The sequence below is a fragment of the Lipophrys pholis genome, assembly GCF_963383615.2.
Source record: "Lipophrys pholis genome assembly, chromosome: 14".
In the NCBI taxonomy this organism is placed as follows: Eukaryota; Metazoa; Chordata; class Actinopteri; order Blenniiformes; family Blenniidae; genus Lipophrys; species Lipophrys pholis.
The window spans coordinates 24,381,044-24,452,853 of record NC_137633.1 but is presented as its reverse complement, the minus strand read 5'-3'; the positions used below and the strand labels follow the sequence as shown (position 1 = coordinate 24,452,853).

General features: G+C 44.2%; 2 protein-coding genes and 1 long non-coding RNA gene across 4 annotated transcripts; 1 reads left to right on the top strand and 2 right to left on the bottom strand.

Annotated features, from left to right (window-relative positions):
- Positions 1–34,626: 34,626 nt before the first annotated feature.
- Positions 34,627–37,203, bottom strand: colec11 (collectin sub-family member 11). Of its 2 annotated transcripts, none has more exons than XM_080479452.1 (7): positions 37,085–37,203; positions 36,627–36,775; positions 36,469–36,540; positions 35,977–36,048; positions 35,831–35,884; positions 35,472–35,567; positions 34,627–35,336 (listed from the first exon to the last, which is right to left on the bottom strand). In XM_080479452.1, the coding sequence occupies exons 2-7, from the start codon at positions 36,760–36,762 to the stop codon at positions 34,927–34,929; spliced, it is 840 nt and encodes a 279-aa protein (XP_080335578.1). In that variant the 5' UTR covers positions 36,763–36,775; positions 37,085–37,203; the 3' UTR covers positions 34,627–34,926. The 2 variants fall into 2 exon arrangements, with proteins under 2 accessions (XP_080335578.1, XP_080335579.1); XM_080479453.1 differs by having other exon boundaries at positions 34,627–35,318.
- Positions 37,204–41,852: 4,649 nt separating this feature from the next.
- On the bottom strand, positions 41,853–61,921 carry blm (BLM RecQ like helicase). The gene is made up of 21 exons (XM_080480623.1): positions 61,712–61,921; positions 58,512–59,254; positions 58,286–58,418; positions 57,700–57,806; positions 55,303–55,417; positions 54,559–55,214; positions 54,243–54,419; positions 54,044–54,162; positions 53,029–53,142; positions 49,579–49,677; positions 49,334–49,482; positions 49,133–49,239; positions 48,435–48,595; positions 47,845–48,040; positions 47,580–47,770; positions 47,318–47,462; positions 47,014–47,213; positions 45,585–45,780; positions 45,373–45,495; positions 42,394–42,604; positions 41,853–42,270 (listed from the first exon to the last, which is right to left on the bottom strand). Exons 1-21 carry the CDS (start codon positions 61,804–61,806, stop codon positions 42,090–42,092), a joined length of 4,218 nt encoding a protein of 1,405 aa, XP_080336749.1. The 5' UTR covers positions 61,807–61,921; the 3' UTR covers positions 41,853–42,089.
- Positions 61,922–62,362: 441 nt separating this feature from the next.
- On the top strand, positions 62,363–68,413 carry LOC308120140. Its single transcript, XR_013936017.1, has 6 exons — positions 62,363–62,571; positions 62,641–62,923; positions 63,176–63,235; positions 63,473–63,639; positions 66,241–66,284; positions 66,369–68,413. It is a non-coding gene; the product is annotated as an uncharacterized lncRNA (long non-coding RNA).
- Positions 68,414–71,810: the final 3,397 nt, after the last annotated feature.

Sequence of the window (71,810 nt, the reverse complement as noted above, 5' to 3'; positions counted from 1 at the left end):
TGAAACAGCAGGAGCTGCAGGAGTATAAATTGTGTAGCGGGCGGCGTGAGGTCGTCAGGGTTTGTGACGACGCCGTGAGAAGACAGCCGTAATGGCGGCGGCGCTGGACGCCTTACCCGGCATCCTTGGCATTTAGCGCAGTTAGCACGTTCCTCGCGCCCTCGTCCCTTCTTCACTGTAAACAAATGTTTTAACCCTGATTTGTCTCAGAAGGAGGAGAGGACGTGCAGGACAACCAAGCGTGGGGAACCTTTTCAAGAGAGCGAGGGAGGGTAGGAATAGAGAGTCAGTCAATAAATTAAAAAAAAAGCGAAAAATAAGACAAGGAAACCTGTGGAAATGGAAGAGACTAAGTGGGAGAACGGGGGGGGGGGGGGGGGGTCGGACCTTACAGGGTCATCTGAGACTAATCTCAGCAGAAAGCTGTCAGCTCTCTGCAGACAATGTTCTGATGGAAACCAGGCAGTAAATGCTCCTTAAAGCCGTCATAAATATGCAGCTTGCTGCCGCACAGCCGGCGCTCAGACCTGGGTCCGACCTCAATATCTCGTCTCGCTGGCAGGTTTGCACGCCAAGTCACTCGAAAGCCTCTAACATGAGCCTCGGCGGGGTCGGCGGCTCGCTTCGCTCACTCAGAACAAGCTCATCAGCTCAAACCTTCTCGAAACGTACAGTAACCTATTGTGGAAAGAGATTTTTTTTTTTAAATCTCTCTTTGACTTGCGAGTTTTGGGTAAATTTTGAAGGCACTCAAACAAACCGTAATTGTTCATTGAGCAGTGAGACTTTCAGAGTGAGAGCCGAAGCATTAACAATGTATGATTTCTATTTTTTCCATTATGTATGGCGCTATATGTAGTTTAAGGTGGATCATATGAATAATCAAATGCTGTGGCAACGCCAGCAGTTAAATGAAATATGCCACAGAAAGAGCCTTTCAGAGACACATCAGGCAAATATTTCCCAAAAAAAAAATACAATTTGAGATCCATGAATGGCATTGTGACAAAAGGCCCATTTGACTTGATTACCTCTTGACATTTCCCTCCGTGAGCGAAGGCTGCAGTAGATAAGGCAATCGTGGCACTGACGTAGTGTAAATATATAAATGTGCTCATTTGTCTAGGTCTCCGGATAAAGACATAAGGGCACGCGAACACGTGACCGGCCGCTGCTCTGTCTGTGGAGGCTGACAGTACCGCGGCGTGCCCTTCATTATCACCCGCTAATGCTCATCACAACGGCCGCGGCGTTTTCCCCATAAAAACCCCCCCAAGTCTCCCTCACAATGAGAAATAGAGGAGATAAGGTGCAGGAGACCATTTCTTTTGACATTCACGACGGCAAACTCATCAGTCATGTTGTCAAAGGCACTGGCCCTGGCGAGTTTGGGATTTATGAGAAATAATGACAGGTGGAGAAGAGCCGGCGAGCGCTTTGCTTTCGCCTTCTGGTAGCGTTGTGTATTGAGGCACGCTCTGCATAAAACCCCATTTCTTTTGTCAGTGACCCTTGCGCTGATTTCACATCCAATCTCCCCGTGTTGGGAGGTTTGTCTGCGATCGTCTGAGCTGCCGCTGACATTTCCAGCGTGCGCGATGAAAGAGAGCGGCACCGGCACGCGGGAACATGACAGAGCTCTCAGAAGAAGTTCTAGTGATTCGCCAGATCATTCAGGTCGGGGTCGGCGCCTCCGCGCCGCTAAATGCTCTTCAATCTTGAAAAGAGCAGAGGCACATGTGATCGCTTGGACCGGTGCAGAAGAAAGTACGCGGGTTTCTAACCGCCTCTTGATGTTTCCAGACATTTTGCTGCCAGGCAGGAAGCCTCGGTGGTGTAAGTGAACTGCACATCTGGAGCCCGTGAACCAGGAGTGCCTAAGTCTCTGTATTGTGATATCAACATGTGCAACACACAGCGAGAAGTGATGCTCCCATGCACCGTGCATTCATGCGGCACAAATTCAAAACAACAGCAATTAACTCAATAAAAATGGACTGTCATGAATACTTCTCACCTGCTGGGCAGGAGACTCAGATAGAAAACACAGACAAATGATCCAAATGAACCGACGGCACAAAGAAAATCAACATCATCACCATGTTTATCATAGATCATGTTGTTAAGATGATCACATGATCACCTGAAAGCAGCACTCCGACCAACACGCCAAGTTTTTATTACAGTTTATGGACAAATACAGGAGTTTATAGAGATTCATGTGATAATTAATCCTGTATAGGGAAAAAGATATGACTTATATATAGATAGATAGATAGATAGAGAGAGAGAGAGAGAGATAGATAGATAGATAGATAGATAGATAGATAGATAGATAGATAGATAGATAGATAGATAGATAGATAGATAGATAGATAGATAGATAGATAGATATTTTTCTATATGTTTAAAGAATCACTTTTGCTCACTTTTCTGAAAAGTTTCTGCGTCACCCTCTGTGGAGTGAAGCTGTGGAATAAGTTCAGAATGGAGATAAAAACAAATATTAAATCTGACTCCAGTTAAAAATACATTCAGGGACTGATTGTTGAGAAGCACCATCATCTTTGTGAGGGTTTTGCTTGTTCAGTGACGAAATGTCGCCTCCTCCTTTCGCTCCATTTTTCTTGGTCTGAAAATGGGACAGGAGCTAAACACTAATAGAACGTGTCTATTAGAACCAATAGAACTAATAGAACGTGTCACACAGTGTGACAGACGCCGCCGCTCACTTCTCCTTGTAAACAGTGTGGGACACCATATCGTCAACATCGCGGCAGTTACTGTGACGTACCGCAAGGTCCACCAACTTTACATTAATTATTCATTCCAAAGTCATTTGAAAGTGGATTCGAATATTGTTGCGGGGGCAACATGGTCGCCCCCTATAGAACAACTGCGCTGCTATAGATTGCAGTCAGTGAGACCTTTAATGAATCCCGGTGGGAGCACACTGCGGGGATGTCCTCCAGCAACAAATTATTAGTCAATTTCAGATTATCAAGTTTATTAATTACTAGTCTTAATATATCTTATGACAGTGCCAGGAGATATAGCCTCACTACCTAACGGAATGCTCCACATATATTTAAATTAAACACATTAATGAAATACGAGATCGACGGCGTGTGTGTGTGTATGTGTCCTTTTACACGATTGTTCAGAAAGTTGGGGGAATCAGTCAAAGTGCGACGTTGCTTTATAAACCCCGGAGTTGTGGAATTACAGGACGAGAGAGTTTGGGTCAGTTTTGATTGGGGTACGTGAAGGAGACCTCTTAGAGCTGAAGGGTGCTTGGACGCGTGTGGAGATGAAGCGGTGAGATTGTGGCTGAGGGACGGGGGGGGGGGGGGGGGGGGGGGGGCATTGACAGTGACATTAGCCCCCGCGGCTGTTTCAACACTCTGGAAAGCAGGAATATCAAATTAAGTCCCGTTAATGGCAGCAAGGGATGTACAGTCAGGTTGTTCGAGCCGCGGCGCCGAACGAGAGCCGGCTGTTTTCACTGGAATCAAATGAAGTGGCCGTGAAGTGTTTTGGTTAATGGAGCCACTCCAATCAGCCTCACCCACAATATACCGCCATATTCTCTATCAATTCAACAAGCCGCTCCTTCACTCGGCTTTAAGGCCTGCGCTTCACACCAGGTCCAGGGGTCAGGCTCCACCCTCTGCTGTTAATGGTGGATGTGTTCAGTGCTTCAACATGAACAGGGACCGGAGAGGAGGCGCCGCCGCCGCCCGCCGAGGAGAGCCGCCGGCCCCTCGGAAGGTTTCCTCGCCTGTTTTTTTCGTTCCCCTGGAGGTTCAGCGAGAGGCAACGCCACAGAGTCTCACCTTAATGTAGACAAAGCCGAGTCGGCAGATCGCTGCACAGGCAGCGTGGCGTCACGCACACACAGCGACCGGGACGACGCAGACGGAGGGAGGAGGCGCTTTTCAATGCATTTAGATGAGACCTTTAACAAAGGTCCCTAATGCAGATATCAATGAACCAGGGAGCGGCGGAGGAGGCTGACGGAGGAGGCTGACGGAGGAGGCTGACGGAGGAGGCTGACGGAGGAACGTCACTCCCAGATGAAAAATGATGGATCCTATTTATAAACTTATCCTCCTCCTCTCATCTCCTCCTCCTCCTCCTCCTCCTCCTCCTCCTCCTCCTCCTCCCCCTCCTCCTCTCATCTTCTCCTCCTCCTCTCCTCCTCCTCCTCTCATCTCCTCCCCCTCCTCTTCCTCCTCCTCTTCCTCCTCTCCTCCTCTACTCTTCCTCATCCTCCTCCTCCTCTTCTCCTACTCTACTCTTCCTCCTCCTCTTCCTCTTCCCCATCCTCCTCTCTTCTCCTCCTCCTCTACTCTTCCTCTTGCTCCCCCTCCTCTCCCCCTCCTCCTCTCCTCCTCTAATCTTCCTCCTCCTCTACTCTTCATCCTCTTCTTCCTCCTCTCCTCTTCCTGCTTTTCTTCTTCCTTCTCATCCTACTCTCCTCCTCCTCTACCCTTCCTCCTTCTCTTGCTCTTCCTACTCTCCTCCTCCTCTACTCTTCCTCTTCCTCATCCTCCTCTCCTCTTCCTCATCCTCCTCCTCCTCTTCTCTACTCCTCTACTCTTCCTCCTCCTCTTCCTCATCCTCCTCCTCCACTTCTCCTACTCTACTCTTCCTCCTCTTCTCCCCCTCTACTCTTCCTCCTCCTCTTCCTCCTCTACTTTTCCTCTTTCTCTTGTTCTTCCTATTCTCATCTCCTCCTCCTCCTCTAATCCTCCTCACCCTACTCTCCTCTCCTCTTCCTCCTCCTCCTCTCCTCCTCTACTCTTCCTCATCCTCCTCTTCTCCTACTCTACTCTTCCTCCTCCTCTTCCACTTCCCATCATCCTCTCCCCCTCCTCTTATACTCTTCCTCACCCTCCTCTCCCCCTCCTCCTCTCCTCCTCTAATCTTCCTCCTCCTCTATTCTTCATCATCTTCTTCCTCCTCTCCTCTTCCTGCTTCTCTTCCTCATCCTCACCCCCTCTGCCTCTCCTCCTCCTCTCCCCTTCTACTCTTCCTCCTCCTCTCCTCTCCTCTCCTCCTCTCCTCTTCCTCTTCTACTTTTCCTCTTTCTCTTGCTCTTCCTCCTCTCCTCTCCTCCTCTTCCTCCTCCTCCTCTAATCTTCCTCACCGACTCTCCTCTCCTCTTCCTCATCCTCTTCTCCTCCTCTACTCTTTCTCCTCCTCTTCGTCCTCCTCTTCCTCACCCCCTCCTCCTCTCCTCTCCTCTCCTCTCCTCTCCTCTCCTCTCCTTTCCTCCTCTACTCTTCCTCGTCTTCTTCTTCATCCTCCTCTACTCTCCTCCTCCTCTCCTCCTCTCCTCTTCCTCCTCCTCTCCTCCTCCTCTCCCCCTCTACTCTTCCTCCTCCTCTTCCTCCTCTACTTTTCCTCCTTCTCTTGCTCTTCCTACTCTCCTCTTCCTGCTCTACTCTTCCTCACCCAACTCTCCTCCTCTCCTCCTCCTCCTCCTTTTCCCCCTCTCCTCTTCCTCATATCCTCTTCCTCCACTACTCTTCCTCCTTCTCTTCCTCTTCCTACTCTCCTCTCCTTCTCTACTCCCCCCCCCCCCCCCCACACACACACCCACACACACACACCCCAGGTGAAAAGCGAGTGTTCAGATAAATTGTCACTCTATCGTCTCAGCCGACCGTCAGTGAGCCGCCAGATTTCATGATGGTAACATCATGGATTTTGTTCTTCATATTTCTCTCCAATTACATCAACAAAATGAAATGAGATCTGCGAGCCCACAAACAAACAACCAGCAGCTCTAAAAATATCCCATTGCCTTGTTTGTACTGGACCAGCAGTTTGTCCTTATCAGCATCTAAATCCAGCCGCTGCACTGGGGATGCACTGCAGCATCACACCATGTCCAGGACCAATCAGCAGCTTTATGTCTCAGCTGTCAGACTTCTAATGGCAGGCCTGAATACAAACATCAACATAACAAATACAAAGCTTTCAAAACTCTGCCTCAGCATATAAATCCTGATGAGCTGCAAAATGTGTGCACTGCCGATGATGTATTGCTAATCGTCTTGCAATGGAATCCTGCACAACAGCAGAGCGTGTTGAGTCAGAGGTGTGAGGGGTTAATGTGTGAAACGGCGCTCTGCAGGAGAACACCGGCTTCCCGGAGGCCGACGTGCTGACTCGGTGACTTTGAGAGGGTTTGCGGTCTGTCCATGTGCCTTGAGGCTAAGGGCTAAATTTGCTAAGTTATCAGATAATGAGGCCAATTAAACAAGAGTGAAATGGGAGCTGGACTGAGCCTCCAGCAGCTCGGCTCGGCCCCTCTGGACCGAGGCCGGGCAGCCCAGGTTTCTGCTCCCATAATCCTCTGCTTCATATTCGCTGCGACGTGTTTGAGCCACGTCCACTGTTACAAAGCAGGTGATGAGGAGCAGCTATCTATCGTCTGTATGTTACAGTGCACAATAGGATAGATCACACTGTGATTCACTGAAAGTCTCAGCTCACTTTAAAATACAATAAAATATAAAATAGGCATTTATCTGGCAGCGTAAAATCAAAATAACTGATAATTGTATTTTATTATTCATCTGAGAAAGATGTTTGACTTTATATGTTTTTACAGAAGAATTGCATGTCTACAGATTAAAAGTAATTTATACTTTGACTTTAACATGATCCCATTCATTTATCCATCTTCTTTCCCATTTAGTCCGTTCGGGGTGGAGGTGGTAGTATAGAGGGCGGAGAAGTCCAGGCATCCCTGTTCCCTGCAACTTCCTCCAGCTCATCTTGGGGACCCCGAGCCGCTCCCAGGCCAAGCCAGAGATAGAATCTCTCCAGCGAGTCCTGAGCTAACCTCGAGGCCTCCGCCCTGTTGTACGTGCCTGGTTAACCTCTAAAGGAGGCCACCAGGGGGCGTCCTAATCTGATGCCCGAATCACCTCAACTGGCTTCTTTCAATGTGGAGGAGTCGCCGCTCGACTTTGAGTCTCTCCTGAAGGGCTGAGCTCTTCACTTTATCACGAAGAGTGACGCCTCCACCATGCGGAGAAAACTTCTTTCGGCCGCTTGTACCCGCGATCTCATTCTTTCAGTCATGAAGCTGTCAGCTCCTACAGTTAAAACTGGACCAACATGGCGCTCGGACAAGAACTCTCTCTTTTATTACTGAAACAGTTCAGAGAAATGGATTTCTGAAAGCACTGGAGGCCAGAAATAAACTATGCAGTTGAAAAGTTAAAACGCCTGCTGTGAGGGGGCGTGGCCTGCAAGTTCGACAGCTTCTTATCGGAGTATGAACAGTCCTGCCGAAAAAGCTTTTTTTTTCGGCAGCTGGCTGACGTCACTGCCAAAATTTCTTCTTGTTCTTATGGGTTCAAAAAGGGAGGATGCAGGGGCCTTAAGAGGTTCTGCTGAACACATATGTTAGACGGCTTTCAGCGAGGTGTGCACTGTTTTTTCGGCCGTCTTTTTTTGACGGAAGATTGAAGATTGACCGTCCAAATGACGTCTGGCTGCCTTACACTGTCCAGTGAAACAGGCAGTATTATTTTTGCTGCAAAACCCAGTTTAAGTCGCAGCAGCTCTTTCAGTCTGCCTCCCCAATCGGAGGACGAGCTGGTAAGTACTGAACCCAGTCTGGGACTGTTGTGAAGGTGGAGACTTGCGGTGGTGGTGGATTTGCGTCAATTAAAAAATAATTAAGAGATTCAAGCTTTAACCAGCTTTAAAAACAGAGTTGGACTTGGTTGAGACGACTAAAATATGTTGCGAGTTCAAAGGTCAAGTCCGAGTCAAATACCAAAGAGTCCAAGACGACAAAGAAATGTCTCGAGACCTGACGGACGCAGCTCTCACACCGAGAGAACAAAGACCGGATCGCCCGCAGCACCGATTCTGGAACCGGAACTTTTACATGAGTATTTTCAAAAATTCTACTTTTCACTTGAGTATTTTAAGAAGTATAACTATATTACTATTAATTTACGGTGTGTGTGTCTGTGAAGAGCTTCACGGACCTCAAGTTCAACCTGTGAGAAGCCACAAGTCATTTACAGCAGAAATGTTCAACTCAAAGGCAATGAGAGGAACAAATATTTCTGGCTGTTTTGTGTCTTTGTACTTTTACTTTTGATGCTCAAGTACATTTGATATGAGGCAAATGGTAAAATGGTAAATGGACTTCACTTAGATAGTGCTGTTTTTGCTGAGAGCAGCCCCAAAGGGCTTTACATGATTCATCACATTCACCCATTCACACACATATTCACACACCACTGTACTGTAAGACTTTTACTTTTACTCAATTATTTTATGGGTGACTTTCACTTTTACCAAAGTAGATTTCAAGAAACACTTTTACTTGAATATGGCTTTCCACGACTTTATCGAGCCACTGGTCCTTTTCTAACACCAGTCCGTCCTGTCGGGAGGGAGGCTCCGCGTGGGTCTGAAAGGCTTCTGCACTCACAAACAAAATCGCATCCCTAAACTACAATCTAACTTGATTGATGAGAATATTTGTAATACGTTACTTTCTCTTTAGTGGAAAATGTAAAACAACAATCCTGACGGTTTTGTAAGTGAAGATATTTTCTTGACCTGTTTCTGCTGCTTCACATCCCAAAACCTACAATGTTCTAAGTCAGCCATGAAAGTGTGTCTGAGGTAGCGGTTGAATTTTAAAAAGCAGACGTAAGATGCACACGGTGCACATACATCAGCTGGTACTGTAGTACTGTGGAGTAAACGGCACTAATCAATCATTTATAATCACTACAATTATATCACAGCGGAGAACAGAAACGACATACAGCCATTATTTCCAAACATCTCCACGGCGCCACGACTGAAACAAACACCATCCGTCTGCTTCGAGCCTTCAATCAAACAGTCCTGTCACACCGAGCTGCTGTGGACCGAGCCCCATCCATATCAATCAATTATTCACATATTTGATGAGGCTGGTGAAAAGCAACGTGAAGTGGCAGACTGACATGTCGTCGGAGGTGGAGGTCGGTCTCATCGTGTTGAGGTGAACTTCACAGTCACTGTGTGACACTGACATGAATCCTGATGAAGAGGCTGAGAGTGTTCCTCATTGTCTTTACAGCTTGTATCATGTGCAACAGTCCTGAAGTCCAGCCAACATGCGGACAAGAGCTTATTTTCAAATTTCATGTGACAACAAACCGAGGTCGCCCTTCTACTGCTCTGCATGCTGAGTGCAGTGAGGTGAATATGTGAGAGGGGCTGTTTACATGCTCACAGTGGAAAATGTGTCAGAAAGAAAAGCAGTGGAGTTCTAGAAGCTGCTGCGTCGAGGCTTCAGCGGCTCTTCAGGGAGATCTAGTTTATTATTCCTTGTTTAGTGGAACTCTCTGGACGTTTTCCTTGAAGTGTTTCATATGAGGATTAAAGCAAAGCCATACGACACTGTTTAAATTGAGCCTCGCTTTGGTACATCACATCGTCCCCTCCCTCATGTCATAGAGACATAATAAAGCTTTACCCTGAGGTGAGCGGACGGCCTCCTCCCACCATCACCGGGCCCTTGTCTTCTTCACTGCACTCTGAGAGGCAATGAAATCTCTTTTTTTGATCCACTCCAATATCATTAAGTTATTAGGTGATTTCAGTGGATTTAATCAGCATGGTAATTCCTCTCTGTAGAAAGATAAGTCTCTCTCAAGAGCAGTTATGCTGTCCACTCTGCCTGCTGATGAGACACAAGCCCCCAAAATAATTCATCGGAAAACTGCAAAAAATAATTTATCAAAAGTGCTTCTCACAAAACCCGCTCAGGACCTTTGCTTCTAAATAATTAAACTCTGCAATTAGGCATCTTACCATGTGCACAGTGTGAGGCTCCATGTAATATTCATAACCACACGTAATTATGCAATATATTCAGTGAAATAAGAGGCCATATATCCACGGTGGGGCTGTCAAGAAGCAAGACATTTTTATTTGGTTTCTAACACTGTTTCATCTTATACATGAGCAGCTGCTGCTGGAGACAGAGAAGGAGGGCGTCTGGTCCTGGCGCTCACATTACTCTCTGACTCTGAGGAAGAGGTGAAAATAAAGGGCTGGCACCTCCCACCATGGGAAGCACTAATATCAAAGTCTACTCCAGGGGATGCAACGAAGAATTACCTTGGTGGCATCACGGGCTGACCACAGTCAACACCGAGCAGACACAGAGAAGAGGCATTAAACTGCAATGTAGTGGAGACAGAGTGCTGTCTCAGGGTGCGCTCCATGATAAATTATACATAATGCTCATCCCAGCATGGTGAGAAACTCTGGAAAAAAACAGTGGGGAAAGCCCTTGATGCTGCCTGAAGCAAATAATCAACAGCAGCCGTCCACAGTGGACACACTGGACAAGGTGGCTTTCATCTCCAGACGCAGTTCAAAGCCCCGAGCTTCCCGCAGAACAAACTGGCAATCAAAGCTAATGTGGTGCACTTCACAGAGCCCGGCGTCTGCAGCGCTGTCGAGATCACACGCAGACATCACAATGCTTCGTTTTCAACACTCGGCCTTTGGAACTTATTATTTTTCTCCATGTACAAGTAAAAAAAGAAGTTGATTGCCGCTGTGAGCTGAAGCCTCTTGAAGGCCTCTCGTCACATGCATGTGATGAATGAGAAGAAAAGGCATACATTTTCCATCGACTTCACTGTAGTTAACAAAGCTCTCGTTCTCTTTCATTGGCTCGATGAGTTGAGTGAATAAAGCGAGGAGATACATCTTGGATGTTCTGAGTCATATTGTCTTGTTGTGGACTAACAGGCACAGACCATGTGATCAACGAAGATCCCCGGTCGTCGCCTCACACTGGGTGAACGACTCCACGTCCACTTGCAGCAGAGCGCCCGGCACACTTTAAAGCCGGTGTGTTGTGTTACAGTATTATGGATTATGTTTTATGTCTACGAGCATGGCTGAGCTCTTCTACACTGCATTTCTTCTCTGGCATTATGAATTACATTATCGACGTATTGAACCATGTTGTTGGTATCGTACATACCTTTTAAATAAATGCCAAAAACAGACGGTGTTGATGCTTCTGTATTTCCTGAATATAAAAAAATCAATAGCACTCACACATACAAATAAACAAAAGCGTGTGTTTCCTCTCTGCATTCCTCTGCTCTGTGGAAAAATGACCTTTCAGAATATGACACAATTTTACTGTCGGTATAATACAGATGTGATTAACATAAATAAGAGTTAAAGTCAAATAGGCGTAAAGGTCGTCACTCAGGACTAGTCTCCGGTCCACAAGGTGATTTACAACAAGTTAATTTGACTGTGAGGAGTAATTTATCTGTGACAGAGCGAGCCATGCAACTCTGCATGTCGTGCACACATACAGGCAACAATATGCCGTGACTGCACACATCTCATATCTGCCCAATCAGTCACCATGCTTTACAACTTCTGTCACAGGCCCTAACAGTTCTCATAAATTACAAGGCCATTGTATATTGTGCCAATAACTTTTGAAGGAGAATCTCAGCCAAACTGAACCGCTGGTATCGTCTGCCTTCATACATGGGAGTCAAGATGGAAAACCCGAGTAAAGCAGATGAAAAATGCCGGGCAAACACTTTGATGGAAGGTTTGCTGCTTGAAAAAGGCCTCCTATTTTTACTCTGTTGAAACATTCCTTTCAAGGATGAAAACTGTCCCAGATATTGACATTTTGATGCAAAGCAGGTGGCAGGCAGGCTTGATTCTCCTGGAGATAGCTCGCATTTGCTTTCACATCCCACTTCCCTGCACGACAGAGCTCAGTCTCAAGTTATGATTTAAATCTGTGTCATCTGCAGACCCGCTCTGACAGCGCGAGAATATAAAGTATCAATGCTACAGAATCATTCATAAACTACAACAACAATATAATGTAATAGGTACATAGAAATGAGTGTGTGGGTCTCCAGTTGGGAAGCAGTAATGTGCTGTGATTTATTTCAAATGCCCCCTGTAGTGCCCATTGATATTCTGCAGGGAAATCACCGGCAGAGCTTGGGCGTATAAAGCTGGATCTCCAACTCCAGTACTGTTTAGATGAGGATAATAGAAAGAGAATGCATGTATATACACAAAAATCATGTTTAGTGTGTATTACTAAATGTAGTCCGTGCATATGTGCGTGCACGTGTACCAGCGCACTTTCCTGACACGTGAGTGAGGCAGGAAGCCTGCTGTTAGCAGTGATTCTCCTAGTGTCACACTGACACAGTCAACCTCAGATTGAAGGGCAGACAGTGATAACCACCTGCAGGGATTCACACACACTTCCATTTAGACACCTTTGGAATTTTCACAAGGGACAATCCAGGCTGCTGTCAACCACTGAATGGGCCTTCGGACCAAAACCTGTGTTTTGTAGGCAATTAGAATGAAATTGGCTGAACCAAGAGGAAGGCACATCCCCTGCCAGAGGAGATTCTCACCTTTACGTTATCACTTCAGTTTGGCTTTAACACTTTGTTGTCTATTCGCCATTTTAATCAAAAGTTCAGAGCACTTTTTTGGTATTTCCTTCAGATGTCCTCCTCTCTAGATCAATCAAATCAGAGCCACAACATGCAAGTCTAGTTCGAGTGAGGAATCTTGTTCGTAGGCAACAAAGGAGCACTCCTTCCTGAGTCTGAGTGGGTCCAAACTGCCAGCGACATGGAAAAATATAACTAGTGAAAAATGTGAGGCTCTCAGATGGTCACACCTCGGTGTGCAGGTGCCTTTAATATTGGAATAAGTCATTTTAGGTTGGGGAGGTAAAGACGCTCAGTCACCCAGATGGTCTCCATAAAGCATAGCGTAAAGCTCTCCCAGATGTTGAGAGCTGGTTGTGGATCCGGTGACATGTGGTGTGAGGGAGGGTCTGGTAACGCAGAGTGTATTAGTGGTCTCTTTATGGTGGTTGTATTAGGTGCTGTGGAGGGGAACGCAGGGGCCGCCACTGCTGAGCTACTACCAGGCTTTATGCTTTGATGAGCCTACCCTTGAAAATGCGGGACAACCGTGACCGTACTCCAAGCCTGGAAGACACCTCCCTCACTTCAGCCTCCTGGAAGACATAAATCAGTTTCTCATATCATCATCTAGTCATATTCAATGCATATGCAGCTCTAATCAGTAAATCTGTCAGCTTTCTCCTCTTCCAGTGATATATCAGATTCGTAATACTCTCCCACATATGCAGTAAATCTCTGACAAAGCCTGTGTTTCTTAAAATTGAGCCCCCGCTGCATGGAGTGAATCCTTCCCTGGGACAGAGGTGGAGTTTCAGTGCAGTTTGGGAAGTCTCAGCACTCAAAGCCTCATCGCAGTCCTTTCCACAGGAAGCCAGAATACATTTCCCCAGTTCATTGTCCCCGCTGAGGACTAGCAGAACATCTCAGTCTGATTAATGGCTGTACACTGTCTAATGAACAGTAATTGAATGGTGTAATGCAGCAGGTCCTTAAAAGCCCAGAGGAGTCGTCTTTCTCGGCCTGGCTCTCCGGAAAAGAGAGGCGCTGACATTGTCTAGTTGATTAGAGTTGACCTTGTGTGAGGAGACCAGGGCCTTTGAAATGGCTACCCTTGGCTTTAGGGAATAGGAGTATGGAAAAACAGATGAGAGACAAATGAAATGGACTAGCATTGTAAGAGAAAAGGAATGGGTCAATGCACCGGTCAATACCGATTCGATTTTTTATCACAAAATTCTTAGGAAGAGGAAGACGATTGATCAAACATCCCTAGTCGTATTGGCATTTCTAACAATATTAATTAAGAAAAAATGCTTAGCTGACTGGTTGATAAATCAGCCAATATTGTTAAATCAAAACAAATGATAGTTGTAAACACAATGCTACAGCAGAGAGTACAAACCACCCTTGTCCACATTTCCTGAAAGTATATGACATCTACAACGTAGACAGAGTACGCCGTAGTGAAATCAATCAGCTCTCTAACAGAGTGCACTCTAAAGGAAAAGCCAACCTTCACAGAGCCCAACAAAAGTCAGTCAAGTGATTATTAGAAAAGCTTTGATAAATGTGCATCAAGCTGCAGCCTGCAATCCCTCACTCTCTGCCACTGATATTGCCTGTTTTCACTCTCAGCGGACATCTCCACTTGGCAGAGACACCGAATCTCGTTATTCTTTATTTGGCCTGGACCCCACGGGTCAATATCGCATATACACCGCCGCCTCGCCGCTGTACTGTCTGTAAATGTATTCACTATTTAAATTCATTGCAATAAATCATTTAAAGCTTCAGCTGAAAATGTAATCATGTAATTGAATTTGGTCATCAGTATCTGCTATACACATGCACATATACAGAGTACACGGGGCATTTCACAAGCCTATATGAGCAAGGGAGTGGGAGGAAATCTGGCTGAACCGGACTGGCAGTATGAGTCATAGCAGTGCAGTTATTCCTCATTATTATTCACAGCCCTGTAAATGATGAGGCTGCTGACAAGCAGACAGCGACGGTCTGTTTGGCCTGAAACTGAGAAGAGCAGAGGCTGCATGGGAGATGATTACACTTTAAGTTCGCTGGTTTCACCTGCAGAACAACTCTGTGAATATATTTCATGAAAACACGGCTGAATACGCCACCTTTCAACAAACTGTTAGGGAGCAGAATTCCTAATGAGAATGGAGTTTATTTCATCCGGGCACGCCAACTGTAGCCTACGTGCTTCCGTGAGCTGACCGTCTGACAGGATGATCAGGCTGTACAGGGATCATTATTATTATTATTTTCCATTATCTAATGGTCATTTCCTGCAATCCATAGCCCATCTGAATCAGCAACATTCACGTAGGCCTAAAAGCGATAAGCAATGAATTAGGCTATTGATGAGGTCTTTAGCCATGGTCATAACTGGCCCCCAGAAGTCAATAATTATCCCAATAAGAATATCTTTATTGCAAAAGTGCACACGGCAGCAAAATCATCACCACACCAAAACATTCCTCTGCGGAGTAATTGCCACTGCTTGAAATTATAGTTTTCATTAAAACAAAATGTTCACAGTTATTGATTGCTTAAATAAGACTCAATATCTTCTCATTTCAAAGCTCAATGAAATTGCTTTGAATAATAATAACGCCCAACTATTGTGAGCATTCATCTCAGTTACACAGCTTCATAATGCTGTCCCTGGAGGGTTATTACATCAAAATAAGTGTGTTTAAATGACTGTAATTTCGAGGAACCACAGATCCATGCAAAACATCTGTATACACAGCTTAGTCCTCGTCCATCAGTGTGAACGTACACACTAATCAAAAGCCAGGCGTCAAACACTGTGTGTTACATTAGACCATGTCTGTCCCCCTGCAGCTCAGGTCCTGAACACTTGGAGTTTAGGTCTCAGGCGTTGTGAGCAGCCCGTCTGCAGTAGCAGCACTGCGTCCTGGTCTGGTAAACACAGAGTGCACAGGGAAAACCATGGAGACAGAAAAACAGCTTACACACACACACATTAGATGAAAGAATGCTTGCTGGAGACTGGTCTATGTGACCCTCGTACAATTATACAAATGATGATTACTATAATTGCTGGTGGAACTATTTCTATAGGACCTAATCTAAAAGCAAATGAGAAAATTGGACATAATAAAGTTAAAATGAACTGAAAGAGAAATACTAACAATATGAAAGTTATAATAAGGGCACTACTCATATCCTTCCACGGACGTGCAGAATCGTGGACGGACGCCTTTCAGGGACATGCAGCTTCAACCAACAAACAGAAACAAACTACAGAAACTCCCCCTTGGCTCACACTGAACTGGATTCCTGGATTCACCGAGCAATATTTACACATTTATGCAGTAATTCTACTGAGTGGAAAAAAAGAGATTATCCTCAAGTGAATTGAATTATTTGAAGATGAAAACGTTGTGTTGTAAGATTTATTGAAAGCAAGAGGGGAAATGTTCTGTCGTGTTTCCTTCTGAGCCCTTCATATTGTGTCACCTTGATAGACGTTTAGACTTAAACCATGTAAAAACCACGAGAAGATACAAACCAGTCTCACTCCAAACTGTGTAACACCATCGTTTGTCCACAGTGCAGCACGTAGTCATTTAGAAAAAACTGCTCGGAAACTGAACATGGTATGTTTTATCGCCTGTTCTTTTGTTTGGACGGACTTCAGGTCACATGACTGTCAAGTCTCCCCCAACAGGAACACAAAACATGGCCGATATCACTTCTTCTCTAGAGACAAATGATCACGTTTTTTTCATAGTATCCATTCAGGTTATGTATACAACCTGTTCTGTTTTCATTTTGTCATACATTCATTCAGCTTTCTCAATGAAATTGTAGGAACACTACATTTCCGTAGTCTGAATCCTCTTGCCCCGATTCGTCTGCAGTGAGTCTGTCTGCTGAGTCGAATGGAGAATCCCGACCCGCTACCTGAACCAGGGTCTGAATCCCTACCGGCTACCTGAACCAGGGTCTGAATCCCTACCTGAGCCCACTACATTCACTGCACACTCTGTCTAACACCATCAAGTTTGCTGACAACATAGCAGTGGTGGGTTTGATCCCCAACAACAATGAGAGGGACCTGATAGCGATCAGCCACCTGGAGGACTGGTGCAGAGACAACAGCCTCCCCCTGAACATCAGCAGAACCAAGAGCTGATTGAAGATTCCAGCAAGAAGCAGCAGAGGGAAGAACACCCACTCAGGATCAGCAGGACCGAGAGTGTGGAGAGAGTGGAGAGCCTCAAGTACCTGAGTGTCAACATCACAACAGTCTCTCTTCCACCTCAGACGTCTGAGGGACTTTAACCTCCCTCACAAACCGCTCAGGAACTTCTACACCTGCATCGTCAAGAGAGTTTTGATTGAGTGTTTTAACATTGTCATAGCATGTTCTCAATTTTAATTTTTATTCTTAAAAACTATTGTTTCGGTGTGGAACATGTACTCTAAGCTTTTCATTGCACATTATACCATGTATAATTGTTGTGTGTGATGAATAAAGGACTTCACTTGACCTGAACCAGGGTCTGGATTGATCCCCTCTACCAGAGCCAGGGTCTAGATTCCTTCCCCCCTACTTGAACCAGGCTGAATCTCCACCAAAGCCAGGGTCTGGATCCCTCCCCCTACCTGAACCAGGGTGAATCCCCACCACAGCCAGGGTCTGGATCCCTCCCCCCTACTTGAACCAGGCTGAATCCCTCCCCCCTACCAGAGCCAGGGTCTGGATCCCTCCCCCCTACCAGAACCAGGGTCTGGATCCCTCCCCCCTACCAGAACCAGGGTCTGGATCCCTCCCCCCTACCAGAACCAGGGTCTGGATCCCTGCCCACAATCTGTCTGATTTCTTGATTTCTCTCTCCAGTAGTGTGTGTGTGTGTGTGTGTGTGTGTGTGTGTGTGTGTGTGTGTGTGTGTGTGTGTGTGTGTGTGTGTGTGTGTGTGTGTGTGTGTGTGTGTGTGTGTGTGTGTGTGTGTGTGTGTGTGTGTGTGTGTGTGTGTGTGTGTGTGAGCAGCCTGCGGCGATGAGGAAAGCTGCCCTGTGGAGACGGGGCTTAGTAGTGACCTCACCAGAACACCAGAGCGACTGACAGAAAATTTAAACAAATCAGCGTCATTTCATGTCCGAGACTTGGGACGCTTTTTAAATGGCCCCTGGCCAGACCTGTTCAGTGATTGGCTTAAAGTCCATTCTGGTTTGTTCTCGTGTGTTTCTATGAGATGTTGAGATGAAGAAAACAAGCGGCGAGTCTCTGATTATTAACTCTGTCACATCTCTTCTAATTTCCCGGTTTGAAAGAAGAAATTTGGCTGAAAAGTTGCAGGACAGGTTCAACGTGTACTCTGCCCTCACTCATAGTAAGTTGGAATCAGCGGAATAGAAGCTGGATGGATGGATGGATGGATGGATGGATGGATGGATGGATGGATGGATGGATGGGGAAGGGAAGGGAAGGGAATACAGTTTTATAGCTAACGGTTCGATACATATTGCAAATAGAAGCGGGCAGTGGGAAATACCGTTGTGAGTTGTGTGACCGAACACAAGCTATGGATGAGATAAAAATGAAAATAATAAAAATGTCTCCTCAAAAACCGCTGCGATATAACACCTCCAACAAGTGGCGACTTTGGCTAAACCGTTACTCTGATAAACAAAAGGAGCAGATCAGAAGCGCGAAAAGAACCTGCCGAACAAGACGACGTGACGCTTTTACACATTTCATTTTTACATTTCCTTAAATTGTTTGCCAGTCTTGAGGAGCGTGACAAATTTGGTCAACATTTGAGCTTGTTTAGTTAATTAGTAACGCGTTACTCTCATATGACCACTTTTTTCGGTAACTAGTAATCTAACGCATTACTACTTCCAAACCAGTAATCAGATTAAAGTTACTTGTCCAAGTCACTGTGTGTTACGGTTGTATCGTGCAGCAGGACAAGTTTCTTGTCTGTAAAGCTGCTTTATTGTTAAACAGAACCAGTCGCTCCTCCGTTCTCCTCCAAACCGACACACACACACACACACGCACACACACACACACACACACACACACACACACACACACACACACTGCACGCTCACCTGACCCGCCCCCTTCTCCACTCTCAGCCAGTCACAGGCCAGCTCACTCTAACGGTGCGTTCAGGTGACACAGAAGAACAAATGTCATCACTAAACCATATCATTGCAACAAGAACACAACTGCAGAGATGTTATACTATTTTTGTAGTTCTTCTTTTTTCAATCAATCAATCAATCAATCAATCAATCAATCAATCAATCAATCAATCAATCAATCAATCAATGAAAGAGTTCATTTGTCCCCGAGGGGGTCAATTAAGAGGTTGCATAAAGCAGCTAGTACAAATAAATAAATCGATATATAGTGAAATAGCAGACTAAAACTACAGTAAAAAAAAATAACGGATAATAAAATCATGAGTCAGATATAAATACAACAAAGAATGAAGGTCAAAGATTAAAATATGTATAAACATGGTGCAGGAGGCCAGGCAGTGATCAGCAGAGTTTTTAGCAAAACAAGTTGTCATTTTCATTTTCGGAATGTAGGGGGTGTTGTCAGCAGCTGCTGATAGTAGCCTAACTGAAAGAGTAACTTGTAATCTAACTTAGTTACTTTTAAAAACAAGTAATCAGTAAAGTAACCAAGTTACTTTTTAAAGTAGTAAGTAATCGGATTACTTTTTCAAGGTAACTGTGGCAACACTGGTCAGGAATCAAAACACGACGGGAAAAAAAAGAAGAAACATGACAATAGGGTCCGTCGGAGGCCTAGCCTTTCGGGCTCGGTCTAAAACCCTAAAAGAAAGACAAAACTAGGCTCATTAAAAGCACAAGACCTGTCGTTTTGATCTATAATTTGATGACATTGAGCGTGTTTAGCGGGTAACATTTGGGCTCAAAGTCATGTCGTGGAGGCAGGATTCGGCATTCAAAATTTTGACTGCTAATAAAGACAAAACCGCTCGACTCATCAAAAAGTTGTTCTGAAGTATTGAGCAGGAGAGTCTCCTTTGTCATTTAATAGTGTTTTGAAGCTGATATGATATTCACGCTCAGAGGAGATAGCGTTTGCAAATCTTATTTCAAGAGGCAAATTCCGGACTTCCTGTTTGATTTAGATCAGGGTGTCAGTGTGTGATTCGTAGGTCTCGATGAGACGAACACTTGAGTTTTGGTTTGAGCTCTATACGATATCCCTATTGGCCGTGGTCATCGTTTTAGTGTTTTTAAGTGGCTGTTGTAGTGTTTGTAGGTGGCGCTAGAGAGCACATTTTGGCACTGTGGGGGTTAAGTTGTACATTTTCTTATATTTGTCTCCAGTGTTGATGAGCGTGCCAAATTTGGTGAGTGTCTGAGCATGTTTAGGGGGTCAAATTTGGGCTCAAAGTCGCCTGCGCGTCTATTTTGGGTGAAAATCTTACTTTGAAAGGCAAATTGCAGACTTTCTGTTGAATTTAGGTCAGGGAGATCGGTGTATGATTTTTTAGGTCTTGATGCGACGAACAATTGAGTTTTGGTTTGATCTCTCTATGACATTTCTACGGGCCATAGTGGCCATTTTGGTTTTTCTAGGTTGCGCCAGAGAGACAGTTTGTCAAATTTGTTCAACATTTGAGCATGTTTAGCGGGTCAAATTTGGGCTCAAAGCCACCCAAGGAGTGCAAAAAACAAAGAAGAAGAACCAGGCCTCCTTCAGGAGGCCTTGGCCTTTCATACTTGGTCTCTAAAAAGAAAGAAGAAGAAATATGCGAAATATTAAAGCTGCAAGCAGCGTTGGTCGGGACCTCGGACCCTGGCCTATCGGGGTCAGCCCAATTAAGGCCTCTGGCCAAATCATGGCCTTTGGCCCCTTTAAATATTTATCCAATATAAATTTTGAAGGTTTTAACAAAAAAGGACTTTTATTTTGAAAAATGTGGGGGGCTTTTATTTTGAAAACCTTCTCAACTGTAATGTAGCTAGTGACATATAGTCCACCACTTAAGCCCTACCCTTTTTCTGGTATCCATAGATTAAGGACATATTAAGCCACTTTCAGCGAGGGTTGGTCCTGTAACCCTGACCCTCGGGCAGGGTCAAAAGTGGACGGCACCCAGCTAATTAGATAGATATCCGTAACCCTCGCCCTCCCTTTAGGCCACCCCCCAAGTGAGTTTCCATGAATGTTCGGATGAGCGGGTCCCTTTAAATGTTGTCGCCGCAAGGAATTGTGAGGCAGCATGAGCTCGCCTCCTTTGCAAAAGGATGCATCAGTGGTTCCTAAGCTAAAGGAGGCTCTAAAGGAAGCATCAGTGGTTCCTAAGCTAAAGGAGGCTCTAAAGGAAGCTTATTGAGAATTCAGACAGTCCTTATCATGGCCGCCACACAAAACACTTCCGGGGTGAAAGAAAAGTCAATAGATAAGGAGATAGGAGGGACTTTTTGGACGTACCCCTGGTCTTATCTCACATGCTAATCGGCTAAGCTAACTAGCCTAGCATTAGCATTAAAAAGCATTGAAAGCATTAGCATTATGTCACAGTGCACATGAGCATGTTATCTGGTCCACAAAGCACACATTAGCCTGTTGGCTTGTTAACATCACAGTGCACATTAGCATGTTAGCTAGTCCACAAACCACACATTAGCATGGTAGCTTGTTTGCGTAGCACATGTTAGCAGGTCAGCCCATAAACAAGGACTTTCATGGCGTTGCGGCTGTGCAATCATGGGTGTCGAATTACGCAGCAGTTTTATGACCACCTGCAGGTACTGATGTCATCCCAGTGGGGGAGAGGATGGATTTTATCCAAATAATTTGGAAACAACTCCTCTGAATCCACAGTTTTCGGGCAAATATTTTGGATTTACAAAGAAAAATGATTCGGTGACTCTGAGGAGCAGCAACAGGTGAGTTGAGCAAGGAGCTGATCCAGACCTGTGGTCCTTCTGTCTAAAGGTAATGTGTAAAAACTATATACTAATTGTTGGATGGGATCTGTTTGTGGGTCAGGGGGAGGACTTTGGACTGGATGTGTTGTGGGACAGGGAGCCAGTGGAGGTTTTAGAGGACGGAGGTGATGTGTTCACGGTAGTTGCAGCGGGTGAGAAGGCTGGCAGCAGAGTTATGGATGTACTGGAGTTTATTGAGGACTTTTGAAGATGATCCATAGAGAAGTTGCTGCAATAGTCAATTTGGGATGTGATGGAAGCGTGGATGAGGGTTTCAGCAGCAGAGAAGGAGGGTGAGTTGTGGAGGTGGGCAATGTTTTTGAGGTGAAAGAAGGAGGTCCAGGTGATCTGGTTGATGTGTTTTTCAAAGGTGAGGTTGCTGTCGAGAATGATTCCAAGATTACAGATGTGAGATGATGGGGAGAGGGAGAGGGTGGAGCTGTCAGTGTTTTTTGTGAGGGATTTGTGGCCGATGATTATTATGTCCAATTTGTCTTAGTTTAGTTGTACAAAGTTGTTTTGCATCCATGTTCTTATTTTAGTGAGGCAGTTGGTCAGGATGGAGCAGGTTGCTGGTCAGGGTGGAGCAGGTTGTTGGTGTGATGGATTTGATTGAGATGTACGGTAAATCTGTATGTCGTCAGCATAGCAGTGGAAGTGGAGACCATGTTAATGTATAATATTACTCAGAGGGACGATGTAGAGGATGGACAGAAGGGGGACAAGCACCGAACCTGGGGGACGTCTTGCAGCAGAGGAGCGACGGAGGAGCTGTAGTTATTGATGTTGATGGATTGATGCCTTTCTGAGAGATATGACCTGAGCCAGGAGAGCATTACTGGTGATATTGAGGGATGATTCCAGGCTGGAGAGGAAGATGGAGTGGTTGATGGTGTTTGAAGGCTGCAGTGAGGTGGAGGAAGATGTGGTTGGTGTCTTTTAGAAGTGCTGTTTCAGTACTGTGTTGTGAGAAAAATCCAGATTGAAATGGTTTGAACGGGGCATTGGATGTGAAGTGGGTTTTGATTTAGGCAGCTACGACACGTTCCAGGATTTTTTTTTTTTTTTTTAAAACGGCAGTTGGAAATTGGACGGAAGTTGTTCATGATGTCGGGGTTGAGTCCAGCTTTTTTCAGAATGGGGTAACGGCAGCAAGTTTGAGGGATTGTGGTATTGATCTTGAGCTGAGGGATGAATTAATGATTGTAGTGATGAGGGGAGAGATGGAGACAGGCCTTAATGAGAGCGGATGGGATTAAGAGTGCAGGTGGAGCAGCTCATTCCTGTGGTGTATTTTGAGAGTTCAGTGGGAGATATCAGAGAGAAATCTGATAGGGGCTGACTGGTCAAGGGGAGGGCGAAGAGGGACAGGTCACTGTAGATATTGTCGCTTTTTGTTTGGGAAAAATTAAGGAATGAGTTACACTTTTCTTTGGTGAAGAATGAGGTGTAGCTGCCAGGGACCCCGGGTGGGGAGGTTGTTAGCCCAGCCTGCTAACGGATAACACCAGAGGCCTGAACATGAAGGCTTCAACTCCTCTCCTGACCTACCAAGAGGATCAGAACTTCCTGCCGAACCAGAGACCAGCACTCAGCGTCTGATCTCGACGTGTCGCGCAGGGAAGCGTCTCCTTTCTCCAGGAACTGAACAAGGGAGACCGGCCACAGAACTCTTCATGCTTTTTCCCTCCAGTGAGCAGGACGAAACCATCACAGATCGAGTGACCAGCTCATCTGATGTGCAAGGGACCACCAGGACACAACATGGACTGTCCCGAACCACAACCCAGCTTCAGCTTCTTAGTTGCCTGCACAACCAACCGACGACAACAACCAAACTCCATCTTCAAAGACATTGGGGACGTGGTAACTATCGGGCATTACACAAGATGATTAGTTCAACATGACGCTATGTACAGAACTGTTTAACTTTCATGAAGATGTGTTAAGTCTGTCGCTTGTGTTTGAGTTCTATTGGTAATGATATCATAGTTATCAACCTGTAATCCAATGTTAGTTCTGCTGCAGACACAGGCTCGGCATGCTAATCTGTACTAACTTGTTAACACGTAATCCGATACCGATCACATCAAAGACAACATCACATATCTAATTGAACACCATCCGATGACTCCAGACATTTTACAAGGCAGATTGCCTTCCACATGAAGTCACTTTACAACTGGGCCTTCAACAGAGACACACAGGAAGCAGACGCTGAAGACGGGCTTCCATGTTCTCGTGTTCTCCAACACATGGTGGAGACCGAGGTCGGCCTTCCTGCCTCTCTGATGGCCACCATTTGGAATGTAGTTTTTTATGTGATCCACCATTTTGTTTGTAGTTCCATCACCCCTCTCACACATTCCCTGCACCTCTCTCTCGCTCTCTTTCTCTCTCTGTCTGCATCACACACTCACACCCACACATTCTCACACACCAATTTTTATAAAGGCGTTTTGTTTGTTTTCATTGTAAATAAACATCATTTTTAGAATCATACTTGCTGTCTTATTATTGCACACAAATTTGATTGAAATGTCGACCTCTTCTATGTCAAGAACTCTAAAATCCTTCAGGCTTTACTGTTAGTTCCGGTAATTGTAATTAATTTAACTATTAATTCATATTCCAAATGAATTGTTTAGTATGTTATGAGACTGATATAACTCTATTGGCTATTATTTCCTATTTAATAGGTGGTGCCCCCGAGGTATCTGATTCAGCTCAGATTGCAATTTTAATAAAATAATTCACTATTTTTTATATCTATTAATCATTATCGATAGCCAAACTACCGAAACCTAACATTACTGAAGATCCTTAGAATGTAAGAAATCCCTACATTAGTTAGTTGGTTGGTTGGTTGGTTTGTTAGTTGGTTGGTTGGTTGGTTAGTTGGTCTTTCATGCTCCCAGATAGCACTTGGTGCCACTAGCTACATGATTGGATGACTGTATAAGACTATTGGATTGGATTACTGTATTAGATTATTGTATTGGGCAGCTGAGTAAATCAAGACATCTGAAATTTTCATGTTAATAAATTGTTCTTTCATACATGAATAAAACCGTATAGCAGGTTTCTATCAGTGCTCATCAGTGCTTCCCTGTCAAATATTGTATTGGATGTTTTCAGCTCGGTTACTTCCTGCAGTCACTCCTAAAACAACAATAGGTATACAGATAACAACAACAACAAAAAAACACGTGTTCACCATCTATTATTGATATGCTGAGTTTCACTGTTCGGATTTATCACTTTAACATCTTCTGTCAGTGTTACTTATGATGAATAAGTTATTACAGCTTTGATGAGCACATGATGAGACAACGAGAACATTTTGGCTCCTCAACACAGCCAACAAGGCTTTCTGGATACAACTTCAACAAAATGGCCTGATTGAAGTCATCTCTGCTTCAAACCCCTTGACTGCGTTTGAAGTCTTGTTCTGTTTAATATTCACAGAAAAGATTTGTTTTTACTCCAAATAGCATGAAGCTGTGTTCTCTTAGGCCTTTAGGTACCGCCTGAGAATCCACCGCCCCGTGGTGCACTTTCTAGATTCCATCACACATTCATTTCACTAACACACACACACACACACACACACACACACACACACACACACACACACACACACACACACACACACACACACACACACACACACACACACACACACACACACACACACACACACACACACTCCCACCACTGCAACAACCCACCCCACCCCTCCTGGTTTCTGGTTGTTGTGAATTGTTTTGGTTTAGGTTTTGAATTTCATTAATTGATTGTACAGTTGAAGAGTTCATTTGTGTGTGAAGTACAGTGAAGGGGATGTTGTTTATTTTGGTGACGTTTGTGTAAATGTGACAACCAGAAATACATATTTTACAAGTGCTTTTGTTTTGTTGACACACAGGAAGTGCAGTTCTGCTTAGACATTTTTACTTGCAATAAACCTGTTTTGAAAGCTCGTGTGTAACTGAATCTTCAACTTTCACTAAAGTCAGCCCAGTTCAAAATAAAGTCTCCGGATTCATTAAAGAAACTTTCACATCACAACACTGAAGTCCTGGTTTCTTGAGCTGTTGTTTCTGGAGTCCTGGTTTCTGGAGTGCTGGTTGGTGAAGTCCTGGTTTCTGGAGCTGTGGTTTCTGGAGTCCTGGTTTCTGGAGTCCTGGTTTCTGTAGTCCTGGTTTCTGGAGCTGTGGCTTCTGGAGTCCTGGTTTCTGGAGCTGTGGTTTGTGGAGTCCTGGTTTCTGCAGTCCTGTTTGTTTCTGAAGTCCTGGTTTTTGGAGTCCTGTTGGTTTCTGGAGTCCTGGTTTCAGGAGCTGTGGTTTCAGGAGTCCTGGTTTCTGGAGTCCTGGTTCCTGGAGCCGTGGTTTCTGGAGTCCTGGTTTCTAGAGTCCTGTTGGTTTCTGGAGTCCTGGTTTCTGGAGCTGTGGTTTCTGAAGTCCTGGTTTCTAGAGTCCTGTTGGTTTCTGGAGTCCTGTTGGTTTCTGGAGCTGTGGTTTCTGAAGTCCTGGTTTCTGGAGCTGTGGTTTCTGGAGTCCTAGTTTCTAGAGGCCTGCTGGTTTCTGGAGTGCTGGTTGTTGAAGTCCTGGTTTCTGGAGCTGTGGTTTCTGGAGTCCGGGTTTCTGGAGCTGTGGCTTCTGGAGTCCTGGTTTCTGGAGCTGTGGTTTGTGGAGTCCTGGTTTCTGCAGTCCTGTTTGTTTCTGAAATCCTGGTTTTTGGAGTCCTGGTTTCAGGAGTCCTGGTTTCTGGAGTCCTGGTTCCTGGAGCCGTGGTTTCTGGAGTCCTGGTTTCTGGAGTCCTGCCTGTCTCGTTAAAGCCTGCAGATGAAACTTCAGACAGGAGCAGAAGCAGATAAAGACCCAACAGGTTAAGATTCTTTCCTGAGATGTTGCTGTGATTCATCAGTAACTTTTACTTGTTTTCAGAAGCGGCAGGAAATAAAAAAAATGACAAAACACAACAGGGAAGCTTGATTCTGTGCTCATCCCTCTTTTTCTACATTTTCCATTGACCTCAATGTTTCATGAGCTGATGTGTTTTGCAGCTCCCCCATGACTCCAACTGTATTGAATCCATCTGGTTCCAATACATCCCGTGCACAACCTATCAATCACTAAGGGAGCGTGGTAAACTAATCATTTATTGATGGAATGGGGCAGCCATGAATTTCTAACTGCATTTGTCTTATTTATCAAGCCAGATCAAACAATGAAATCCAAACGAGCTTGGAGGGAAAGGGAGGGAGTCCAGCAGAATAGCGTATTCTCCATCAGCAGACAGCAGAAGGTTATTGACGGGGAGTGGAGGAAAAAAGAGGTTTGGGACGTCGGCGCATGGTGGGCGAGCAAGGGAGTGGGAAAGGAAGAGCAGAAAGAGAGCAAGGGAGCGAGCTCAGACTGATGTTCAGACAGCGGGGTACACGTCTGAATTAATGCTTCCACAAAAGGCAGTTTTCTCCTCACGGGCTCATCGTCCCCTCTGCAGGTAGAGAGGTGAGCTACGTCTCCGTAAGAGACGCAGACACTGCAGTGCCCCGTCCTGCAGGATTCCTGGGTGGGCTCCAGGGAGGGAGCACTGATCTCAGCCTCACCACAGCACACGGCTGCCGGGGGGGGGGGGGGGGTTGCAGGCTCACTAACATGGAGTCGGGGGAATAGCGTCGTCCTTTTTTCACTTGTTTGCTTCTTTTAATGCAGAGGCAAAGTTGGTTGATGTTCTTTTGAATTTCTACAGCCGTTAGTGGGCCGTGGGAGAAAAATAAAACAACAAAAGAAAAAGAGTGAAGTTTTTTTCCTGGTATATTAAGTCAGGGGGAGTTGAAATAGAGTTCACATTTGAGCGCAGCGGCATCCGCGACCACATGAAATCAAAGACAAAAGAGCGGTGCGAGGTTGCTAATTCGGTTCCAGTTGTCTCGTTTTATCACTGAGGGATGTGCAGCAACTTCACCAGAACTTCATCAGACCACTGAGGAGAGAACCGGCTTGTTTGCCATGCTGACACCCTGGTGACGAGATGTAAATAGATATTCAAATCAACAGTTGATTCCAGGCCGTCCCGCTCTGGGAGGGTGGCGAGGAGGGGACGAGGGGCTCCGCACCGCCGGGACACGGCGGTACGAGCAGCAGACATGCAGTGGAAAACTGCGGTCGCCCAGCCTCCCGCTCTGCATCGCATATCTACAGTACCAGGTCCTGAGGGAGCAGACAAGTGGGTCTATCAGGAGGCCCAGAGAGGCTGTGTGCTTGGAGGGAGTGTGGGTGGGGGGGTGGGGGTGGGGAGGGGGGGGCTATCAGCAAGTAATCTGTGGCCGTCTCAGGTGGCCAGGAACAGGAGTCAACAAGAGGACGCTGTCATATGATAGTCAAGGGAAAATAGTCGTCCCAAACAATAGCAGTGACCGTCCTCCCACCGAACCGGGCTTCCAGGAGGGGCCCCTCCCAGGCAGTGACCAGACTCTAACCAGGGTATCAAGAGGACCCCTCCCAGGGCCAAGGACAGGAGAGACTGGGTTAAGTTGTCCTCGAGCCATTGCACTTCCTCCTGTCCAATGAGATCGCTCCCTGAAAGCAGTGAAAACTCGTCCGCTTCAATCAGCTTTGTTGTGACGCTCCATGTGAACAGAAGCACTTGTAAAGCAAAGCGTAACAGCTCGTTGTGATGACAACGATGTCAAAACATGTTTTTTGATGGAGACCATTATTATTTTATCTGCGTCTCTTTGCATTTTCCTCTGCTCTATTAATCATCTCTTTATACTACAGTATGTCTCCCTCCAAAGTTTCCACCTCATCGTGTCTGTTAACACCTCGCTCAGCATTTACCGAACCTTCCAGTGGGATACGGTGTGCTGGAGGATTCCTGCAGAGCCTCTAGACCAGATGTCCCACTCAGCAGTGCAGAAACAGGACTGCTCCCTGCAGTCAGCCTGCCCTGTGTCTGCACAGTGAGACTGCCCTGCTTCACATAGTCAGACGGCCCTGTTTCAGCTGTCAGAAACAGGACAGGATGGGATAGACAGCCTGCAGGAAGGTTACACCTTACAGAGCCTCAATGGGTGCAGTGTGTGTAAAGGATCTTTTACGGGCATTTCCAGCCAGATTGCTGTTGTTTTGTGGGGTCAAATGGAAATTAATGGACATGACCCTATAAATGTAGGTGTAATCAGTTAGCTGAACAGCTGACGGACCAGGACGGAGCGGGAGATGTGTTGCTCCTCTGAAAGGTCCTCATTAACTGGTCAGACCGGGTTTACAGACACAAACAGGCCAGGGAGGTGAACTGCAGCAGCTTGGTCTCCAGTGAATGGCTGATGCTACAATGAGCAGAACATAGCTCTGTCTCTGTCTCCACCTCATGGAGCTCAGAGAAAAGGCAACTGCTCACTGCAAGCGTCGGCTAAACAAAGTCTGTAAGAGTGTTGTTCATGTTTCATCTTTCATGTCTGTTAATACGATGAAGAGATTCTATAAACCCGCCAACATTTCAACGAATTCTAATGTATTCCTAATAAATATTCATCTTATTTGTGTAGGAGAAAGCCAGCCCACTGCAGACGCACCTTCAGATAAGGCAAGGGGCATTTTTCTCTATCTCTAGAAAATTGGCATGTGCCACAGCATCGTCATCTTTCATGGTTAGAAAAATCAGATGTCAGACACATTTCTCTTGGGTGGGGTCCGAGCTCCACCTCAGGCTGCTGAGTGGGCATGTTCTCGTCTTCACCGTGTGATTTGGTGTTCATCTCAGGCCCGCAGCAGCGCAATCCTCATATGCATTCAAAGCATTTCACTGTCTACTTAATCACAATACAAATTGTCCCGGTTCTGGTTTGATAAGAGATTTTTTTTTATTTTTTTTTTTGTTTTCACTCAGTGAATTCCCTCCAGTGCATATGATCTGTCTATGAGGCTCACTGCACTTGATCAAGTGAGCCGGCGTGTCTCTGTGGGGATTACCCATCAACGTGGAAAGCTCCGGTAACTCAATGCCTCCTGCAGACAGTGATTGATGATAGTGCTGTTTCATAACGAATTGCACCCCCACAACAAGTCTCACACGTGGGAAATGTTAATTGAAATGCTGTGTGTGCAAAGATAGGCCTTTCAGCGGTGTTGTACCGAGGCGTTACAGCGAGTTGAAGAGGGAGAAAAAAAATACAACAATTTAGAATATATCAAGTATGTGCATAAGCAAATGCCAAGCCAACTGCACTCACCTCATCATTTAACCCATAGAGAAATATCTGAAATACTTCTACTACTGTAGAGTTACTTTAGTGGTTTGGTCAGGAAAACCTCAGTGTAAATATTTGTCATTTGCATGTCAAAAAACTGGCCAAAATCAAGTATGTGTCAAGTTTTGAAATGGTTTCTAAATGAAATAAACAAATCCTTTAAGCTTTCACTATATCATGGCCTGATCTCAGTTGACTTGTTTAACTGGTTATCAAATAAAAAAAAATACACCATGTGGGAACCAAAACAACAAACAGGAGTAAACAAATGAGGGTGTGTGTGTTTCAGACGTGGTTTACATGGAGGGCTGGGGCCAAACAAGCATAAAAAGACACTTAAAATCGGACGTGGTATCAAACTGATTCGAGTGTCGCCGCAAATAAATCTGGGGGAAAAAAAAACCCTTACTTCTGATGTGATTGGTCTCAAACTACACAGTCAAAGTCTGAGTTACAAAACTGAAAATCATCTCCGGTGTATAGAAACCATCTTTCCTCTTGCCTGCGCCAAATCGTCTTCATACCCTCATGTTGTGACATTCAGCGTTCTCCTTGTGTTTCCTCGTGACCGTTTTGGACTCTTTTAGATTTTGCGCCTCTTTGTGAGTCTTTGATCCTCTTTTCTTCTCTTTGGTTCCCCCTCTCTGGACACCTTCAATTGGTTTGTGTTCAATCTGTTTTTGAAAAAAAATTTTTTTTAATAACTTTACAGTCTGTGCTCAGGTCTGCATTTAGGTTCTGCCAGACATCTGGGACAGCAAATCAGGCCTGAGTGTTATTTTCCAAAAAGTAACCTGCATATATGGATGGGTACTAAATTCAGTACTTTTATAGAGGTACCGACCGAATTCCGTTCGGTACTGCCGAGTACCGAATCACGTAAAATCAAAAGGCGCGTTCAGGGGTGGGGCGGGGCCGGGTAGGGTGCGGAAGGGTGCGGCGGGGCAGGGCGGGGCGGAGCGGGATGGGATGGGGCGGGATGGTACAGTGCGGCAAAGCGCACCCAGACCCTACGCTGTCGCGCAGTCCCACCGCAGACAGTACGGTCAAAATGTAGGCGGGGTTGTGAACGGCGCGGGTATGTGTCAGCCGAAGAACGCGGTAGTGGTCGGCAGCAGCTCTGTGACCGTCCAGCTAAAGCCTTGGGTCTCCTTTCTCCGTGACACAGCTTAGATCCTGGTGAAGCTCTTCTCAGAGGAGCGTCTGCACCTCATCGGAAGCACCGACGTTTCAATGAACCGAGTCAACAAAACCACCAGTGTGCACAAAGCAGCATCTGTAAACAAAAACAGGACCGTTTATTAGGTAGATCAAATCTTTTAATATTGCAGGCAAGTCGACAGTGACGATCGTCACGGTCCAATCGGCAGACGGCTGCTTTATGACAACTTTTTCTGTGGGGTCACACAAAAACCCGGCCCGCCCCTTCCATCCCGGCACAAACAGTGCGGTGGGACAATGTTTCTGCACCTAAACGCATCCTTGTGACTGTGAGAGTGACACAGTAGGCAACTTTCCCAGACAGACTTGAGCATGGCATCACATGCACACGAGCGTGATGACATCAGTAGCTGCAGCAGCGAAGGGAGAGAGAACACAGTTAAGTATGGCTTCACTTTTCAAATTCAATGCAGATTACGCTTGTTGCAATATCTGTGACGCAAAGTGCGAAGCCAGCAGTGAGAATACTTCTAATCTAAGGAAGCTCCTGGTGAAGCACTAGCTGTTTCTCCAGGATGAAGAGATTGCGCAATTATTTAACATTTTCCAGAGAGGAAAGCTATAGGAGTGCGTGGAGCTGGCTTTTGATTGTGCATTATTAAGAAAAAAAACACGTAGTTGTAGTTCAGGGTTTTTATGTTGAAGAAATTTGTGAAGCAACTCCGATGTTATAATACAAGCGGATGGATGTTGTTTTGATATAATTGTTAAAGTTTACAAAGTTGACATTGAGAAATAAATGTGGTAAATTGAAATTTTTTAGATTTTCTTATCAAACAAATGAACATTTGTTACCACTTAAACACACAAAAGTAGCGAAAATTGGTACCGTTGAGTATCGGTATCGATTCCCAGGTACCAGGTATCGGTACCGTATCGGTTCAAATGTGAAAGTTAAGAGTTAAGTTAAGAAGCTTCACTGTCATTGTACAAAATACAGCAAAATTCCGTTTGGTTGCATCTCTCTTATAGCAGCAGCAGCATGTCACATTCACAGTCAAATACATAAGTAGTCTTTGGTAAGGTGCAGTATTAAAGTACAAAGGTTATTGTCCATTGTCTGGGACGTAGTAGTCTGTATGTGTGTGGAAGCCGGGAGGGGGGGGGTCATGATCCCTGCAGCAGCCATGGGGAAGAAGCTATTCTTCAGTCTGTTGGTGCGAGCTCTCATGACTCTGAGTCTGCCAGAGGGGAGGTGGAGAATAGAGTGTGTCCTGGATGGGCGGGGTCATTGTGGATCTTTGTGGCCCGTCGGAGGAGCCGGCTCGAGTAGATCTCCTCCAGGCGTGGTAGTGGGGAGCCAATGATGAGTTCTTTTGTCTTCTGGCTGTTGAGGTTGAGGTGGTTGTCACTGCGCCAGGTTGCCAGTGCTTCCACCTCCTGCCTGTATGGTGTCCCGTCATCGTTTTTGACCCGTCCAACAATGGTGGTATCATCAGCGAATTTGATGAGGGTGTTTGAGTCATGGATGGTTTTTGTTTTCTCATGTGTTTGTTTTCTCCTGTTTTTGTTTTCTCATGTGTTTGTTTTCTAAAGTTTTTGGTTTGTCATGTTTTTGTTGTCTAATGTGTTTATTTTCTAGTGTGTTTGTTTTCTCATGTGTTTATTTTCTAATGTTTTTCTTTTCTCGTGTTTGTTTTCTCATGTGTTCATTCATGTGTTTAGAGCATCATTCTGTCTCAGCTGTACTGATAAAAGTTCTGTTTGCAGTGGAAACTTAATTGAACTGACCCATTGAAGACCCAGTCCCTGTTATTCTATTTTATTCTCTGTCATCCTGCGTTGGAATTCACTTCCTGGTTGTGTTGGAGCTTCTTCTCTTGCCTCCAACCCGTCAGCAGACTTTGAACAACTTTGAAAAATAAACAAGCCACTGAGTCGTGGCGTCTTTTTTGTGTTTGATACGACGGTATCACGAAACTCTCTGTTCTGGCTGTTGTGTTTTGTGGGCGTTTCCACGGCAACCAGTAGAGGAAGAAAACATTAGAACGTACTTAGCACATGTTTGAAGTTTCAAATGTATGTCAGATCTACTTACATCTGTCTGAACCAAATATCCAAGGATTATGTAGAATTCAATACTGTACTGAAAACAGATTTTTATTTTAACTCGGTTCTCAACTTTATCTGCAGCTATACACAAGCATTTAGTACACGGATGCATTTCTCAGTCTATTTCTAAAGAGGTTGTTGCCTCGTGAAAGTGATTTATTCTCTCTTGCAGTGATTTGTTGAAGTAAAATGTTTTCTCTGTACATTTTTACAAATAAGGTATGACAGATGAATGTATTGTAATGGAGGCTCCAAACATCCCGAAGAGCCTTAAAACAACTGAATTCAATGGAGGTTGAATTGAAATCGGTGTATCAGACGAACATCACACTCCATTCCGTCCTCACTCACATCTTAACTTCGTAACTCCAGACTGAGGATGTTTTTTTCTCATTTGCAGGACTTCTCCTCATGTTGTCTGCTGGTTCACTGTTGGAGCCGTCTGAGCAGCTTACCGAAGGGTAACCACAGATTGCAGCAACAATGGCACCTAATTGGTCTACGCCAGACAACCCCTGGTCAATTAAATGCATAATTCATCCCAGCATTAATTATTCATATCTTCGGGGACCGGTCCTGTGCTTTATTAGGGGAAATGCATCATGCATATTCAAATCTCTCTTCTTAAATGGACAAACCAGGATATCACCTCGGCTGGGCCTCAAAACAATGGCTGCCGGAGCCGAGACGCAGAGCCGATTAATCACACAACGATGAAAATGTCAAGCCGGTTCAAGGTGTGTAACATCTTGTTTTAGTCATTCAGTAAACATTGCGCTGTCACTTTGTTGGCCGATCCTCCTTGCTGGTGTCTTCACACTGCCGTGTGCTGAGTGAGACAATACATCATTTTCACATGAGGAACGTGTCACAACAAACCTGTCAGTGTTCATTTAACACCCGGTGCAGATCCGCAGCCTGTCAGTCTGCTGTCTGCGTCACACAGCAGCCTCTAGATTTCACAGCAAGTAATTCAGACTTTGAAAAGTGTCTGTGACAAAAAATAAAAACTGCAGTTTTCACACAGACTATACACAAACTGTGGTCCACCAAAGACCTCTGGTGGAGCGGCGAGTGGTGCAGGAGCAGCTTTAAAGGGCAATGCAGCCAATTATTACAGAGAGATGTGTCTCACTCACACACGCACGCACGCACGCACGCACGCACGCACGCACGCACGCACGCACGCACGCACGCACGCACGCACGCACGCACGCACGCACACACGCCACCCTGATGACTCTGAGTTATTGTTAATGCCCATATAGAGTTGCTGAACTGTGTGGATATGAACTGCTGCAGTGAAGCGGGTTTAGAAACTGAATGATTGCGTCAGAAAAAGCTGATTTTAATGTCGAGATACATGAAGGCTGAAGGCTGGAATGAAGCTGCTCGTGACCGTGACTGGAAACGGTAGCGGAGCAGCTTCCAAAGCTCCGAATCTGGTGGGACTGTGGAAAGTAAACCAGGGAATCCGGCTCCCGGGCAGAACGTCACAACGTCTCCCGTTCTTAATGATCAGTGAATGTTTACTGTTCAGCAAACATCGCGTAAATCTGAAGGCAGTGTGCATGCTGTGAATAAAAGCACCAAACACAAACCAGAGCCTGTCTTTAAGGGTTTATTTTTCTTTACAATCACCTTCTCTTTGGCTTGTTTGTCAGTCGTACCAATAATGCTCAGCGTATAACATCTCATGAAGCGCCTCCTTTACATGCCGTTGGAAACACTTCAGAATCAGACCGTATTAAAACAAGGAGGCACATAAAGTGAAAGAACAACAACTCCAAAGTTTTTGCACAACCTGCACGTCTGTTTGTCGTCGTATTTACAGATGGAAAACACAGCAAAGGCAGAACGAACACAGTCTTTTTTCCGTACCAGTCTGTTAAATCCCTCCCTGAGTCAGACGCTGTCTCTGTCGAATTCACACACAAAGTACATGGTGGGCTGGCAGGCCACGTCCGTCCACTCTCCGGAGGACAGCATCTCGGCACAGTCCTCCTCGCCGTACGCGTTGTTGGGCTCCCCTTTCCTCCAGCGGCTGAACGTGGTCATGGGGGAGCGGTCCACGTATGTGAAGACGCCCTCGCGGTCCAGATCATGGATGCCGATGTAGACTCGGCCGAGGCCGGCCTCGCTGATGTACGCCGCGATGGCGGCGTTGGCCCCCTCGTCCTTGGGCATGGCCAGGTGCCCCCCCCTCGCCTGGCAGTAGACCTGGGCGTCGGAGTAGCGCTTCTCTTCCTTCACCAACAGATAGATTTTACTGTCTGTCTCTTTTATGCCAGCAACAGCTGCAGGGGAGGGCAGTGCTGAAAAATGAGCACTTGTATTTCTATAAATTTCACAGTGACATCTGTGGATTTACACCAACTGGACTGAGTCACATCCAGAACACCGATATTCAGGAGGGTTTTTTTTTTTTTGAGAGGAATCTGATTTCTTACCATTTTTGATGAACTTTAGCTCTGAGGACAGCTGAGCCACGATGATGTCCATTTCTCCGATCAGCCGCCTCATCGGCGTGCACTCACACGGGACACCTGGAGAGGAAGACATGTGGACGCTCAACACTCCTCTTCATCGCCAAACAGCCAGACACCTGTTTCAACCCATCCTGCTGCTAAATACAGGAAGTAAGTGTGTGTGTGTGTGTGTGTGTACGCACACACACACACACACACACACACACACACACACACACACACACACACACACACACACACACACACACACACACACACACACACACACACACACACACACACACACACACACACACACACACACACACACACACACTCACCTGGCTCTCCGTTGGGGCCCTGAGGTCCCGGGTCACCCATGTCCCCTTTGATCCCTGAGACACGAGCATGAAGGTCGATCAGTTAAAGAAATCGTCGTAATGTTTTAGTAGATTGATGAAGAAGTATCGTGACGAAGCTCAAGCACCTTTGAATCCCGCCGGGCCGACCTTTCCGTACCGTCCCATGACGCCTTTCTGTCCTTTAATGCCGGCGGCTCCTGAAAGCAGCAGAGTCTTATTGAATCATCTCTGTTTTGTGGACAAACCCTCCCCTCTAAACGGACACCACAGGGACTGTTTGGCACCTATTTGTTTAGAGGATAGTGCCTTTTTTTTTCATCATTTAACTGTGATGGTTTTTGACTTCTGTGTGTTTGAAATAAAGACTCTCCCAATCCTAGAAAGTGTTTTCAAACTTTGTGTCTCCTGAAGTAGAAAACTCCTCATTAGGCCTTCAGTAAACACAACGTGGACTCTCAACTCCGATGTAAACACCGCGTCTCTGGACGCCTGCTAATGATGTCCACGCTCTTTATCAGCCCAGAAATGTGCTCTCTCCCCCAGTTAGCGGACGCTCCCAACACGTCCCCCCGACAACCGGAGGGCTTTCCACACAAAATGAGAGGAATCAGCTTCACCAGTCTGTCCTGCTGGTCCCACTCGTCCCGGCCTCCCCGGTGCTCCTTTCTCTCCCTTTTCTCCAGGTTCTCCTGTGGAAGCAAGAGAGGACGAGAGGTCGTCGTACGGCAGCTCCTTCTCTCCGTCATGTCCCCCACCTCCCCGCCGGCGTTTGTACCTTTGAGTCCGGGAACGAGGATCTGAACGGTGCACGTCTCCTCGCTGAACTGTTGTCCACGTGCACTTTGTGCTGGAAGGAAACTCATCAACACACACATGAAGACGACCGGGACCAGAACTGTCTCTGCTCTCATTCTTCAACATGAGCTGCGAACACACACACACACACACACACACACACACACACACACACACACACACACACACACACACACACACACACACACACACACACACACACACACACACACACACACACACACACACACACACACACACACACACACACACACACACACACACACACGGTCAGTGAGAACTTCAACCGGACAAAACAACAATCCACAAACAGCTCAAAAACGTTCCAGATAAAAAAAAAAGTGAGTTTGTTTGAAAGAGGACGGAGGTTCCCCCAGGTCTAATTAAATCCAGAGCCCCTTGAGGTGTGGATCGTACCTGTATTAGTCTTTCCCCAGCAGAAGTTCAGCAGCTTGCAAAGCGTTTCAGGAGCGTTCACCACTGCCGCTCCTCCAGGAACAGTTCATGTTCCTGCGCTCGCTCCGCAGAATGTGCCTGATAGCACTTCTATAAACAGTCCGCAGATAAAGTCTGGCCTCACGCATAATGAGCCGGAAAACCAGAGAAAGACTGCCGCAGCCTGGTAACGTGGATCCGGTCATTAAAAGCAGCAAATTGATCTGACGAGTCTAAGAAATGATCTCATGGACTGATGTCAACGTTTACATTATTTTATCAACGACCACGCAACAGACGAGAATGGTGTCTGTCCAGCAGAATATGGGAATGTATGACTTTATCTGTGCTGCTTTTTACTGCAGTGGTTTATAAAAGTATTGAAATACTTTGAACTTTTCCCAATTTTGTCATTCTAAGACCAGAAATGTATTTGATTGTATTTCACATTTTCTTTCTTTAAAATGTTTTAACAAATAAAAAACTGAAAAGTGTGGCACGTTAACGGCCATTCTTCCTGGGTTTCATTGGACCGTCGCGGTACGGTCCAATAAGAACTCAATCTCAATTGACTGACCCGATTCAGCCCAAAAAACAACGTCCAAACCAGGTGTGTGTTCGGTGGGACGTCAGCGTGTGAAGTTCAGTGCAGACTGCACAGTGTCTGAGTTCTGACCATTTATCTTTGGTCACCAGGCAGTGGAGTTCTGAAGCTTCACGGTGAAACTCGTCACTTTGATCACTTTTGATTATTGTGAATACAACTATGAACATGAAGGAATCTTTTATCAGCACTTTTAGGTTGAAAATCTGCAGCATGAATTTGCCGACTGTCCTTGTATTAAACCATATCTACATAATGTAATTATGGTGATATGATTTTCACAGCTTGAAAGAGACAGTGGTGCAGTGGGTAGCGTCCTGACCTCACAGTGACAGTGTCCTGTGTGTCTGTGTGTGTGTGTGTGTGTGTGTGTGTGTGTGTGTGTGTGTGTGTGTGTGTGTGTGTGTGTGTGTGTGTGTGTGTGTGTGTGTGTCCTGTGATAAACCTGAACTGGATGAGCAGTGAAGGAGAAGAAAAAGATGTTGGATGACTTTTCCACCAGAAAGAGCCATCATTTCAACATCCTGAAAAATAGGTTGTTTCCCCTTTGTGACGCCTGCGTCGTCCTCAACAGGCTGCAGCTCCTCGCCGAGCATGTCTACCCTGGAACCCTGGTGACGCCCAGAGCGGCTTTGGAGCTGGTAGACCGACCGGCGTTGTGGTGTTTTCCCTTCAGGCTGTTACAGAAGTGCCGTGAGCAGAGACGAACGAGCCTCTCTACCCTGCCACGCAGGACCGGACTCCTGAAGCTGATAATGACATTTCATTACACCACGAACGGTACTGTTCAGTACCACGGATTTGGACCCCTTCCCAATCTAAAGCCGTGTTAAACATGGGTTTAACCTCGCTCAGACAGTATTCGGCATCTCCTGCTTGGCTTCACCTTCCGACGGTCTCAGGACGGCTTCTTCCTCCGGTGGCCTCTTCAACCTGCACGCCTCCGAGCCAAGATGCGACACACTTTCCTGTTCCTGATCAATCAGATGTTGCTGCTGCTGTTGCTTTTTGTTTTCTGCCATCAATTGTTCAAATGTCCAAATCATATCCTCCTGTATCTGTTGTTGTTCTTTATCCACGGGGGAGAATCCGTCTATTGTAATATCTGGGAAGTATTAGTCAGGTTCGCTTGATCTCACGACGGGTGGAAAGTGTTTGGATCGGTGTGGTAACTGTAAGTATGTCATTATGTCATCAACAAGGGTATTGTCCCCCCCGCCGGTCCCCCCCCCAGTAGTACCCAGCAGCCATTTCTCTCAATGACATCGTAATGTTTGTCAAAGCTGCTGAACAGGACAAGGGGAGGAAAAAAAGAGAGAAAAAAAAACCTGAATAATTTTCTTTCTATTTCACGTTGTTAGTCTGTCAAATAAAATCCAACAAAGTACATGTGTGGTTGTAATGTGATCAAATGGGGAGACATTCTGGGGATATAAACACTTTTCTAAGGCACTCTGTCGTGATGTGGTTTCTTTTTATTCAAATATTTATTGAAAAGTTAATTTCGATGTATGCAGCTCACATCCTTACAAAAAGCAACAAAACCAGTGAAACAACAGATTCCTTTGCTCAGAAATTAAAGAAAATAAAAAAATTCCTAAAAACTGTACAAAATGCTCAAATAGCCTTTAAGGTCATCCACTATAAAGTCAAACTCAACTTTTACTTGAATATCTGGGATTGAGTTGCAATATTTGTAAACATTAGAGCTTTTAAATAAATTCTACATCATACATGTATTTGTTTTGTGTGGCCATGTGCAGCATCTCAGAACCAGAAGCCCCCTGAAGGGAACAACAGGGACATTGGGTCTGTCTCCCTCCTTGTCTCTGCTCTTCTACTTCAAATGACATGCTCTATTCCAGCCACATGGCGGCGCCACTCTCCACACAACCTCCACACAACAAACACGAGACGACACAAATGTCAAACTCTTTTCGGTTCATAAGCCAAAAAGCTCCATGTGATTTCAGTTACACCTGGAAAAGCACAACACAACACAACAACGTAAAAAATACCTGCAGTGTGGCTATCTGACGCATTTTTACTAAATCTATCAGGTATTATTCTTTGATGCTTCAGCATCGACCGGGCCTCCAGTACAGAATTAAGTACCATGATATGTAACGGTACTAGTATGACAATAAGGAATCCTTGAATCCTTGAACAGCCAGAGCTCGAGGCAGAAAAGTACCCAGCAGGTGGTGAGGGCAGATTGAAGCCGTCAGATTTCTGCAGCCAGAAACCTGCAAAGTTTTAAAAGCTCAAGGGAGTTTGGCATCGCTGCGAATGCTGTTCTGCTAATGCCGCCGAATCCCCCACTGAGCATTAGTCTCAGTGTTGTGCTGCTGAACCGGCCCGCTGCAAACCTTTATGACCAAAAGAGACGATTGTCCACCACTCATGTCTGGAGCCAAAACATGTTAATAAGCTGAATAGAAAAAAAAAAAAAACCATGTGCAGGTTCCATTTATGAGAGAATCTCCATGGCTGCAACTTTATTACATTTTTAATTCTTGGAGCCATTTTGAGAGATTTTTCCTCTTTTTTTTGTAGGATTTTCCTGCTTTTGCGATTTTATGTATCTGAGCTACTTTAGCAGTGCCCACACGGGGGGGGGGGGGCACCATGAGGTGACCTCGTCTCATGTTGGACTCGGGGTTGCCAGGGTGATGGATCTCCTATGTCCTCTCGGGCCCTGATGTGCTTAGAGACTCCTCCTAAGTTTGACATTGGCTTGGGCTCAGCCGGGTCTGGGTGGGACCGGGGTGTGTGGGTTGACCCCTGGACACTCTGGCTCCGGCTGGGCCCACGAGGGCAGCTGGAGCTCTGTCACCATTTGGGCTCACCCTGGGCTGGGCTGGCTCCCTGGGTCCGTCCACACTGGGACCATCAGGGAGGGCTGGCACCTTGTCACTAAAATACAAAAAAAAAAGAAAAGAAAAGACAAGACCTCTACGGAGATCAGTGATTCTCCGACTGCTTGGCGAGACGGAAATGTGAAACTGAAAAAAGAAAAAAGGGGAACAAAAAGAAAAGAAAAAAGGATGTGCAACTTTACTTTGGGTTTGTACCCCTTGTCCCCTACGGTGATTATAGTGTGTCACTGCCCATCCATAGTGAGCACGCCCACGCCCTTTTACCTCCACCCTTGTGTGATGTCTGTGCGAGAGGCCTTGCAGCCGGGGCGGAGAATTCCTGCTTTAGCCTTCACTGGTAGCACTTTTTGCTCGCTTGCTTAAACCTGTTGTGAAGTGCTTCTGGAAAACAAATGCACGACTGAGTTGTTTGATATACGTAGGAGCACGTCTGTGTGGCGTTTACCCACCGGAGGATATTTGTCTTATTCACACTGCTCGTCAGATTAATGGTCCCCGGGGAACGGGGGACTCTTTCTCCCGCCATTTTAGTTCGGGTTGTTTTTTTCCCTTTGATGCTACCGTGACCTGCCAGAACATTAAAGGGACTTTGATCATTGGACAAAAAAGGTAAGAAAAATACAAGAACTGTTAATGAGTGGAAGATAAATGAAGAGATGTTGATGGGTTTATAATTTATATTGGTGAAGTACTGGGTGAACTGAGCGTGTTTGTTATGCATCAGTTTTGCTACCGAGTTCGCTCGCCGCGTCATGTCGCGTTGCTGGACGGTTCTCTGTGATGATCGGACTGGGACCGCGTCCACACAGTGCACCGGGACATATCTGCACATATCTGCAGAGCTCTCAACATTAGAATTTAGTTGGCTTTCAAAATAAAAGCCCTTTTTTGTTAAAAGCTTTTAAATTTATATTTGATCAATATTTAAGTGAGCCAGAGGCTATGATTGGACCAGAGACCATGATTGGGCCAACCCCAACGGGCCAGAGTGCGAGGTCCACCCTCGGACTGGAGGTCGCCATTTTAATTTTGCAGTATATTTATTATACATGTTTTTGAATATATATATTAATGAGCCTAATCCAGATCTTGTCGAGTGTGATCCTTTTTGACCCCATGTTTGTACGTTCTGTAATAGTCAGTATGAAATATTGTTTCTCTCCAATAGTCCCCTGTAACTGGTGCCATTAATGTGGTGGGGTTAAAACCTGTATTGTTTTGAGACAATAAGGTAAAGGCAATTCAAATAATTACATTAAAACGGTATATGTATTATACATTTTTAATGATATAAAAAACACTTAAAGAGGACAAGACAGTTCTTTACAAACTGCGTTCAAGTGTCAAAGAGATTTAACATCTGTACACAACATAAACAGGGTATCCGAGGAGCTCAATAAGCTCAATAATACAAGTGAATGACGCGTCATCAGCCTTAACGTTGCCTGAACAGCAGGAAATCTACTTTTGCAGAGAAGAAAATCAGAGCAACACACAGCCGTGCTCAGCTCAGGTGTGAAAATGCCGGCTTTAGAAAGGGTCGCTGGTTGCTCTGAGGCATCGGGGCAGTCAGGATGCCTGGTCTCCTCCCTGCTGGCGCGTCTCCCGCTGTGCGGCCATACCCTCGACCTACAGCTTTTGATCCATCCCTGGACGAGGACCACGACTTGCCACTGTATCCATGACTGAATCCACAAAGGCCAGAGGAAGGAAACGATACGAAAAGAGGAAGATTTATGTCAGAAACGGGAGCCAACTGCTTAAAGGAATGACCAGATGATGAAATGTGATATAAACACAACACGCACCCTTTAGACGACGAGCTTGTGTTGCCATGTCCTTTCCTCTTCTTTGAGTACTTGAAAAATGGAGCTTTCTTTCTCTTCTGGCCCTGTGCACCCTGCTTTCGGAAATATGTGGAGGAGCCGGCGTCGTCGTCTTCATCCAAGTAGTCGACACGCGAGCGGCCTCGGGTGGTGTCTATCCACCCGCCTCCGCCGCTCTCAGCGGGCTCTTCGGCTGCAGAGACAATCTCACTTTAATACTGCAACGTGCAACACAACTTAAAAGTTCTAAAGATGGTTATTATAGTAGCAAAACTACATTTAAGTGGATGTTGAGTTCTGAGAATAAACCCCCAGGATAGTTCCGGGAATCGGTTCACTTTCTGCGTCTGCTTCTTCGAATTTGTGTTGCAACCTTTTTTTGTTTACTCCCCAGAATACACTGCACTGTGACACGTGCCCTCACTCCGTCTGCAGGAACGTTCGTGGATAGTTCACTTACAAATGAACCGAGACCCATGTTTTTTAAGGGGACCAGAGTTCACTTGTCTTGATCGGGATCAGAGTTCAGGGAGGCTTTCACAGGCGCCCAAAAGATGCAGACGATCCCAGAAAGTCTCTGAAGAGAAGTGTGGTCTGAATAAACCCGGGCTGCTGTGAACACGAGCCAAAAAGATCTTTTTCCTCCATGGCGTTCTCTCCCAAAAACAATCTGGCCACGCATCGCGAGGAACACGAGGCCTAAGGGCATACAGTGGGTATTGTGACAGCCGGCCTGTCCACGCTGCCCTGGAGTCATTACTGGGCGCTGAGCCCACTGCAGCGCCGTCATTTTTCTTTTCAGTAATGACAGTTAATGAGGACGTTGATTCCCACATCGGTAAAAGCACTTCCTCATTCAACTCTCCTTCTGCCTCGCTCACTCGGCGCTCACTCGGCGCCCCCTCCGGAGCGGTTTGGGAAGCACGACAGGAGACTGACCAAATCAATCCCTGCTGTTGAAGTATTTCTGCTCTGGTAGCAGCTCTTTTTGTTGTTGTTGATTAACTTTCCTGTGCGGCTCCTGAATTATTTCTTTTTGCTCATGAAGAGTTTTTCTTTCTCCTGTTGGGAGTATTATTTTCTTTTTGATGAACAGAAACGAACTGAACTATTGGTGTTGGGATTATTTAATTTTGCAACAATTACAGTACTTTTTGAAAATCAGCGTTTGCTTTGTGTTTGGATTCTTCACATTAGTAGGGTGAACATTTAATGTTTATTACCTTTTGTGTGTTTGATGTGGGGGGAGAAGCAAAATATGATGGGTTGTGTAAAACCTATTAACTACATTCAATTCAGCTTAGAGGTAGAGAAGGTAGAGAGAGAGGTAGACCCTAACCCTAGTTGTTCAGAGCTTTATAGTTAGAAGGATTTTAAATTCTATTCTAGATTGAACAGGGAGCCAATGAAAAGAGGTTAGTACTGGAGTGATGTGATCTCTGATGCTGGTTCTTGTCAGGACCCTCGCTGCAGCATACCCAATCAATTGAAGACTTTTCAAGCAGTTACCCTGACCCCTGATAGTAGGGAGTTACAATAGTCTACTCTCGAAGTAACAAATGCATGAAGTACTTTTTCAGCATCACTCAGTCAGCATGTTTCTAATGTTGGAAATATTATGTAGGTGAAAAAAGGCAGTCCTGCAGATGTTTAATGTGGGAGATGAAAGATAAATCCTGGTCAAAATTGACTCCCAGGTTCCTCACAGTGGTACTGGAGGTCAAAGTAATACCATCTATTGGTACTAGATCTTTAGATAATCTCTAAGGCCCACCTGTGATATATTATGCTGTCAAATCAGCATCTTGATATGCCACGCCTGTGAGGTGGGATGGATTATCTCGGCAAAGGAGAAGTACTCACTAACACTGATTTAGACAAATCTGTCGACACTATTGGAGAGAAAAGGGTCTTTTGCATACATAGAAAAGGTTTTAGATCTTTGAGTTCAGCTCATGAAAAATGGGAGCAAAACCCAAAAGTGTTTACCTGTAACCCGAGTGGGGCTCATGGTGTGACAGTGGTTTTCTACTGGATCCACGGATGGAACTGAAGTCAGTATTGATGGGAGTACTTCCCTGAATCTGGCTACAGCTTTGTCTGATAGATATCTCTTATATTTTAATTTATTTTCAGGGAGTATAAAGCCAGATAATGTAAATTCAAATGATATCAGGAGGTGATCTGACAACAGAAGGTTGTGGGGAAGATGTCAATACCATAAGTGAGGACGAGATCGAGGATGTAATTAAAATGAGTGGGTTCATTCACCTGCATGAGATTCAGAGGGAGACTTTCAAAGGATTTCTGGTTAGTTTTAGTTCTGGGATCAATAAGAAGACCAGAGTTATAGATAGATGCTCCTCCTCCTGCACGTCCAGTTTCTCGGGGGATATGATGGTTAACATGAGTGGTGGGAGTTGCTTCATTTAGGCGGAGATATTAGTCTCTTATTAACCAGGTTTCAGTGAGGGGACATACGTCAAATTTGTAATCCATTATGAAATCACTTACAAGTAAAGATTTGGACGAAAGCGAATGAATATTTAACAATCCACATTTGATTGCTGTGGGATTTTGTTCAACGATGGAGGCAGTTTAGAGTTTTATCAAATTTCTATGATTGACTCCTCTCCTGTGGGATTCCTCTCGTCTCAAGATAAAATGGTCGTGGAACAGACAGACTCCTCATGATGTGTGAGGGTTTGGTTGTTCGAGGGTGAGGAGACAGAAGGAAGTAGGTTTTGTTTTGAGAACACGGATGATGCGTGTGTGGCTGAAAAACGGTGCGTTTCCATGACATGGTGTTCTTGGCAGGACAGCCCCTCAGTATGCACACTGTTTATAGTGTTTATACACAACTTTTAATATAGCATATACAGAAATCTAAGTATTTCCAAATGAACGCACAAGCAAATGATTTTAAAAGTATCACATGTGAACTTCAATTGCGTTCCTCACCTGGTAGCTGCCACTCTGAGTACTTCTGAAGGACCTGAATGACTTCAGCGCCGTACTTCTCCAGTTTGTCTTCGGTAACTCCATCAATTTGTAGCAGCACTTCAGGATCAGAAGAAAGCTTCTCTGTGGGAAGAAGCAACAAGTTCTACCATGTTCCAGGATTTTCTTAGAATAAATCTGCAAGTATGTGTCCCGACAATTCCAAAAATTACCAGCGATTTTTTTGAGTGTGGCCGTGGAGAAGATGTTGTAGTAGTGAATGCCGAACGCTTTGCCCAACTGCTTGCACAGATCCGTCAGCTCCTTCACACACTGCTGAACCATCTCCTCTCTCTGGGAGATCCTATTGGTCACAGCAGCTTTTTGTCTCCTGATACCAGATGCACTCTCCGTCTCGTAGAAATCCACCTGGAAACCGACAAACACACAATCTTATCTTGAAAACCAAAAATCACTGTAACTTAATGACGGTCCCAGATTAAGTGATGGAACAAATTAGGAGTGCGACAATACATCGATCCACATCGATACAACTACATCGATGCACATCGTCATCTTTAAGATACACCTTTATTTTGAAATTCACGTAGCGCATCTGTACGTCGGGTGTCACCATTTCCTGCGCACTCTCGCCACCTTCACCCAACGTGCACAGCGGCGTCATGGCTGTCGCGAGTAGCCCAGAAAAAGACGATAAACGCTCACGTCTTGGAAATAAATCGGCGGTATGGAAACATTTCGGATTCCGACGGAAAGACGGCTCAACAGACAAAACTCACTCCATATGCAAACAGTGTGAGTGCGAGTTTAAATACTCGGGGAAACACAACGAACTTGGCCGGACACCTACAGAAGAAGCACGGGCTCGACCCGCATGCGAGCTCCGCCGTAACCGTGTCTGATGTCACGCCGGCTTTCACCCGTTTCTTTACAAAAACTCAAAAAGAGTGATGAGTATCACAGGAGCCATTTCATATTTCATTTGTAAAGATATGAGACCGTACAGTGTTTTATTGTTATACCCCTACTGTTGGGCATATGACATCACATCAAATCCTTCGCAGGCTTGTGAATCGAAATCGTATCGTGACAGACTTTGTGATATCGGCAAACATCGTATCGTCATCCAAACATATCGTATCGTGATGAAGCTGGTGATCTACGCATCAAGAACAAATGTGTAAAACAGACAAAAGCTGCATATATAAATGATAGTAATGCATGTTTCCTCTCTTCCTCCTAGTTTATGTAATTTTAGACTAAACATATAAAACTAATTTCAAGCCAATATGAAACAGAGACACAGGAGTTGATCATAAAGAATTCATATTAAAGAAAGTCACAGTGAGTACATTTTTTTTAAACAAACATACTTTGTGACTGTGAGTTGGAATACTGAATTTGACATGATTTAGCAGATTTTACGGGAATCTAATGGGGATTTTTTCCCCCATTCAGACAATTTATTTTTCCTACATAACAACGCCATGTAATAGGCATAACCATTTTAATCGGCTTTCAAGTCATAAATGTAAGTTATCAGTATTTTTCTTTCCATTTAGCGGTAATTGATGAATGTACTTTGAAGGGGTAAGATACAAACGTCACGCTGCCTTATTAGTGATGTTCTGACCCCGTTACCTGCATGTGTCCAAACAGCACGTTCGAAGCTTTTGTTCCAGCAGAGATGTAAGTCACAGCTTGACCGCCATTGGTGATGTAGAGGTCCTCAACCAGGACGTTATCTAGAACCAGCTTCTTGAAAAGACGGTCTGCATTATGTCTGGAGTAAGCGCCTCCTGCTCCATACATTCCAGACTGTATCTTTGCGGCTTTAGCTCCTGACAGAAAACAAGTTTCCCAGGATGAGAGCATTGACATACACAGATTAAGAGAAACCCAATGTACATGTGTCACACGCTGTTTGTATGAGCATATACTTTACCTATGAAGATGTCCACCAACATGTTCAGAGTCAGTCGGTGTTTCCCTCCATTGTTGCCAAACCTCACGCCGACTTTCTCGCAGTTCTCCTGAACGAACTTTACGATCCTCTTCACATCTTCGCTCACGTTTCTCATCTTGTATTGCTGTGAAATTAAAGTACGGCCGTTAGAAATAGGATGACGTGTTGTGTGTGTGTGTGTGTGTGTGTGTGTGTATGTGTGTGTGTGTGAGGACAGATGGAAGAAGAAAGTGCCTCCTACAATAGGTTTGGTGCAGTTGTCACAGCTGACATCCGGATGGTCTTTACAGAAGCTCTGGTTGAACTTCAGCTCTCCAAAGTACGCCAGCAGCTGGATCCTCCTGCACTCCATCACGTTTTCGCAGAAATGTACCATACTGTGCAGGTTGTTGTAATGGGTGGCCTTGGCATGTCTGTCACCTTCTCTGTCCACTGAGATAACAGCACACAACGTCTGAGTTCGAGAACCACAAACAACGGCGAAGATGTACACTTTTCCCACTTACTGCTGATAATCCTCTTTATGCGGTGGACGTCAGCGTACGAGTAGAAAAGTATGCAGTGAGAGACCTCTCCATCTCTGCCTGCTCGCCCCGACTCCTGGTAGTAACCCTCCATGGATTTAGGAAGACTGGCGTGGATCACGTAGCGCACGTCGGGCTTGTCGATGCCCATTCCAAAAGCTATGGTGGCGCATATAACCTGGGAGGGAAAAGGTGAATCCAGAGAATGAACTAAAAAAAGAAAAACTGGCAGCCTGCAAAATACTACCACAATACACAGCGTCTCCAGGTGGTACTTCCTTCAATCACACTGAAATATTTGAACAAACAATTCTCATTCGCTGGCTATTAGTGATCCAAACTATGCAAGGAGGCAGCAGAGGGGAAATAATGTGAAATGTTTGTGTGTGTTTGTCTGAGAGAAGAATGGAGATGTATCAGAGGCACAAACAACCAATCGGTTCACTGTTCTCGCTCAGTGCCATTAAACCTTTATTACACAAGCGTGTTATAAAGGTTGAAAAAGCCCAAATACAAAAGCCATGTGTGAAATTTGCTTCCGTGTCATTTCCATTTTAAAGTTGAGTGCCGACCTGGCATCCGTCCTGATTGATCCACTTGTTCTGCACGTATTCTCTGTCTCCATCGCTCAGGCCCGCGTGGTACGACAAGGCCAATAAGCCTGCTCTCTGCAGACTCTCTGCCATCGCATCGCAGTCATTTCGAGACAGGCAGTACACGATCCCAGAGTCACCTGCAGCACGAAGGAGAGAAACAATCTCTGAATTCAAAAGGGGATTCTAATTACTGAGCAAAAAGGATGAGTAAGATACCATGACCAGGACAAATCCTGAATTAGTTGGAAATTCAAATACACTTTTGAATTGTGTCCACATTGTTTATGTACAGTGATCAACAACTACATTTTAAGTAAGATTTAACTTATACAAACACCAACCCATTTTTGTGAAATGCCAAATTTCCTATACATTTTCTTAAGACATTATTGTTACACCTATAATGATGTAGAAGCAATAAAAAAAGGATTTCCCTGCTTCTTCTAGAATCTGAAATTTCTGCAACTGTTAGATTTAAGCTTTACTCAAGGGCAATTTATTTATGAATTCAATTACATTCTGTACATTACAATACTTTTTTTTTCTTGTTGATTTCTTTTCCAAGAATGAAATTGAAATAATCCTGCTTGGAACAGCACGGTCGTGGCCTGCCCCACATTTTAAAACCCATTCGTTTCACCGAGTGTTCGAGAGAAAAGTACGGAATTACTTACGAGGGTAGTGCTTCTTGATCCAGCCGACGCAGTCCTCGGCCACTTTTTTGGGTTTCTTCGGCAGCACCAAGTACTTCAGGTTTGTTCTGTTGAAGCTCATAGTGAACCTGAGAATACATCCGATTGAACATGTGTAATCACTCCTGGCTGCGTAAAGGAAAATGCACAGTTTCAAAAGCCCGTACGAAAAGGTCCACATACACTTGTGGCTGAGACATATTCAGCTGGTTGAGGATGTCCTTCTGCACGCGAGGTGTGGCCGTGGCTGTTAGGGCCATCATTGGTATGTTGGGAAACTTCTGACGCAGCTCATGCAGCTTCTTGTAGTCTGGACGGAAGTCATGTCCCCACTGGAAGATTCAAATGGTGGGACGATTTCTCCATTAGTGCTGCCGCAAACAAAGGCAAACTCCAAACTGTGGATTCATGGAAGCAGGGGAACACACCTGACTGACACAGTGGGCCTCATCAATGACAAACCGGGCCAGGAGGTTTCGCTCAAATAGATTCTGGAGGGCGCAGATGAGCTTGTTACTGGCACTCACCTTGGGAGGGGAAAAGAAAATACCCATTCATCTCAAAATGTAGCTATATGGTAAACCTATTAATGAATATTACACAAAGCAAAACTTCATTGATAGTTTGTGGATTATTTCTTTGTAGTACCAACGCTTTTTAACTCAAATAATGTTGGAAAGCATGTTTATTCCCTCTCTGCAATGTGTCTTCTACTGTCTTTAATCAAGCTGCGACCGGTAACACAGAGTTACCATTAGTTACTCTTGCATGTACGAATCTCCGTTTCTTCCCCTCAGACACCAGCGGTCGTTCAGAGGTCCAAAAAGCCACTCTGATTTCTGTGTGAAGGAACCCGGGGTCTTCTACCCCGACACTTTCTCGCCAAAACTTTCCTCCTTTCTTTCTCGATCACCCACAGGGCGAGTACACGTGTGCCAACGCACGCCCGCCGCCGCTCAGCGATCGAGATTAGATGAACATGCTCTCACACCTCCGTACAGCCACTGGAGTTGTACAGCATGTTCCCACATCCAGTGAATACTCCTGCGTTTCATGAAGTAAGCACCGCGAAGTGGGTTCAGGTAGGCGTAGGCGTACACTTGTGTAAAGTAGCACAACAGCAGATGGAGAAAAAGAATAAATAGTTCCACATTGCTGCACACAAAATTGTTTTATTTTCATATTTTTTTAATTATTTTTTAAAGACAAGGAAACAAATTTGTTTTTAATCATTTAATTTGCATGATTGAATGATCTATTGACTTTGGTGAAACTCATCAACATATCAGCCACTAAAAAAAAAAAAAGCTAGTACCCAATTGGTCCTGGTATAAAATCAGTTGAAACCTGAGGAATAACTGTAGGACCCATTACATAGTTTTTGTCCCCTTTTTTTCCACCCAGGAAATAATCAGGTCCACTTTGATGATATGGTTATGAGAAGGTTGTTTGATCTGCAATCTTCCAATCCTGCCAGCAATGATGACTGTTATTGACTCCATACAGCTGCTGCAGTTTGCCGTGGCCACTCTTTGCCCTTGGCCCTGCTGGCACAACCACACAATGGCAAACACACACTCGTGGAGAGATAAATGAAACACTTAAACTGTAGTTGCCTGAAATATGTCCACATCAACAAAGATTGATGGTCTTTTAAACTTGTTAGTAGGACAGGTTTCTGGCCGAGTCATAACACTGGTCAGCAGCCAAAACATTGTCTGGGTTTTTTCAACTGATTTAGAGTAATTTTGATGTCCTGAATCCAAAAATAACTTTGGTTTTGCTCGATCAGGTGAAATTTTTTAACTAAGCCAGTTACATGTTTTTTGACGTTTGTGTTTGCATGTACAACTATTTTCACTTAGTATGATAAAAAAATCCTTATTTCTTGAAATAAGGGAACTCTGAAGAGTTTGCATGCGCCAATTGATGACTAAGTGGTATTTTTTATGTTACAGGTGAATAGAATGGCTTCGACGAGAAGATCTTGCAAAAATAAGCCCGACATTTTCTGCTACATCTGCGGCGAAGACACCGTTGTTCCTAACAGAAATCCAGTCACAGGTTTGATAAAGCCTGCCTATTTTGGTATGCAGGGCGGCATAGCTCGGTTGTCCTTGGGCAAGACACTGAACCCCAAACTGCCCCCATTGGAGTGATAATGCCTTGCATGGTGCATTCGCATGGTGTGTGAATGGGTGAATGTGATGAACCATGTAAAGCAGTTTAGGTGCACTTAGTCACACAGCCAGTCAGTCAAACACAGTCATAACATAGCCATTGAGTCAGTCACACACAGCCAGCCGCCAGTCACACAATCGGACAGCAAGCCAGTCACACAATCAGACACCAAGCCAGTCACACAATCGGACACATAGCCAGTCACACAATCGGACACCCAGCCAGTCACACAATCGGACACCCAGCCAGTCAAACAATCAGACACCCAGTCAGTCACACAATCAGACACATAGCCAGTCACACAATCAGACACATAGCCAGTCACACAATCAGACACCCAGCCAGTCACACAATCAGACACCCAGCCAGTCACACAATCTGACACATAGCCAGTCACACAATATTTGATATTGTGTAACTGAAACTATATGTATGACTGCCAATACTGCTGATTTACTAAATAAAAGTCGGGCTCATTTCCAAAATGAGAGAACATAAATAAGTAGCGTCGAACGGGTCCTCACACACCCACGCACGTCGGAATGTGTCGCATGTCAAGGTTTTGTGCATGTCACCCCAATTCCTGTAACCAGCAGGTGGAGCTATGCCTGAATGCTGTAACCGTCCTACGGCTGTGATCAGATGTGGACTCTCGTGCAACTTTTAAGTTTCAGCCAGAACGGAGCATGTATGCCTCACTTCCTGTTTCTAGTACGTGGCGCTATGCCCAATGGTTATTATTGTCATATGGCTGTGGCCAGATCTGGACTCTCATGCAAAAGTTTGAGCCCAAACGGACAATGTTGAGAGTATTTACAGTATACCTCCTGTTTGATGGCAAATATTAAAGTTTGTGGCGTGGGCATGTCCACACCCTCAAGTGGAGCCAAGACTGAGATTCATGTGATGAAGACTGGACTGTGATGCAACGTGTGAAATTTGAGGCACAACGGAGCACGTTCAATCGGGCATAGCACCCCCTGCTGGAAATGGTAAGTGTGGCGTACATGCACAAAAACTCGACATGCGACACATTCCGACGTGAGTGACTGTGTGAGGACCCGTTCAATACTGCCTGCAGCTTTAAGATTTTGATATGTTCTGTTGCTTTTGAAAATCTTTAAAGAAAAAAAATTATAAATTGCGGTGCTGTGGCGCTTCCAAAACAAAATGGTGGCCATCGTGCACTTGCCACATTGGCCTCCCACCGATGGTGATGCTACCAAAACAAAATGGTGGTGATCATGTACTCCCACCTCCCACCGATGGTGATGCTACCAAAACAAAATGGTGGTGATCATGTACTCCCACCTCCCACCGATGGTGGCGCTGTGGTGGTGCTTTGGAACAAAATGGCAGCGGCCGGAAATTGGCCGCCATGCTGTCAGCCATTTTGAAAGCCACACTGGCGCAAAGAGACATGCAGTATTTATAATTCAACAAATTGTCCCATTGACAAACAGAAGCTTCAGTCACATGTTGGAGAGAAAATTTAGCAAATCTTTCCTGGTAAACTCACATACTCTGCTCATCACACAAATATATGTTTCTTGCAAAAAGCAAAACAGCCTTTGGCATAATATAATATTATTATTCCCACAAGGTGTTGTTACATCATAGCTGGAATCCTCCAAACACAGATTCCCTTACTTTTTTGTGCGATGGAAAACTTTTCAAGGCGCAGGTGCAACGCTCACCTTTTCCGGAGTGACGTACAGCAGTTTAATGATGGGGTCTTTCCTGGAAAGCTGCATATAAATCCTTCCTGATTCACGGTCACTTTTATCACCAGACAGACTTGTTGCAGGAATCTGTGATATTGGACATGACAAGATAACCCATATGAGTCTACAAGTGAGAATGAATCCACCAACTGTAAATAAATATCAGTACACAACCTATGAAATGTGACAGGAGTACAATACAAGGAAAAGTCATTTATCAGTTTCATTTAGGAACGATAACCAATCATAGCTTGTTATTAGGGATGTCCCGATCACACTTTTTTGCCCCCGATACCGATCCGATTTTTTCAGAATTGAGTATCGGCCGATACCGATACTTTCCGGATCCGATACTCACATTGCTATTGCAAATATACTCAATAGTCTATTTTTGAATCAAAATTCTTCTCTTTCTCTTTAGTTGTTGTTGTAAACTGAGGGTACATCCACACGACAAAAAAAACAATCTTTTTCCTCCCTGGCCTTCTCCCAAAAAAACGTCCACACCTCACTATGAACACGGCTCAACACGAGGCTTCAGGACATGTAGTACACATGCCAGGCCTTTAGGGGCGCTGTGACTCACCAAACACAATAAAAACGCAGAAGAAGACAGACCACATAGAAATTTAGAAGTAGACTTCTGCACTTTAACACATAAACCACTATATATAACTCTAGTTTAATAGGTCTATGGCCCCGCTCCGCCTGCTTCTAGCTTCTGCAGCTCGACCGGAGCTTCTAGTCCCTGATTGTTGTGGTTATTAGGGGACGTTGCGGACCACGTTTTTTTTTTTGTTTGTTTTTTTTAAGATCGGCGGGGTGATCGACTGGATTTGCCGATCCCGGATCACTCACAAATCCCCAATATCGGCCCCGATCCGATATCTACCGATCGGATCGGGACATCCCTAGTTGTTATTATAATCAATTATCTTTTTTATAGTTTTTAAAAGAATAATGACGAATGGCATGGGCAAAAACTTACATCAAGTGTGGTAAGTTTCTGGACCTGGTCAACAATCAGTGATTTCAGTGGCGACACAACCACAGTGACCCCGGGTGAGATGCAGGCAGGCAGCTGGTAGCACAAACTTTTACCTCCACCTTAAAATACATCAAGTTAGGAGATGTTGATATCCTCCTTGCAGCTTTTGAACGCTCCACCCAAATGTACTTTTACCAACCTGTGGGCATCAAAACAAAAGTGTCCTCTCCCTGAAGTGTAGCGTTGATCGCCTCCAGTTGATTAAACCTGAACTGATGGAGACCAAAACGCTTGTGAAAGATCTTCATCATCTCTTGTGAATAGGGGAAGTTACACACTCTGAAGCGATCATGAGCTGGGTTTCTGAAGTTCGCTTCTGTAAAGGGAGACATAAAAGTATTAATTATAAAAGCAGCATAGAGGATAAGTCATAAACCTTTACCTGCAGCTGATTCCCTCATTTTAGCTGCTTGAGAAACTAGAGATGATGATTACGTTAAGGCGTGAGGACTTGCCTGGAGAAGAACTATTTGACGTTTTTGGTGTGGACATGGGTGTCGTGGGTTTTTTCCACGAGGGCTTGCTTGCTCCACCCTCTTTCGCTGCCGGAGTCCCATTGTAGCTGTTTTGTCCCGAGATCGAGGAGTTCTGAGGCTCAAAGTAATCAGGGATGTCAGACTCGTCGAAGTCATCGATGTCAAAGTTGTCCATGTCAAAGTCATCGGCTTCAAAATTTCCAGCACTTGTAAATGTTGCCGTCTTCGACTTGACCTGATCCGCCTCTGACGTCTTGGGTGAGAACAAGAGATCTGGGTCATCAAAGTCTTGACTGTTTTCTTTGGTGAAATTGAAAGATGGTTTGGAAAGGCGAGTCGATGGAGAGTCACAGTGACTATTGTTTTCCACAGAAATGCTCGTGCCGTCTTTATTATATAAAGACTTAGAGTGACTGAAACTGTCAGAGGGATTAGAGTCATAGTCCACGCACATGGCAGAAGATGCTTTGTTCCTAGAATTCATAGAGTCCAGATAACCAGAGTTGCTGAATGTTCCAGCAGAAGTACTAAAGGTCGAAGAAGAAGCTTTTAAAGAGCTGGGTTCAGACAGGACTGTGCTGTCTGGCTGCTGTGCACTGAACAAGGGGGCACCGCCAGCCTTAAGAATTCTCTTCCTGTGAGACAAAACAAAAAAATCTGCAGTCAGGCTGTCATATTATCATCATCACTCACTCATAGTGTTCTGGACCGACATGAACGTACCTCTGGGCCCTCTTCAGGAGAAGTTCTTCTCCACATGACAGAGCAATCAGTTCGTCCTCAGGGATCAAGTCAACCAGGGTACAAATGGACTCATTGAGACTCAAGAGTTGTTCATCTGTCAGGTGTTCATATCAGAAACAATGACATAATCAAACCTGAGGAATTAACAATTCATTCCTTGGGCGTAATGAGCGACGGCAACGTTTTCTGAAAACTTAACATAAAACATGTCCAACTCATTCCTGGCCAAAGCTAAAGACCTGTTACAATGGAACTCACTCTACATTCTTTATAATTCACTGATTTTACCTTATTTGACTCACGTTGTGGAGGTATGGGGGACACATATGCAAATTAATTACTAAGACTATATTTTGCAAAACGAGCAATAAGAACTGTATAGAATATTGGCTTTGAGAACACACCAATACACATTTTGCACAACCGAAATCTTTAAAATTCATGAACCTTGTGGAATTTAAAACTATTCAAATACTGTATAAAGCAAAGTACTTATTTGTGGGTAAAACATTAAGATATTGTTCTGTGAAAGAGAGAAGGGGTATTGATTTAAAACTCAGTGGGCGCCACCTTGAAAAGATTTTTCTTATTACCGTCCGTGGAGTAAAACTATGGAACAAATTATATGTGAAGACTAAATAATTATCAAAGTTAATTCAGTTTGACAAAAGACAGTCATGACAACGAGGGTTTGTGTGTTAATGGCATCGCATTGATTGATGGATGTGCAGCACCTGCCGTTTAAAACTGTACCCACTGTACTTTTGTGTTTTGGTTGCCGGTAATATAGTAATATAGTAGTATAGTAGTATAGTCCACACACAAAAGACTTATGTGGTGATAACTAATACAGGGATCCTTCCCTGTTTATGCAAGAACGTGTTGATAGCTTCCGACCACAGATTTGGGGAATATCCTGAGTTCAAATTATAATTAAATACTTTACATCATATGGGTGTGACGTCACTCACTAGGGTTTTATAATATTCTCCTGCAAAACCATCTGCTCCAGGCATTCGGCTGTTTTTTAGTTTGGCTATAGTTTCTTTTTTTTTTCCATCTTCTCTGATTGACAGATGAGGAAACAACAAAATTAGAGCCAGTTTATTAATTTTTAGTGGCCTTATAAAAACATTACCTTTTTGACTTGCTGAAATATAAGAAATACTTTCAACCCTCGAAGAGTCCTACAGAACTTCTCTTTCGCAGTCAGATTATAACAAACATTTTGAAACTGAAATAGGAGTACAATACAATTCTCAATAAACGTGTAAGCAATCTTTTACTAAAACGCAAACAGAAATATTTGCAAACCAGCTGAGGGGGAAGCGAGCTCGACAAGCAATTCACAAAATTACAGCTAAATCTGTTAACTCAAGGTAAAGAAATGAATAACCGCTTCCAAGATTTCTTTAAGGAACTCTATTCATGCAGAGTCAAGGCTACTGAAACAGACCTCTCTAGCTTCAAGTACACAAAGTCTCTCGGGAAGACAGTGACAAAGCCAGAGCTGAGTCAGACCTTCAAGATGCCATCCAGGCTGTCCCCTCAGGAAAGGCTGTGAGCCCGGACGGGTTTGGTGCTGAATTTTAAAAGGCGTTTAAGGATAAAACAATCCCTCTCATGTTAAGGATGTGAATGATTCAATTAAAAACCAGAAAGTCCCCAGCTCCCTGTACGAAGCCAAGGTGTTTGTACTCTTAAAGAAAAGGAAAAAGGAAACTGATCGTGCGAGTTACAGACCCGCTGCTCTCCTTAATCACGACGAGAAGAGAACAAAATCACTAACTGCAGCTGCGTCCATCAGTGTTGCATCATTCAAATGTCCATCAAACTGTGACCACTTAACCTGCATGTCCCGACTTTCCAAATAAAAGCTCCAAACTCCTTCAAAATCAAAGTCCTTGTTTATCAAAAATTACAATGTTGATTTCAAAATGGATGTTAAGTGTTTAGCTAGGTGTAGGGGGGAGCTGGCTTTCAAAATAAAAGCAGAAAAGCCCTTCAAAATAAAAATAAAAAATTTCATCAAATATTGCAATTTTGACTTTAAATTGGATATTAGGCGTTGAGCTCGGCTAGGGGTGAGCTGGCTTTCAAAATAATCATTTTTCAAATTAAAACTCATTTTTTGTTAAAACCTTCAAAATTTCTAATTGATCAATATTTTTATATTTATAAAGGGGAAGGGATAATTAAGTTCGCACTTCTTCCAACTCCTTTTCGAACATGAAAAGCCAGATTGGCACATATTAAAGACGGATGGGGTTGTCTCCTTGACATTCGTTTAGTCGTTTGGGTGTTTTCCTTTTTTTTACACGTTCGAAATAAAGATATATTTAAGAAAACAAAGAAAGAATAGTGAAAAACACTCACTTGTTTTGACTGTGGCACACTGATCATGTGTTTTTTGTAGTGTAGTGGTGGGACACATTGAGAGAACAGGACTGTCTCTCCTCTGGGCTTCAGACAATTTAAATCTGCTTGAAGATTGAAAAAAGGTCTATGTTAGAAAAATGCAGAATACAAGGGTGATTTGAAATGCCATACCACTAGTACTTTCTTACCCTTCTGATTCCTCAGCTGAATGAAACATATATTCAAACAGTGTGAACCGCTCGTCAAGAAAAACGAGACACAGACCCGATACTTTCATTTTGGATGTTGCGGTTAAAATGATACCGAATCAGAGATCTGAAGGGAGAGTTCAGTCTTACTTCGCCCTTGGACACAATCTGGGGCAGTCCAGAAACCTGGTTTACTGTTCTAAATGTTGGTCAAGGTTTGAGAATATCCAACAAGGCCATAAACGTCTCCAAACAATAAAAACTACTATGGTCTCACCTTTAATGCAAATTATATTTATGGTAGTATAGGAGTATAAGAATGATTTCAGTTAACACCATGTGCATACACCATTACGTATAAGAACAGAGGAATACAATAAACTGAAATAACTCACCTCGTCTCCAAGGAGGGAGTCTCATCAGGAGTCTCATCGGGAGTCAGTGACGATGGAATGTAATCTATGTCATCTTCAGGGTCCATGTTATCGTCCATATTTATTGCGCTAAGATCCAGGAAACTTGTATTTCCTAAAAAGTATAACAGGAATAATAAGCTTATGTTTTTGTCTTGTTTGAGATATTCCAGAGACAGTATCTGTAAAGATTAAATGAAAGAGTTACCTGTCCTTTCTCCAAAAGCTGCAGGCTTGACATCATTATCCTCTTCACTGTCACTCAAGACGGAAATAACAATTGGAGGAGGACGTCTTCTAACCTTTTTGACGGGACTATCCTCGACTTCAAGCTCTGCTGCTTCCTCGGTCATAGAAGCTCCCCGTGCAGCTGCAGCCTTGTTACCGCTGCACTGAAGCTCAACGGTTCCCAAACAAGACTGCTCATCAGTTTCGCTGCTTAACTCTGGCATTGTCAGAGAGGCATCGGGGAAGAGCTTCTCCTTATTAGCAGGTGAGAGCGACTTAGTGCTCTTAGCCGACTTTTCTGAACTGAAAGAGTCATTTTTTGCTTTAGCAGGCGTTTCAAAATCATCAAAATCATCCCAGTCATCCATGGAGATCCCGAGAGAAGCATCCAGACTATCGACTCCATTGCTGCCGCTGCCGTCAGGGTTAGTTGAAGTTGAAGCAACTTTCAAACGCGATACAGCCGAAGGAGTGTGGGATGCAGGAGATGAGCGAACTATTGGACTGATGGACTTGGACTCCGAGTAGACTGAGAAGTAGTTGTTGATTTTGGTTTTTTGAAGTCTCTCAGGTTTGTTTGAAAATGTCAAAGAAGATTCAGTCACCAGGGTGTTCGTGGGGACATTGACATTTCGGTTTGCCAAAGCCTTTGGGCTGGTTACCTTAGCAGGAACGTCCACGTTGGTTACACCAGATGATGACTTCTTTTTGAAACAAAAGGCTCTGAAAAATATATAAAAAGAAAGAAATTATTATTTATTTTAAATCATTGTTGAAGCTTTTGACTTCCAGACGCACCTAGGTTAAAAAAAAGTTAAATGAATACAATGGAAAAGTTTATTTTCTCTATGATTTAACATTGAAACTTCCATATTATTTAAACATACTAAGGATTATTTTGATTCCTTTTGTTCTTTATCATGTTAGCGTCCAAATTATGAAAATCAAAAACACAGTATTTTAAAATGTTGACATATTTCAATAGATCAAATGTTTTTCTGATTTTATTTCAACAGTTATGTAAGCAATACAATATTAGTCAAAGACACATGGCTGATTTGTTTGCAAACCTTATTGTTCCCTTTAGACGAGACCTGGGGCAAAAACATCAACTCTAGATTTTCTCTTATCGAGGTAACTTCAAGAATTAACCCTTCAAGGAGTTTTCCATACTGCAATGCTCGTTCACTTCTTACTGGGAGAGATCACCCCGGTAACTTATTATGAATGTCTAATTTGCACCGGAGCTGGTTACATTCTGGATATAAGGTAAAAGCTCCGCCTCCTGACCAATCAGATCTCTTGGAAAATGACCTGCCCATTCTTAAGCCGAGGTCCTACCACACTTTTTGTGCCAGGATGGGGTGGGGACGGATTTTCGTGTGGTCCCACTGAAAACGTCGACAGTATGGAAAGAAAACGCAACCACTGGCTACGACTTTTCGTCACCCCTCCGTTGAGGTACCTCGCACTGAGGAACAGGAACCACAAAGCAGCCGTCCGCTGATTGGTAATGACGATCGTCACTCTTGACTTGCCCATATTATTTGAATATTTAATCGATCGTAACGCCCCCCCCGTTGTTGTTTACATACACCGCTTTGCACCGACGGGTTGTTTTGTTAACTGGATTTATTGAAACGTTAGCGTATGTCTGCACTTTGTTGAAAGACAGCGATCAACCAAGTGCAGACACTCCTCTCATTAACAGGAGAGGAGGAGCTTCAGCGGGAGCTGGACGCTGCTGTTCAGAATGACAACGTTTAAGCCGTGTAGCAGAGCAAGGAGGCTCAAGGCTTTACTCGGACAGCCGTATGAGCTGGCCGGCCGCTTCCGCGTCCTTCGCCTAACACACACACGCGTCATTCTCAACTTCGGACAGCGGGGCTCGGAGCAGCTCCGGTGACCTGGCGCTTCGGCGCACCGTATGTGGACACGGTCCGAGTCTGATTATCGTATTGCACCACGTAGTGTCTCGAGCTACTGGCAAGTGTGTGCAGACGTGACGAGCAGACTCAGAAGTGCACCAGATGTGGTCCAAGCTGGCCGACTGACGTCCGCAGCTGCCTCCATGCTTCGATACCAGTTCGGTTACGATTACAGCGCCTGCTCCCGAGTCCCGGTCCCTGCCTCGCTTCTGCTCTTTCAGGACCAACGTGAAAGTTGCGCCGGCAAAAAAAACAGTCAAACCTTAATATGTTAACAGGATTCATACAGCAGACATATTAAATTATTGCCGTGTCTTAAATCACGGACCAATCAGCAGATGGCTCCTCAGAATCAGACCCGTTCAATTGTCCTGAGTACCCCAATGGAAGGGTGACGGAAAAGCAGCAACCTTTGGAGCGGTTACTTCGGTACCATACTGGTTTAACAAATATTATTACTGTTTTTACATCCCTTTAGGATGACACACAACAACTGTATAGGGACTACAGACGAAAAATAGCCATTAGGCTAATTCTGGCATATTTTGCAGCAGTGTATATTAATATGCACTGTCTCTATAAATAAAATACATTAAATTAAAAAAGAAATAAAATATAGACAATTCTTGCGGTGGAAATCTGAACGGTACCGGACCATCCCATTCCATCCCTACACTTTTTGTGCGGTGGAAACAGGGCTACAGACATGACTGTTAAGCGGTTTCATGTCAACACTTATCAGGATTCCAATGGGTTGGTAAGTCAACCCAGGAAACATAAAGATATCCTGAGTATGTTTATCGCGGGTCATCGTACAGGCCCCTGGACCACCAATACAAGGTCTTGGGTCCAAATGTGTCCCTCAGAAAATATGAAATTTAGTGTACATGACACAATAAGAAAGGCCGAATAAGGCGTTCATATGAATCATGTAAGAAACTTTTGTTTTCACTGGGCAAAAAGTGAAGGGAATTTATGGCTCAGTACTCCACAGTAGTATGGATTTTTCATAGAATTGCCCACTCATGATTTTAACAGGTTATACCCACTGACTGAACAACTCCATTAAAATGAACAACCAACACCAAATGTCAATCTTACGCGCGTGCTGCAATGTGACACTACATCTGGAAACATGTTTGCACGACAGGTCCCCTTCAAAATAAAATAATAAAAAACCTTCACGTCAGAAGTTGACAACTCCTGTCTGCGAGCTTGTGTTTAAACGCCGATGCATTCTGACCAGACTTACCCAGTTTTAGTCTTATCCCGACTCAGCCTGCTGTGAGCTGCACTGTTGTGTCTCTCCAGCTGCTCCTTCAGATTATTTTTGGGAAATTCAGACATTGTTGGACGAAGTGACGCTAGCGGGAGCTAGCTTCTCTAGCACCAGAGCTCAGTTCATCAAGTGAAGGCCAGTTTCCTGAGCATGGCACGGGACGTGACACGATAAAAAAAGCCTTCTGACAAGCGTCTCACGCGTTACTCCGTGAAGTTAATCCAACCACGCAAGTGTTGAACCAGTAATGCCGCTTCAAGCTAAGGTACAAACACGGACAACTGATTAGGCGCCGAATCAAGACAGCGAGTCCTGATTGGTTCATTCTGGTTGCCGCAAGGAGAGAAAGGGTAATGTAGTCTTTGTCCTGTTTGGACGCGGAAGGAACCGGAGTAAGGTGAAAGCCGTCTTCTTACATCCCGTTCCGACATCAGGGTACTCCAATCTCTTTAGACTGTTGCACGGTTATATTTGTCCTGAGCTAGATGTCAAAAGTTCTCCATTTGTAACCCCGCAGGTTTCTTTTAAATCAGTGTTTAATACCGGGACTACTTTCTTTACTAGCGTAATGATATTGTTGTCATGCGTGCTGCGTTTGAGTCACGTGTAACCTGCTGGTCCAATAGGAGAGCGTAAAACATCCAAGATGGCGACAACCTGGATACGATCTTACGGCAGTTCAGAGGAGGAAAACGTGACAAAAACCTTTAAAAAGCCATCAAAGATATGCTATATGCCCCTGATATCGGTTAAAAAAAAAAGGAAAAGTACAAGATTTCTCGGCAAAACGATGGGACACGTTATGAGACTGTCATCAACGATGGATTTGAGTGGTGAGAGCAAGACCATAGTTGAAATTTATAATCACTGCATCAATATTGACTTTGACAATGTTCCAGAAGATGCTGGCTTTTATGCAACATGCTACAGACGACGAGTTGATAGAAAGGGCTTGGATTCCGCGGAGAAACCTACAAGAGAGCACCCAGATGTTAATGAAACACAAGGAGGCGAAACTGCTGAAACTCCGAGAAAGAAACTCTGGTCATGGGTGGGTCTACCTATTGTTTCCTCTGGTCCTGGTCTGCCTGCCTTGTGCATCATCCAAGAAAGTGGATAAATACATCACCGTGTCTGGAAAACGCAGAAAGGATTATCTTTCACTGACACAGACGTTATCGGCAGGTGTGTAAAAAATAAAGTGTCTCTTACTCTCTCTTACACTCACACACAAACACTATAAGCATATATGTTTATTCTGTTTTGTTTAGAATTGTGATGATTTTGAATTTATTTCTTCGGGCCAGGTTGTACTTGTTTTAATATAGGGTACTTGTATATTGTCTTTTCATAGGATTGTAATTTTGTATGTTATACTTGTTTTAACGCCCACACAAACACAGACAGACGCCATGTAATTATCTTCCTTCATTAAAGGTTTGTTGCTGAAAGCTGCCGGGATGAAAGAAGACCCTGGGATTCTTTTGCACATTAAAGGTAAAGACTGCGTAGCCCTGGAAGTTCAATACCACAAGTCCTGTTACCGACAGTATTCCAGGTTATTGGCCAAGTCCACTGCAACAGTTACTGGGACCACAGAAGAAGAAACCTAAAACATGATAATGTCTGGTCAGACTGCACGTATCTAGGTACAGTGTTTATACATGCAATGTTTGTTGCACAACTTTCTGCATTATTCAAGTGTGTGTGTGTGTGTGTGCGTGTGTGTGTCAGAAATGAGCCGGCCTTCGATGTAAGCTACTTCGCTACAAGATTGTCTGGGAGCAGAGCACCAGGCAAAGAATGACCGTGAACCAAGAGGTGCTGAGGATGAATCAGCTGAGAAGAAAGTGCACCACTATAGTGAAAGAGCATGAGGACTTTGATGCAGCAAACTACAGGTAATGTAACTAAAATATTTGTCAGGTTTGGAAAGAAAACATTGCAGCAATTTTAAATAATGGATAAATCCTTCTTGACCACCGTCTTTGCCTCTTTGACTATAATAACTTCTTGAATATGGATGTCAAGGTTTTAACTATTTCCCCCCCCAAAACGTCTGTGATGGTAAATTACAGCACAAAGTGACAATGAAACCAGACACGGTACAAAAGCTGCTTAGCAAACTAATGAGGACACAGGGACACTTTATTGTGCAGGACTGATGGTGAGATGCGTCACTGCGTCACTGTGTGACTGTAAAAGAGGGTCTGCAGACGGGTAATGCTATAGATGATCTGACATGTGATCACGAGGAATGTGACACGAGGGCGTTTTGACATGCACAACATGCTGCACAGAAACATCACACTGTGGTCATTAAGAGCCCTGATACTGATGTGGCGGTCGTTGCTTTAAGTCCAGAGAAAGATCTACCATGTAGGTTGTACTTTCACACAGGAGTTGCCCACAGAACGAGAATCATTGACTTCAGCCAATTTGACCTCACTACATTTAGAAATCTCGGTAGAAGTTTTTCTGTGGACCAGTCCGCCTTTGAAGTACGATGCACATATATGTGCGCCACCTGTATGGCGAGTCATCTGCTGAAACTGTGAACGATGCAAGTTCCAAAGCGTTCTGCTTGGCAGCTTCAGCTTTGCCAGAACTATCCATGCCTCAAGCATGTGACACCTTACATCAACACTGCAAACTAACAAGCAGCAATAATGGAAAGGTTGTCTGAAAGGTATTATGTGTGTACCCTCACCCATCAGTAGTGGCACATTGAGGATGGGGAGTTCACAGTGACCTGGATTACTACAAATGCTGCTCCTCAAAGTGTGTTGCAGTTAGTCCGGGGATGATGTTTCTGACGGTGATGGAGATGAACCATAAAACATCCTCTAAAGAAAATGTCCATTGAACAGAGAAAAAAGCTTACTGTGTAAAAAAGCAAGAGCCGGGTCTATTAACAAAACAAGTACTGTACTGTAAAATGACAAAAGCATCTATTGTTAAAAGAAGAAACGAACCTGTAAACACCTGTAAACACCTGTAAACACTGTAAAAAAAACAAAACAAGCAATGCTGTTACAGTCATGTGTGTGTGTGTGATAGTGTAACATGCAACGGTTCATTTGATGTTTTGGTGTTTGGAGTATTTCTGAGTAGTTGTGTATTTTGTTTTTGTGTGTTCTGTTTAAAAATGCACAGTATTATATTTTAATTCTTTTTAGTATGCCTCACACAGCAGCAGTAGTTACTGGTGTCCCAGCAGAGGGCGCATTCAGTAAGGGAGTTACAGGAAGGACGCGCTTGCAGTGTTGCCAGATTGGGCGGTTTTCCGCCCAATTGGGCTATTTTTGTTTACGTCAGGCGGGGGAAGAATGCATGTGGCTGGTGATTAAAATTTTGGCTGCTTTTGTCCACATTTGGCGAGTTTTGAATATTGTGAAAACAGCTCTCTCTCTCTCTCTCTCTCTCTCTCTCTCTCTCTCTCTTTGATAAATAAATCGTCCAAATAGATAAATAATTTCATTCATCCATGTATTCGCCAGCTGACCTGGCTTCCAGTGACTGTAAATAGTTCTTCAAGTTCTCAACATTGTAGAAGTTAATGGAAAGATGCTGATTCAGAGTAAAGATGATATTTATGTCACACTAGCTTATTTGCACTGGGATTGATTTTGGAAACTGCAGCCCTCTTATTCTATGGAATTTGTTCGTTGAATTAAAAACTCAAATCACTCAAGCACCACAGGTGTGGAAAGCGACGAGGAGACAAAAAAGAGAGGGGGGAGGGAGGGAAGGAGGGAGGTGCGCTCTGTATGTGTGTAGTTTAGTTTTGCTTTAAATTGTTTTGCATGTCGTCCTCATACAGGTCATATGTGACGTGAATAACGAAATACACGAGGCCTACACGGCTTTCAAAATTGTCCGGCGTCCACATTTCATCCGTAGAAAGATTTGACAGAACGTGAAATCCGTGCCACGCCTTCCTCAGAATTCCCCCAAATCCCACGGCGCACTACGTTTAAGGCGAACGGGGCTGCTGGAGACATAGTGGAAACGTAGCTTATAGTGCAGTTACTAATCAGGGCCTGGCGCCAGGATGCCAGAGGTTCATTTAGCAGTTTGTGTAGCCTATGGGTGATTATGTCACACTAGCTTTAATTCTTACACACACTGTACACTGTACACTGTACACAGGAGAGCCTGGGAAAGACAGAAAGAGGAGGAATTAATATTTCCTGCATTTTTAGTAGTTTGGTGGCTCCTGGTCAGCCAACATGGCAACCTGCTGTTTTGCTGCAGAATTACTTCTGTGGTCTTTAAATTCGGCTTTTCAAAGTAAAGCTAATGCCTTTTACTTTCTCAATCTATCTATATATATATATAATCTGCCTACTCTGGTGATTTCAGTCTGACAGTTATTACAGTTTACTGGCTGATGATTTTATTTGGATTTAAGGTAGTATTTATAGCAGCATGTACATTAGCCATCCCTGAAACATGAAAAGGTTCTATAATTTCATCTTTTGTGTTTCTGTCTAAACAAGGGCTATGAAGATGTGTTGGTGCAGTGGCATCCTTGCTCTGGATGGTATGTATGTTTTGTGTATATGTGCACGTATAACTGTATAATTCCCTGTAAATATGTGTTGTAACATTTGGCTGCATTGTACAGAACAACCTTGGGAGCCGGTATGAAAACGTGACATTTGCAGTTACTCCGAGGACCGTCCAACGGACCCCGGAAGCGCCACTAAAGTTTTGCGGTTACTCTCATCTTTGTTGCTGTGTAAAGGAGCCGACTACCTTCTGGACAAGGGTTGATTGTTGTCAATGACTCACTGTGCCATTGTGATTGTGAATGAAAAAAGTTTTTCTTACATGTTGTGCTTTCAGATGATGTTTGTGTGCTCTTACATTGACGTACACTTGTGCTCATAAGTTTACATACCCTGGGAGAATTTATGATTTCTTGGCCATTCTTCAGAGAATATGAATGATGACACAAAAACCTTTCTTCCACTCATAGTTGATGGTTGGATGAAGCTATTTATTGGCAAACAGCTGTGTGTACTCTATATAAATCAAAATGACAAAAGAAAGTACCCAAATGACCCTGATCAAAAGTTTACACACCCCAGTGACTTTGACCTGATAAGATGCACCAAAGTTGACACAAACAGGTTTGAATCAAGGTTCCCATCCTGACCTTTGACCTGTTTGTTTGTAGAGTGTGTGTGTGTGTGTGTGTGTGTGTGTGTGTGTGTGTGTGTGTGTGTGTGTGTGTGTGTGTGTGTGTGTGTGTGTGTGTGTGTGTGTGTGTGTGTGTGTGTGTGTGTGTGTGTGTGTGTGTGTGTGTGTGTGTGTGTGTGTGTGTGTGTGTGTGTGTGTGTGTGTGTGTGTGTGTGTGTGTGTGTGTGTGCGTGTGCGTGCGTGTCTATAAAAGGTCAGTGAGTTTCTGGGCTTCCGACAGACCATTGCATTTATTTCTAAATTAACACAAACATAAATGTTTTTGCAAATAGGTACATATGTACAGGTTTAATATCTATAAATGTTTAGATGCGCCCATATTTCCTAATGACTGAAAATTATGAGCTCAAAAAGGCACACAATTTATTTTTCAAGTCTTTTTTGAGGTACCGTTCTAAAATGCTTTGAACGATGGTGAAAGTCTACCTGCGGTTGGCGTTAGTTTTCCCTGAACTCAGTCTAGTAAACCAGCCCTAAAACACATTCACTTTCTAAAACAAACTAATCAAGCATCTACTTGTATTTGTTTACAAGTGTGTTAATACAAGTGTCCTCTTACTAAGTGTTCTCTGTTCACTCGCTGTTTAAAAGCGTAATAATGACCGTCCCTGAGGCCTTTCTCAATCCAAAAAAGGCAAGATGGTTGTGATGTGGTTTACAAAGGCACTATATTTAAATTTAGTTCACGCTGGCTGAAATTGAAGAATAAAAAAAGAAATGTATCACCAGCCGCCACTGCTAGTTAGCATCGATATGAGCTAACGGCTAACATGCCAGCGATGCTAACTGGGCTCCTCAAAGCGATGTGGCGCTGGTGAAGGTACGCGCTCCACCGAGGGGCCCGTTCTAGCTCATGCTGTTTTCTGCACCTGGCCTCATCCCTCCATCTGTTTCACTGTCTTTTCTTTTTCCATTCCCTGGATCATTCTCCTCATTGTCTCTGTGCCGGTCCTGGCTCGCTCCGCCTTCTCCACCGACACTCTGGATCCGTCTCTCTGCACCGGAGATCTTCTTTTTTATCCTCTCATCCTCGCTCTTCCTCCAGCTCCGAGCGCCTCGACGTGGCTGCTTGCTTTATAAATAGCTTGGCCTAGATAACAGCAGCAGCATTGGCGTTGGCATCACCAGTTGATTTTGGCGACGCTGAATGAGGCATCCTGTTATAGAGGATGGCACCGATGGGTCTGCTTGTACATGCGGATCCATGAGGATTAATGCAGTATCCCGGCTCCAGGGTTTACACACAGGGTTGGGGGTTTTTTTGTTTCTATTTTGGATGAATTGCTGAAGTGAGTGAATAATTATTCATGCGTCTGTGCGTGCTTGTGCACCTTTGGACAGTATAGCACAAATACAGCCTCTGCATGTCATGGCTCAGCTGATGATTCATATTTAATGCAAATTCTTTTATTTCTGCATGGTCGTAAGTGAATGAAACGCCAATTAAAGAATACCTCTCTCTGACCCAAGTTTCAGTCTCTGAAAGTGCTTTTTTAATTTGTGTTTGTGCATAAAGGTACATTTGTTTGTCAATATTGTTAGATTCTCCACTTATGTGGGAAAATGCTAGATGTTTTCCAACATGGGAGTCTTGTTTTGGGGGAGGTTGACTGCAAGATCCAACGGAGAATTGTGAATGAGGAGGAGGAGGAGGAGGAATAGGAGGAGGAGGAGGAGTAAAGCTGCACAATGAGGCCAGAGAAGAAGAAAAGTGCTTCATCATCCACAGAGATCCGTCCGACTTACCGGCCAAAAGAGATCAGAAAAATGTGGATACTGTGATGAGAGAAAACACTGAAGTGGACATGCAGAGCAGAACCGAGCAGAGGCGGGAGATGTGATCATGGAAAACATTGTTCTCCGGTCATCTTCTCACACTCACTTGTATGCTGTGTGTGAGTGTTCTCACATGAAAACTACAGTATATATAGATATTTCTAATCGATTGTATATTTTGGTAAATGAGTTTCCTCTGCTCAGTTCCCTCCTGAAATACAAAACGGATTAGATATCAATGTGTGATACTATAAATGCAGGAACAAGAAATTAGATGGATTGGATCAGTTATTTTCAATTATTTCCCCCCCGAGGTGCCAAAATCAGACCATCATGCCAAAACAAGGGCCGGAACAGCCACGGATCCTTCGCTCTATGTCAGTAAAAGTTGTTTTAATTGCAGATGTTTTAGCTGATGTTACCATTATTACTATTATTATTGTTGTTATTATTATTATTATGAGTTATAGTTGTCAAGGTGGTTGTAGTAATAATTTAAGCCTGGGATTTTAAAACCTTGTGTTGAGGGTCACATAAAAAAACACTCTTGAAAAAAAGTTAGTGCAAAACTAACTAATTATTTACACACAGAGAGAGACAGAAATACAGGAAGAGATTTACATTTGGTTAAATAACATGATTGTTGTTTCAATGCTGCTTTTGTTTCTGTTTTCTCATTTCATCTATTTCTTGTTTTTAACTGTGGTCAGTTGTATGTGAAGTATAAAAACTGCCATATAGATGAAGTTATTAGTACTATTGTTGTAATTTTTGTTATGATACACCAGTTAAATTGCCAAATAAAGAAAAATGAATGAATTCACTCACCGCTCAGTGAGAAAAGTGACAGTGATGGGATGAGGAAATCCCTCTGACGTATCCTGTCGTCTGAATCCTGAGGCCAAGATGATCATCAGAAAGTCTGTTTCTGGATTCTGTTTCTTTAAGTCGGTGACCAGAGGTGAAGCTATGGAGGTATTATTGGAAAACGGTCTGTGTACTTGTAAAAGTGAATTTGTAGTTGTGTACCTTGAGTTGTGTGCCTGTACAATTCTTTTCTCTCCACAAATACAGCACCAAACTTACAAGTCACAACTTCTTAATTACAGGAGCACAAATTTAGTTTTACAAGTCACAATTTAACAAAACTGATATTTTTCCTCCAATTGTTTCAGTAAATCTGGTGAAAAACATATTTGTGCTCCTGTATCGATGTGAATTTCTTCCACACAAGTCACAGATTGTTTTCTTCATCTACAAATCACACATCGCGGCTCCCCTCTGCTGAGATATCTGGTGAAAAAGACCTGGGCGTTCGGTCAATGGAGAAAAGGCGGTACTTATCTGAGATTTTACGGATTTCACAGCCATTCGGAGGAGAGGGACCCAATTTACTGTAATTAATTGCGATTAATTACAGAAAATTGTGCAATTAATTAGTTGTTTTTTTTTATCTATTGACAACACTAAGATATATATATATATATATATATATATATATATATCACTGGTAGTGAAGTTTGCGTGATTTTTAGGTCTTGATGAGACGAACAATTGAGTTTTGTTTCATCTCTCTACAACATTTCTACGGTTAGTGGTGGCTGTTTTGGTTTTTCTAGGTGGCGCTAGAGAGACATTTTAGCACTCTGGGGGTTAATTTTTACATGTCCTTAATTCTTTTGCCAGTCTTGATGAGCGTGCCAAATTTGATTAAACATTTTTGTGTTTAGTGGGTCAAATCTGGCCTCAAAGCCGCCCCAGGAGTGCAAAAAACGAAGAAGAAAAAATAAGAAGAAACACACAGAATACAATAGGGTCCTGGCCTCCAGGCCCAGGCCTTGTTTGGAGGCCTTGGCCTTTCGCTCGGTCCCTAATAAGAAGAAGAAACGGACGAAATACAATAGTGTCCTGGCCTTTCGGACTCGTTCCCTAATAAAATAAAATAAAGACATAATGGCCAAACTCCAAGCTGTCAAAGACGTCTGTCAAACAGATACTGAACGAACGGCTTCAGCTTAAAATATATATATATATATACGTATATATATATAATCTCACATGTTAAACCACACGTGTCGAACTCCAGGCCTCGAGGGCCGCAGCCCTGCACGTTTTGCATGTCTCCCAGCTTCAACACAGCTGATTGCAATGAGCAGCTCGTTATCTGGCTTTGTGCTGAATGTGATGATGAACCATCAGGACATTCAGGGGAGGGAGACATTGAAAACGTGCAGGGCTGCGGCCCACGAGGATCTGAGTTTGACACCCCTGTGTTAAACCATCAAAATATGAAATAAAATCACACATCAACAAAAATACTCAGTTTGCTTTGTAAACGGACAGATATTACGTAAAACAAAGTATATTCATTGTTCAACTCTGCATGACAGCCTGACTTTCTGTCAAATGTGCAGACAGATGAGACTGAAGAGAAAGCAATAGAAAGAGAGAGGAGGGAACGAGACAGAGAGTGAGAAAGAGAGAAGAGAGGAAGAGAGAGAGAAGAGAGGGTGAGAGAGGGTGAGAGAGAGTGAGCGCGTCAGACAGTGAGGAGACAGAGAGGTTGAGATTGCAAATATGTCTCATTACCTCCTAATTTTATTTCAGAAACGCTCTAGTCTGGACTGTTTCCCCACGGTTTTTTTACACATACAGTATATCCTTACAATTACAGCAGTAAGTCAGATATTTTTTCGCTATCAGCACCCTGTCCCCCTGCCGGCTCCTACAGAACAACGAAGATCACCAATGTTTTTCTAAAAAATGCCTGGCTGTTGTTTTGACCTTTATATTTGAAGGAATACGGAGCTTCTATGCAGCTAAACACACGGTACCTGCTGAGAGCCGGTGTTCACAGAACCTTAATGCTCGTCAGTGTGGGTGTAGACATCGTTATAGGAAAATTCATAGTCATTAGTGTCGACGGGTCATACAGTAAACTAAGATAACACCTGATTGTCGGAAGAAAAGCAAGACGAGAACATCATAGCATATGCACTGTCTGATAAGGAAAAAAGCGTGACCCAGACACAAACGACAAGTCAAATGGAAATGTATTATTGTGAAAATCGTTTTGTGTAACATGAAA

Coding starts and splice junctions, on each gene's coding strand:
- colec11 (XM_080479452.1), bottom strand. CDS start 36,762: ATGAGAGCAGAGACAGTTCTGGTCCCGGTCGTCTTCATGTGTGTGTTG. Junction 36,049..36,468: donor GGGACCAGCAGGACAGACTG/GTGAAGCTGATT, acceptor TGCTGCTTTCAG/GAGCCGCCGGCATTAAAGGA. Junction 35,337..35,471: donor GCTAAAGTTCATCAAAAATG/GTAAGAAATCAG, acceptor CTCATTTTTCAG/CACTGCCCTCCCCTGCAGCT.
- blm (XM_080480623.1), bottom strand. CDS start 61,806: ATGTCTGAATTTCCCAAAAATAATCTGAAGGAGCAGCTGGAGAGACAC. Junction 58,419..58,511: donor AGCTTTTGGAGAAAGGACAG/GTAACTCTTTCA, acceptor TATACTTTTTAG/GAAATACAAGTTTCCTGGAT. Junction 47,771..47,844: donor CATAAAGAGGATTATCAGCA/GTAAGTGGGAAA, acceptor CTGTTATCTCAG/TGGACAGAGAAGGTGACAGA.